The following is a 72,089-nucleotide window of genomic DNA, read 5'->3' on the forward strand; positions in this document are numbered from 1 at the left end:
GGACCAAGCCCAGTGGGCTGGTCCAACCTAACCAGCTCGGGCCACGTGACAGGTGGGACCCGAGGGCATTTTGGTCTTTTAATAATTGACCATTTAATTAAATCTCTCCAGGAATTTTAGAAAATGAATATAACTCTAAAAAAATATGAAAACTACTCAGCATAAAATTCTCTATCACAATAAAATATGAAATGGAATTTTTGAGACAAATGAAATAAAGCCATAATTTAATGGATATAATAATCATTAAAAATCACACCTCATATTTTTAATGATGAAAACAAGTCCACAATATCTTTTGGACTTTAAAAAAACCTTGACAACATTTCAAGGTAGTATTTTATCCTAACCAGAGTATCCCTAAATTGTTCTTAGTAATTACCTCTTACATGAAATAATAAAGCATCGGGAAGGGGGAACAAACCCTAAAAACTGAATCATGCATAATTGCTTCTTTAACCATTGCCCTTATCGGACAATGATGCTTCTTTCAGAAACCGAGGATCAGGGTCAATCCAAAGCATCCAACTGCATTACATCGCAGTTGCCAGGCAAGTTCATCTCTTGCTCATGTCATTTGAGTATTTTTACCAAATTACTTGCAAATTACTATTCTTATCACTCTTGCATGAAAATCAAAGGTACTATTTTCATAACTATGAATATGACAATGTGGTTGGCAATGGAACCATGGTATGTGTTGATATGGTGGAGGTTCCATTGCAAGGGTTTATATCCATCTAGGATTAAACAACAAATGTCGTCCCGTGATTCTTGTGCCGTAAAACTCGTGTTAACCATAAGATCTGGAGTGGGACGGAGTAGTCAATTGTATTTCCACCTCTCGCACATCAACGGATGCGCTTACCGTAGACACTTGATCCTGAGAGACAAGCGGTGGGGTGGGGATCCCATTCTAATTCCCCACGGTAATGCGGTCTATGATGGATTGGAAAGGTTGTCTGGGTCGGTCTATCTATGGTGTATAGGGCAGGGCATATAAATTGTTCGGAACGGTCTACCTTATTGGTATAGGGGAGAACAAATGCCTGGGCCGGTCTCTCCATAGATAAAGGACAGGACAGACTTACAAAAGGGTGGGTGTGCGAGGTAGCGGAGGAATATGAACGACTAGGACCTTATACCGGGCCTCACACCAAGGAAGTGTGGACGGGAAAACTGCCTGGTTGGCACTAAGGTTAAGATCTCTTATGGGTAAAGCAACACACCTCTGAAGAGTGTAAAGAATCGTGACCAGTCACTCCTTGTTCCGGGTTATGGAACTGCGAACGCTGCCGGAAAGGAACTCCATGAAGTTCTAGTAAACCGGTGAAGGCTGACGGACATAGTTCTTATTAATAAAAGCAACCATTTGAAGAAATGATTACAAAAACCTGCATTGGTATTAGACTTTCTGGTCTAGTATCGTAGCTAGTGCATTAAACACCTCTTTCCTAATATGAACTTGTTGAGTACACTCGTACTCATACCACTCTTAAATCCCCTGCTTAGATTGCCTGAATCATCTTGAGGAGGACACCGACGACCAAGAAAGAGCAGATGGGATCTGCTATGAAGAGCCAGACCTCTCCGGAGGTGAGAAGGTGTAGACTATCTCATAGTCTACGGAGTCGGGGACGGTTCCGGAGGAGAACAAGTCTAGAACCGTGGAGTAGTAGTAGTAACCGAGCAGTGCGAACACTCTAGTAATTCGCTGTTCGGGTAGAATAAATGTATAACCTTCTAAGACTTATATATTGTAAGTTAAGTCGGGTTCACCTGGAACCCAGGAGTATTCCTCTCTAGACCCAGGAGGAACTCTGTGATGATATGTACATATGGTATGTAATAATGAATGAATGAGTTATGAACCAGCTATGTTCTGTTGTACTACTATGAGGGATGTAATATTTGCGGGTTGGTACTTCATGAATGTTATATCAACGACTGACATACTACAACATGCAGTGGTATGCAGGGTCACCACAGTTGGTATCAGAGCAAAAGCTTTGACCTTAGGTTGTGATGAGTACATCGCATCTATTGATACAACCGCTGTACCTACAGCCACACAAATACAAGGACCAATCACTCGAGCTCGTGCCAAACAACTTAACTATCAGGTACTTTCGTTTCTTGGAACTATTCCTCATATACATGAGAATATGATGCTGCCTAAATCAGATATGTTTGTTACTCTTAGGAATGATAGACCTAGCATGGATGAGGAGGACAAGCATTGGAGCATGATCACACATGGAGGAGATGGCAGTAAGCGCTTGAGGATTGAAGATAACGCCACAAGTGGAGATTTCAGAACTTTGAAGCCACCATAAGAAGAGATGAAGACATGGACGAAATATAGAGTTCTCTACTTCATAATTTCGTCCATAGAATAATATGGTGCTGCGTCACCTTTAGTTTTGGGCCAGGCCCATGTCATTTTCGCGGGAATTAAGTCAGCCACTTTTTAGAGTCCGTATTGAAGGGGAAAGGCCTTCTAGGGTTTAGTTCGGCCACCATACGTATGGCTGGCCGAAACCCCACCTTTTCCTCCTTTAAATACCCCCATAGCCGTCACGTTTAGACTCGGATTTTGATTAGACTAAAAGTTAGCCATTGCTTGCAACTCTCGTGTACTTCTTTTGAGGCCAACGCCCGGAACAAGACCGACTATTCGGAATCCCACCTTTTCAATAAAGCTTTCATCTATATCCGCAATACTTCTGATTGCAATATTAGTTCTTACTTGTTCTCGATTTCAGGTAGGAATTAAGACCCTCGCTGGTCAGACTGATCGTGCATCCACAAGATCGGTAACTCTCGGAGATTGTCCTAGCGATTGCATTGGCGCACGAGCTTTGCACGTGTAGTCGGATCGTCAAGCACGAACTCCACCAACAAATCGACGCTATCTTACTCTCATCGAAAGATCGGCCACCTTTGCCCTATCAGGTTGGAACCTAGTAAATGGGACCGAACGTTAGGAGTCAAATAGGATTAGTAAAGAATTCTCTAAAAATATGGTGTATATTCACTTGAGAATAAAACAATCATATCTTTTAGTGCGATAATTCTTTATTATCACTATTATGATGCATCATTACTAATATTATACTCTTTCTTATCTACAGACAACTATGGCAAGTTCACGTTCGGGCTGTAACGTGAAGGTGAAAGAATCCACGTTGGATGATTACAACGGGGGACTTGCGTATATACTCAGAGCCATGTTACTCGAGTTTGGGTGCGATCCCCAAATTCGGGTAATGAAGTATATGTATTACGACGGTACAGTACTGGCGAAGTGCAGGGTAGGACTTCAACTACCAGAATCCTTAGGAATGAGCATAGTGATGCCTGCGGGGGAGGCGAGGACTATAAGAACAACCTACCATATCGCCATAATGAAAGCCATTACCGACATACGTGAGCACAAGACTAAGGACCTTATAGGTTCTGAGTTTGCACACATTCCCCATATGGAGGAGGATGACGATCCAACTTTGAATCATTTCAAGTTGGCGAAGAGAAAGCCTGCGGAAGCAACAAAGTATATGGATAACTGCAGGAACCTCTTATCATTGTTCTTTCAGCTGAACCGACATCTGTCGGGGGCGATTGACACAATGCTGGATGAGTTCACTGAGCCCAAAGAGGAGGCGAAGGGAAAGGAGCCGATGGATAGCAAAGTTCCTACACCAGTTTTCTCAACTGGTGACTATATTGACATAGATGCCCCAGAATCCAAAAATATACCTATCACACCTAGGTATTTTCCTAGTAGCTCACAAGGTGCATGGATATGAGGGCGGAGAAGAATCCGGGAATCGCCAACGCTCGGAGACTCCAATTGAGAACTCCACAGGATGGCGTTGGGGATCAGATATGGGAACTGAGAGTGAGTCGGTGAGAGGTAATCCCGAGATAAACCAATACGCCAGTAACCAGTATCAGAACCCTCAGTATAGTAGGGGAGACTATGAGGAGTATCCTATAGTGATTGAGTCTGATATAGATGGAGGGAATGCCTACGATGGAGTCAAAGGGGAGTATCCCATGTGGGATGATTATGCTTCATTAAATAATCATTTCATGATGACAGATTTCTCTCTTGGATCATCTTCTGATTCCGACTACCAGCCGACGGGGAGACCATATATCCCAGATTCTGTCAGGAGGACTACCCGTTCAACTGGATGGAAGCCTGGGATGTACCGGGAGTGAGCCACGACTAGAGACTACCACTGGAGGCGAGGCTACAATACAGTTGTACCACATGTATTGTAGTATGTAATATTTGAATAAGTTGTAATTATACTTCAATAAGTGAGTTTGCATACTCACGCTACTACTGAGTATTGTAATAAACCACTTAAGTATGTATATACAGGGTATATGTTTTGTGTGATTTGCATTTGCTTCTTCATTTCCTTTGTGTGACTAGTTCTGTGCACAAGGTTGAGCTCAGAAAGCTTGCGCATGGAGTAACTATGAGTACCACTTTGTGTTGCAGAACTAGGGGGAAATGTCTGGAGCAACGGGCGAGGAGAGCGAAGCACAGCGCCTCGAGCGCGAGGCAAAACAGAAGGAAGAGGCAGATGAAGCTGCGAGGAATCAGTTTCCGCCACCACCACCACCTATGACGCAGCAGAACTTCCTCCAATACATGCAAATGTTGGAGGAAAGGCAACGTCTGACCATGGAGTAGCAGAACAGGTTCTTCCAGGAATTGCTGCAACAGAATAAGGTGGACAGGCCAGAAAATCAGGGAGTTACTTTGTCGGACTTCCAGAATACAAAGCCAATATCATTTGCCTATGCGCCCGAACCAATGGACGCAGAGGATTGGTTAATGGATACTGAGCGTAAGCTCAATACTGTTGGATGCAACGACCTGGAAAAGGTCAGATATGCTACACACTTACTGTGTGGACCCGCCGCATCTTGGTGGGATAATATTGTAGCCGTTTATCCGGATGAGAAGGTGTTCACTTGGGAGGAGTTCAAAATAAAGTTCAGGGAATCCAATGTCCCTGAGAGTGTTGTGGAGTTGAAGCGACGCGAGTTTGAGAATCTCGAACAGAAAGATAAGGCCATTCTGACGTATGTCAGAGAGTTCTCAGGGCTGTCGTGGTATGCCGCTGAGGAGGTGAACACCGAAGACAAAAGGAAGAAGAGGTTCATGAGAGGATTGAATCCTCAGTTCAAGGTACAGCTCAGAATGTTGAGAGCTACCGAATTCCAGGAGTTGGTGGATGCAGCCATCACTTTAGAGGATGATTTCAAACAGCTGCAAGAGGAGAAGAGGAAGAAGGCCAGATTTGAGCCAAAGAAGTTTATCAGCAACAAGCCCAATACCAGCTTGAGTTTCAAGCCAAGGTACAACAACAACAACTACTACTACAACAATAACAATCAGAAGAGGACTCCAAACAAGCAAGCTATGGCACAAATAATTTGCCATAGTTGTGGATTCAAAGGACACGTCTCGAAGGATTATCGTAAGCCCAAAATCATATGCTTTGGGTGTCGTCAGGAGGGGCACATGCTGAAGGATTGCCCCAAGAGGAATAATGGAGGAGGACAGTCAGGAGGAGGAGGTAACCGAAGTGGGAATTCCGGAGGAAACTGGAAAAACAAGAAGCCCTTCGGAAAGTTAAGCTGCACCAGTCTGGAGGAGGTGATAAACTCTGATAAAGCAGTCATAGGTACGCTTCAGATACTCACTCATCCTGGCAAAGTACTTTTTGATACTGGAGCAACTACTCCATTCATTTCTCAGCAATTCATCATCAAACATGGGATTAATTGCACTAAACTAGAAACACCCATTACCATACTATCTGCGGGGGGAACGATCTTAGTTACCCACGTTAAGAAAGAGCATATCATTATGATCCGCAGATGTGAGTTCAACGCATACCTGTTCGTTCTACCTATGAAGGACATAAATGTCATTCATGGTATGAACTGGTTAGAGGAGAATGGAGCACTGATAGATTGTGCCAATAAGACAGTGTCTCTGAAAAGCCCAGATGGAGGAAGAATAATCTATCAAGGAGACAAGCACACTCGGATTGAAGTTGAGTTGAAGTTGAATAGTATGAAGGAGGTGAAGCTCGAGGACATACCGATCGTCAATGAATTTCAAGATGTTTTTCCGAAGGAGCTACCTGGAATACCACCTGATCGAGAAATGGAGTTCACCATTGACCTAATTCCAGGAACAGCTCCAATTGCTAAAGCACCATATAAGATGGGACCAAGGGAGTTGAAAGAACTCAAAGAACAATTGGATGACCTAGAACAGAAAGGATTCATTCAGGAAAGTATATCACCTTGGGGATCACCAGTCATATTCGTGGATAAAAGAGATGGAGGTCGAAGGATGTGTGGAGATTACCGGAATTTGAACAATGTGACTATCAAGAATAAGTATCCACTTCCCAGAATACAAGATCTGTTTGATCAAGTTAGAGGAGCAGGAGTTTTCTCCAAGATTGATCTGAGGTCGGGTTATCACCAGATAAAGATCAAGAAGGAAGATGTTCCGAAAACTGCATTTGTATCAAGGTATGGACATCATGAGTACTTAGTCGTACCTTTTGGATTAACCAATGCCCCAACAATATTCATGAATCTCATGAATAAGATATTCATGCCATATCTGGACAAGTTCGTCATCGTGTTCATCGATGATATCCTGATTTATTCAAAGGATAAGACTGAACATGCAGAGCATCTCAGGATAGTGTTGCAAACACCAAGAGAACATCAGCTCTATGCCAAATTCAGCAAGTGTGAGTTTTGGCTAGATCAAGTAGAATTCCTTGGACATGTCATCAGTAAGGATGGAATAGCAGTAAATCCAAGCAAAGTGGCAGCAGTCTTAGAATGGGAAGCACCAAAGAATGTCAAGGAAATCCGCGGATTCCTAGGAATGGCAGGATACTACAGGAGGTTCATTGAAGGATTCTCCAAGATAGCAGGACCAATGACCAAGTTGTTGAGAAAGAACGCACCGTTTGTTTGGTCAGATGAGTGTGAGCAGAGTTTTCAGACTTTAAAAGAGAAGTTAACAACAACACCTGTGTTAGCAGTGCCAGAAGTGGGCAAGGATTATACAGTTTATTTTGACGCATCCAAGCATGGACTAGGATGTGTACTCATGCAAGATAGGAAAGTCATATCATATGGATCAAGACAACTCAGACCACATGAAGTCAATTATCCAACACATGATCTTGAGCTAGCAGCAGTTGTGTTTGCATTAAAAGGATGGAGACATTTTCTCTATGGAGCAAAGTGTGAGCTATACACAGATCACAAGAGTCTCAAGTACTTCTTCACTCAAAAGGAACTGAATATGAGGCAGAAAAGATGGCTTGAATTGATCAAGGATTATGATCTGGCCATCAATTACACACCAGGAAAGGCTAATGTTGTAGCTGATGCCTTAAGTCGAAAGAGTACCGGAGGAGTTGAACAAGAACTACCACCGGAGTTGAAGAAGGAAATAAGCCAAGCACAGATACAACTCTGGGAGAAGGAAGCTCATGAGGGACTATCAGCTTTTCAAGTAGCCGATGAACTAAGTGTGAACCTAAATAATGAGATTATCATGGGTCAATTGGACGATCCATTCATCGTGGAGGAGATGAGAAGGATTGATCAAGGAAGACCATCGGAATTTCATCGAGGAGAGTTGGGATCACTATGGTTTCAGAAAAGAATTTGTGTTCCAGATAATGATGAGATCAAGGAAGTTATACTCAGGGAAGCACATCAAACACCGTACTCAATACATCCAGGAAGTACAAAGATGTACATGGATCTAAAAGAATTGTTCTGGTGGAATAACATGAAAAGAGAGATTGCACAATACGTGGCAGAATGTCATACGTGTCAAAGGGTGAAGGCAGAACATCAAAGTCCAGCAGGACAGTTGCAACCCTTACCAATCCTAGAATGGAAGTTGGAAGAGATAGGAATGGATTTCATCACCGGACTACCCATGACCAATAAAAAGAAGGATATGATATGGGTAATCGTGGACCGGTTGACGAAGAGTGCACATTTCTTAGCAGTAAACCAGCAGGACAAAGGAGAGAAGCTCATAGATCTTTACATCAAAGAGATCGTGAGTAAACACAGAGTACCCAAGAAGTAGTGTCAGACCGAGGATCCGTGTTCACATCAGCATTCTGGAAACAACTTCATGAAGCTTTAGGATCCAATTTACACTATAGCACCGCCTATCATCCTCAGACAGGAGGACAAACAGAAAGGACAAATCAGATACTGGAAGATATGCTTAGGGCATGTGCTCTAGATTTCGGAGGATCATGGGAAGAACACTTACCTTTAGCGGAGTTTTCATACAACAATAGCTATCAAAGCAGCATCAAAATGGCACAATTTGAAGCTCTGTACGGAAGGAAGTGTAGGTCACCTATCTGTTGGTACGAGGCAGGTTCAAGCAAGGAGTTTGATCCAGATTATGTGAAGGAAAAGCAACAAATCATTGATGTGATAAGGGACAGACTCAAGATTGCCCAAAGCCGACAAAAGAGTTATGCACACCAGAAGAGAAGGACATGGGAACCAAAGATTGGAGACATGGTATACCTTAAAGTAAGTCCGATGAAAGGTCTCCAGAGATTCGGAGTGAAGGGGAAGCTTAGCCCTAGATAAATCGGACCTTTCAAGATACTGAGCCAGAACCGAGGGTTAGCCTTTGAATTGGATCTACCAGGAAGGTTAGCTCAAGTACACAATGTATTCCATGTATCGCAACTCAGAAGATGTCTAAAGACCCCAGATGAGCCGGTATCTCATGATGAGTTAGATCTACAGCCAGATTTGACTTATATAGAAAAGCCAGCCAAGATTCTCGAGGAGAACTGGAAACAACTCAGGAAACTCAGGAATAGAGCAATCAAATACTGCAAGATTCAGTGGAAGCATCACCCTGAGAGAGAAGCCACCTGGCAAAGGAGGAAGACTTAAGGAAGTCATATCCAGAACTGTTCAGGTATTACAACCACAACTTCGGGACGAAGTTTTCTTTAAGGGGGGAAGACTGTAATATCCCAGGTTTAGAGATGATCGAGGGGTAGAAATTAGAAAAGGGATGTGCATTGCATTGAAAAATCTGGGAAAATTTCGCGCTTTTAAAGAAAAACTGCATCTTAGGGGGGACAAGTTTCTCTCTCGACACCGCTTAGGGTTAGGGTTTCGAGAGTGCGATAAACTTGAACCTATCTAAACTCAACTAGGGTTTTTGAGAAGAGAGGGGAACAATCTACCTCTCAACTTAAGTTGCATGGTTGAATTCAAACAAGTTGAGTTTGAATTTTAAATTCAAACATCAATCATATATACCATAATTCAAATTGAGATAATTCCTTAAACAAATAGATAATCAAGTATATAAAATAATACAACACATATTTAAAGCTCATTAGAGAAACCTTGAGCTTTATTGATAATCACACAAGATACATTGTCAATTTACAATATTCCAAATTGAATAATTATTATTACAACACATTACAGAAATAGAAGAAATGAAAAAGAAAAGTAAAAAGATTACAAATGATACTATATGGCTAAGCTAGCTAATTATCCCAATGAGTCTTGATCAGCAAGTGATGAACATCTTCTTGATCATCTTCTTTAACCTTGCATAAAGAAACAACAAAGACAAACAAATTGGTTATGCCAAGTGGCAAAGCCACTTGGCAGGTTAGAGAAGAAATGGAAATCTGGGGATAATACCAAACCCTGCTGATACGTCTCCGACGTATCGATAATTTCTTATGTTCCATGCCACATTATTGATGATATCTACATGTTTTTTACACATTATATGTCATATTTATGCGTTTTCCGGAACTAACCTATTGACGAGATGCCGAAGGGTCGGTTCTCGTTTTCGCTTGTTTTTGGTTCCGAAATCCTAGTAAGGAAATATTCTCGGAATTGGACGAAATCAAGGCCCAGGTTCCTATTTTGCCCGGAAGCATCCAGAACACCCGAGAACCGCCAGAGAGGGGGCACAAGGCCACCAAACCCTAGGCCGGCGCGGCCAAGGGGGGGCCCGCGCCCCCCTATAGTGTCGGTGCCCCTTCGACCTTCCGACTCCGCCTCTTCGCCTATAAAAAGGTCCTTGACCTAACACCTCGATACGAAAAAGCCACGGTACGAGAAACCATCCAGAGCCGCCGCCATCGCGAAGCCAAGATCTGGGGGACAGGAGTCTCTGTTCCGGCACGCCGCCGGGACGGGGAAGTGCCCCCGGAAGGCTTCTCCATCGACACCACCGCCATCTTCATCAACGCTGCTGTCTCCCATGAGGAGGGAGTAGTTCTCCATCGAGGCTCGGGGCTGTACCGGTAGCTATGTGGTTCATCTCTCTCCTATGTACTTCAATACAATAGTCTCATGAGCTGCCTTACATGATTGAGATTCATATGATGATGCTTGTAATCTAGATGTCATTATGCTAGTCAAGTGGGTTTTACTTATGTGATCTCCGGAGACTCCTTGTCCCACGTGTGTAAAGGTGACTAGTGTGTGCACCGTGTGGGTCTCTTAGGCTATATTTCACAGAATGAATACTTATTCACTGTTATGAATGGCGTAGTGAAGTGCTTATTTATATCTCTTTATGATTGCAATGTGTTTTGTATCACAATTCATCTATGTGCTACTCTAGTGATGTTATTAAAGTAGTCTATTCCTCCTGCATGGTGTAAAGGTGACTAGTGTGTGCACCGTGTGGTTCTTGTCGTAGGCTATGATCATGATCTCTTGTAGATTGAGAAGTTAACTATTACTGTGATGGTATTGATGTGATCTATTTGGTTGTGTTGATCTATCATGCACTCTAAGGTTATTTAAATATGAACATTGAATATTGTGGAGCTTGTTAACTCCGGCATTGAGGGTTCGTGTAATCCTACGCAATTAGTGGTGTTCATCATCCAACAAGAGAGTGTAGAGTATGCATTTATCTATTCTGTTATGTGATCAAAGTTGAGAGTGTCCACTAGTGAAAGTATAATCCCTAGGCCTTGTTCCTAAATACTGCTATCGCTGCTTGTTTACTGTTTTACTGCATCTTTACTTCCTGCAATATTACTACCATCAACTGCACGCCAGCAAGCTATTTTCACGGCGCCGTTACTACTGCTCATATTCATTCATACCACTTGTATTTCACTATCTCTTCGCCGAACTAGTGCACCTATTAGGTGTGTTGGGGACACAAGAGACTTCTTGCTTTGTGGTTGCGGGGTTGCATGAGAGGGATATCTTTGACCTCTTCCTCCCTGAGTTCGATAAACCTTGGGTGATCCACTTAAGGGAAACTTGCTGCTGTTCTACAAACCTCTGCTCTTGGAGGCCCAACACCTGTCTACAAGAATAGAAGCACCCGTAGACATCAAGCTATTTTCACGGCGCCGTTGTCGGGGAGGAAAGGTAAAAGGTACTCACACTCCGGATCTTGGCTACTAAGCTATTTTCGCCGTTGTAAGTACTCGAAGCTATTTCCTTTAGATCCTGCAATTGCATCTTTTTGTTTCTTGTTTACACTAGTTTGGCATAATGGACAAGAATGAGCTTCTTATTCTATTTCTCGATTTAAAACATGGATTGTTTGATGCGAAAATTAAAAAACCTATGAAATCTTATTTGCATGCTTGGTAGTAATATTAGTATGAACGCTTTGAACACCATTGTTGATAATGATATAGAAAGTTCTAAGCTTGGAGAAGTTGGTTTTCATGATCTTTTTAGTCCCCCAAGCATTGAGGAGAAAATTTTCTTTGATGATACTTTGCCTCCTATTTATGATGATTATAATGATAGTGGTCTTTTGGTGCCACCTACTATGGAGAGTAAATTTTGTTGTGATTATACTATGCCTCCTACACTTGATGAGAATAATAATGATAGCTACTTTGTTGAATTTGCTCCCACTATAACTAATAAAATTGATTATGCTTATGTGGAGAGTAATAATTTTATGCATGAGACTCATGATAAGAATGCTTTATGTGATAGTTATATTGTTGAGTTTGCTCATGATGCTACTGAAAGTTATTATGAGAGAGGAAAATATGGTTGTAGAAATTTTCATGTTACTAAAATGCCTCTCTATGTGCTGAAATTTTTGAAGCTACACTTGTTTTATCTTCCTATGCTTGTTACTTTGCTCTTCATGAACTTGTTTATTTACAAGATTCCTATGCATAGGAAGCATGTAGACTTAAATTTGTTTTGAATTTGCCTCTTGATGCTCTCTTTTGCTTCAACTACTCCCTCCTTCACAGTTTATTAGGCGCGCGCGTACCCCTAGGTCATCAATTTAACCTATATAATTTAAATTATATAATAAAAAAATTATATCATTAGAAAATAGAACATCTGAATTTTCTAATGATATAATTTTTATAACATATAGCTAATGCTAACTTGATCAAATTTGCGACCTAGGGGTACGCGCGTGCCTTATAAACTGTGAGAGAGGGAGTACTATTTCTTGCGAGTGCATCATTAAAACTGCTGAGCCCATCTTAATGGCTATAAAGAAAGAACTTCTTGGGAGATAACCCATGTGTTATTTTGCTACAGTACTTTGTTTTATATTTGCGTCTTGGAAGTTGTTTACTACTGTAGCAACCTCTCCTTATCTTAGTTTTGTGTTTTGTTGTGCCAAGTAAAGTCTTTGATAGTAAAGTGAATACTAGATTTGGATTACTTGCGCAGAAACAGATTTCTTTGCTGTCACGAATCTGGGTCTAATTCTCTGTAGGTAACTCAGAAAATTATGCCAATTTACGTGAGTGATCCTCAGATATGTACGCAACTTTCATTCAATTTGAGCATTTTCATTTGAGCAAGTCTGGTGCCATTTTAAAATTCGTCTTTACGGACTGTTCTGTTTTGACAGATTCTGCCTTTTATTTCGCATTTCCTCTTTTGCTATGTTGGATGAATTTCTTTGATCCATTAATGTCCAGTAGCTTTATGCAATGTCCAGAAGTGTTAAGAATGATTGTATCACCTCTGAACATGTTAATTTTTATTGTGCACTAACCCTCTAATGAGTTGTTTCGAGTTTGGTGTGGAGGAAGTTTTCAAGGGTCAAGAGAGGAGGATGATATACTATGATCAAGAAGAGTGAAAGCTCTAAGCTTGGGGATGCCCCGGTGGTTCATCCCTTCATATTTCAATAAGACTCAAGCATCTAAGCTTGGGGATGCCCAAGGCATCCCCTTCTTCATCGACAAATTATCAGGTTCCTTCTCTTGAAACTATATTTTTATTCGGTCACATCTTATGTACTTTACTTGGAGCGTCGGTTTGTTTTTGTTTTTGTTTGTGTTTGAATAAATACATGCTTGTGTGGGAGAGAGACACGCTCCGCTGGTTCATATGAACACATGTGTTCTTAGCTTTTAATGGTCATGGCGAAGGTTGAAACTGCTTCGTTAATTGTTATATGGTTGGAAACGGGAAATGCTACATGTAGTAATTGATAAAATGTCTTGGATAATGTGATACTTGGCAATTGTTGTGCTCATGTTTAAGCTCTTGTATCATATACTTTGCACCTATTAATGAAGAAATACATAGAGCTTGCTAAAATTTGGTTTGCATAATTGGTCTCTCTAAAGTCTAGATAATTTCTAGTATTGAGTTTGGAACAACAAGGAAGACGGTGTAGAGTCTTATAATGTTTTCAATATGTATTTTATGTGAGTTTTGCTGCACCGGTTCATCCTTGTGTTTGTCTCAAATAACCTTGCTAGCCTAAGCCTTGTATCGAGAGGGAATACTTCTCATGCATCCAAAATCCTTGAGCCAACCACTATGCCATTTGTGTCCACCATACCTACCTACTACATGGTATTTCTCCGCCATTCCAAAGTAAATTGCTTGATTGCTACCTTTAAAATTCCATCATTCGCCTTTACAATATATAGCTCATGGGACAAATAGCTTAAAAACTATTGTGGTATTGAATATGTACTTACGCACTTTATCTCTTATTGAGTTGCTTGTTGTGCGATAACCATGTTTACGGGGACGCCATCAACTATTCTTTGTTGAATATCATGTGAGTTGCTATGCATGTCCGTCTTGTCACGAAGTAAGAGAGATCTACCACCTTAATGGTTGGAGCATACATATTGTTAGAGAAGAACATTGGGCCGCTAACTAAAGCCATGAATCATGGTGGAAGTTTCAGTTTTGGACATATATCCTCAATCTCATATGAGAACACTAATTTTTGCCACATGCTTATGCATTAAAGAGGAGTCCATTATCTGTTGTCCATGTTGTCCCGGTATGGATGTCTAAGTTGAGAATAATCAAAAGCGAGAAATCCAAAATGCGAGCTTTCTCCTTAGACCTTTGTACGAGGCGGCATGGAGGTACCCCATTGTGACACTTGGTTAAAACATGTGTATTGTGATGATCCGGTAGTCCAAGCTAATTAGGACAAGGTGCGGGCACTATTAGTATACTATGCATGAGGCTTGCAACTTGTAAGATATAATTTACATAACTCATATGCTTTATTACTACCGTTGACAAAATTGTTTCATGTTTTCAAAACCAAAGCTCTAGCACAAATATAGCAATCGATGCTTTCCTCTTTGAAGGACCTTTCTTTTACTTTTATGTTGAGTCAGTTCACCTATCTCTCTCCACCTCAAGAAGCAAACACTTGTGTGAACTGTGCATTGATTCTTACATACTTGCTTATTGCATTTGTTATATTACTCTATGTTGACAATTATCCATGAGATATACATGTTACAAGTTGAAAGCAACAGCTGAAACTTAATCTTCCTTTGTGTTGCTTCAATACCTTTACTTTGATTTATTGCTTTATGAGTTAACTCTTATGCAAGACTTATTGATGCTTGTCTTGAAGTACTATTCATGAAAAGTCTTTGCTTTATGATTCAGTTGTTTACTCATGTCATTACCATTGTTTTGATCGCTGCATTCATTACATATGCTTACAATAGTATGATCAAGGTTATGATGGCATGTCACTTCGAAATTATCTTTGTTATCGTTTACGCTCGGGACGAGCGAAACTAAGCTTGGGGATGCTGATACGTCTCCGACGTATCGATAATTTCTTATGTTCCATGCCACATTATTGATGATATCTACATGTTTTGTACACATTATATGTCATATTTATGCGTTTTCCGGAACTAACCTATTGACGAGATGCCGAAGGGCCAGTTCCTGTTTTCTGCTGTTTTTGCTTCCAGAAATCCTAGTAAGGAAATATTCTCGGAATTGGACGAAATCAAGGCCCAGGTTCCTATTTTGCCCGGAAGCATCCATAACACCCGAGAACCGCCAGAGAGGGGGCACAGGGCCACCAAACCCTAGGCCGGCGTGGCCAAGGGGGGGCCCGCGCCCCCCTATAGTGTCGGCGCCCCTTCGACCTTCCGACTCCGCCTCTTCGCCTATAAAAAGGTCCCTGACCTAAAACCTCGATACGAAAAAGCCACGGTACGAGAAACCTTCCAGATCCGCCGCCATCGCGAAGCCAAGATGCGGGGGACAGGAGTCTCCGTTCGGCACGCCGCCGGGACGGGGAAGTGCCCCGGAAGGCTTCTCCATCGATACCACCGCCATCTTCATCAACGCTGCTTGTCTCCCATGAGGAGGGAGTAGTTCTCCATCGAGGCTCGGGGCTGTACCGGTAGCTATGTGGTTCATCTCTCTCCTATGTACTTCAATACAATAGTCTCATGAGCTGCCTTACATGATTGAGATTCATATGATGATGCTTGTAATCTAGATGTCATTATGCTAGTCAAGTGGGTTTTACTTATGTGATGTCCGGAGACTCCTTGTCCCACGTGTGTAAAGGTGACTAGTGTGTGCACCGTGTGGGTCTCTTAGGCTATATTTCACAGAATACTTATTCACTGTTATGAATGGCGTAGTGAAGTGCTTATTTATATCTCTTTATGATTGTGATACGTCTCCAACGTATCGATAATTTCTTGTGTTCCATGCCACATTATTGATGTTATCTACATGTTATATGCACACTTTATGTCATATTCGTGCATGTTCTGGAACTAACCTATTAACATGATGCCGAAGTGCCAGTTCCTGTTTTCTGCTGTTTTTGGTTTCAGAAATCCTAGTAACGAAATATTCTCGGAATCGGACGAAATCAACGCCCAGGTTCCTATTTTACCCGGAAGCATCCGGAACACACGAGAACCGCCGGAGAAGGGGGCAGGGCCACCACACCACACCCCGGCGCGGCCTAGGGGGCGCCCCCTAGGGTGTGGGCCCCCGAAGCCCTCCCTGCGCCGCCTCTCCGCCTATATAAAGCCCCCGACCTAAAAACCTCGGGGCGTTCGACGAAAACCACGAAACCTTCCCGAGCCGCCGCCATCGCGAAGCCAAGATCCGGGGGACAGGAGTCTCCGTTCCGGCACCCTGCCGGAGCGGGGAAGTGCCCCGGAAGGCTTCTCCATCGACACCGCTGCCATCTCCACCGCCATCTTCATCACCGCTGCTGCTCCCATGAGGAGGGAGTAGTTCTCCATCGAGGCTCGGGGGCTGTGCCGGTAGCTATGTGGTTCATCTCTCTCCTATGTGCTTCAATACAATAATCTCATGAGCTGCTTTACATGATTGAGATTCATATGATGATGCTTGTAATCTAGATGTCATTATGCTAGTCAAGTGAGTTTTACTTATGTGATCTCCGGAGACTCCTCGTCCCACGTGTGTAAAGGTGACAGTGTGTGCACCGTGTGGGTCTCTTAGGCTAGATTTCACGTAATACTTATTCACTGTTGAATGGCATAGTGAGGTGCTTATTTATATCTCTTTAAGATTGCAATATGTTTTGTATCACAATTTATCTATGTGCTACTCTAGTGATGTGTTATTAAAGTAGTTTTTCCTCCTGCATGTGTGCAAAGGTGACAGTGTGTGCACCGTGTTAGTACTTGGTTTATGCTATGATCATGATCTCTTGTAGATTGCGAAGTTAACTATTGCTATGATAATATTGATGTGATCTATTCCTCCTACATATGCATGAAGGTGACGAGTGTGCATGCTATGCTAGTACTTGGTTTAGTCTTTTGATCTATCTTACACTAAAGGTTACTAAAATATGAGCATTATTGTGGAGCTTGTTAACTCCGGCATTGAGGGTTCGTGTAATCCTACGCAATGTGTTCATCATCCAACAAAAGTGTAGAGTATGCATTTATCTATTCTGTTATGTGATCAATGTTGAGAGTGTCCACTAGTGAAAGTGTAATCCCTAGGCCTTGTTCCTAAATACTGCTATCGCTGCTTGTTTCCTGTTTCCTTGCGTTACTACTCGTCGCATTACTACTGCTTGTTTACTATCCTGGGCAAAGCACTTTTCTGGTGCCATTGCTACTGCTTATTTATACCACCTGTATTTCACTATCTCTTCGCCGAACTAGTGCACCTATTAGGTGTGTTGGGGACACAAGAGACTTCTTGCTTTGTGGTTGCGGGGTTGCATGAGAGGGATATCTTTGACCTCTTCCTCCCGAGATCGATAAACCTTGGGTAATCCACTTAAGGGAAACTTGCTGCTGTTCTACAAACCTCTGCTCTTGGAGGCCCAACACTGTCTACAAGAATAGAAGCTCCCGTAGACATCAGATTGCAATGTGTTTTGTATCACAATTCATCTATGTGCTACTCTAGTGATGTTATTAAAGTAGTCTATTCCTCCTGCATGGTGTAAAGGTGACTAGTGTGTGCACCGTGTGGTTCTTGTCGTAGGCTATGATCATGATCTCTTGTAGATTGAGAAGTTAACTATTACTGTGATGGTATTGATGTGATCTATTTGGTTGTGTTGATCTGTCATGCACTCTAAGGTTATTTAAATATGAACATTGAATATTGTGGAGCTTGTTAACTCCGGCATTGAGGGTTCGTGTAATCCTACGCAATTAGTGGTGTTCATCATCCAACAAGAGAGTGTAGAGTATGCATTTATCTATTCTCGTTATGTGATCAAAGTTGAGAGTGTCCACTAGTGAAAGTATAATCCCTAGGCCTTGTTCCTAAATATCGCTATCAGTTGCTTGTTTACTTGTTTTACTCGCATCTTTACTTCCTGCAATATTACTACCATCAATCGCACGCCGACAAGCTATTTTTTGGCGCCGTTACTCACTGCTCATATTCATTCATACGACTTGTATTTCACTATCTCTTCGCCGAACTAGTGCACCTATTAGGTGTGTTGGGGACACAAGAGACTTCTTGCTTTGTGGTTGCGAGGGTTGCATGAGAGGGATATCTTTGACCTCTTCCTCCCTGAGTTCGATAAACCTTGGGTGATCCACTTAAGGGAAACTTGCTGCTGTTCTACAAACCTCTGCTCTTGGAGGCCCAACACTGTCTACAAGAATAGAAGCACCCGTAGACATCACCTGCCGAGCTGATCCTCCACAAGCTCAAGTTCCAAGCCACACACACACAGGCAGCTTACCAAGCTTATTGCATGCACAACAGCACACACAAGCTAGGGGTGAAGTACCAGGAAATGGAGTGTTGTCGACCAGAGGAGCAAGGTACATAGAGGTATAAAACCTTTTCACAGCCAAACCCTAGCTGCTCATCGGCAGGATCAGCACAAGGGTAAGAACCACAAGAACAACAAGAACAGGAAGAACAACCAGAGCTGCTTAACCTTTCCCAAAAACCACCAGAAATCAATCAAGCCAAGCCAGCAGGAGGAGCAGGGCAAGACTTGACCATCCAGCAGAAGCAAAACCTCTACAGCAACATCACTTTCTAGGAGCTGGAGTGAGGTATACCCAAATAATCCTGAGCAAACATATGTTTTTCTCATCAACAAGCATACACATGCATCACAGAAGCAAAGGAGGGTAGAACCATGTTTGTATCATCACTTGGTTGCAAAACCATTTGGTGCCAGTAAACAAATAACTTAGCTAGAAGGAAAATCACCAAGGGAACATTGGTTTTGTCAACATAGTGACATAACCAAAGAAATCCATCATGGATGGGTCCTATCTAGTCAGCCAAAGTCACAAAGCACACATATAGCTTGCTAAACCATCAGAGTATTAGACAATTAAATTGTCCAGTGTTATTTCAACATCAAAAGCTACTGGAAATCCAGTTAGGGATCAACCAGATAGCATGAGAGAGTCAAAACAAAGCCACAGAAGGGGGAGCAACCATTGGACAACACCAAGGAGCTGTTAGGGCTACCTCAAACCCACAGGATCACTCACCAAGCCACTGCATCATGACCCAACAGGGTTCAGCATGAGCTAGGGTACCCAACCAGTGGTTGGCATCCCTATAGCTCTAGTAAACCAACCCATGAGATCATCACTGTTAGGCAGTTCACATCATTTATCCATTCAATTAAATAAGGCAACACAGATAAATGATATACACAAGATAACTATGCATTAGAGCCTTGCATATGATCCAATGGATCACCGCAAGCATCGATAAGTGCTTCGAAACAAGCAGCAGCATGAGCCAGCAAAGGGCTTGAGTGTCACATAGCCACAAGGAAATGCATCAGTGAGACACAAGCATGGAACAACAGCCCATTACCAAGCAACTGATGATCATATGACCATCAAGGGCTTGACAGAGCATGCCAGAACCAAGTCTAGCACTAATCCATGCACCATACATACTCAATATCCATAGTTCATGATTAATTGCATCACAAATAATTAAATAAATCATATGTAATTGTATCCAGAAGCACACCATCAAGGGATGGAGCTGTCCAGCCACTAGTTGTGCCCAATAGAGCATTTCCATGATTTACAACACAATAAGAAATATACCAAGGGCACTGGTTCTTGCAGACTGCAAGGATTACCATAGTAATCAAGCCAGAGGCCAAGATTATGAATACACTTGATATCACAACAGCTATAGCAATAACATGATCAATCTTAAAGGCCATAAGCATCACTGGATGCTCATGAACCACTGCAGGAGTGCCACAGTAGTGATAACAACATAAACACAAGCATAGGAATGGCTGCAAACAGGATTCACAGGCATAAGCAAACCAGTAGCACTAGGAAGCACACGGAGCCTTGCACAACTAGTAAAGTAGAGAAGCACATGCTAGAGCATGGAGAGAAGAGCAACATAAGCAAAGCAGCAGCCCAGGCATGATCACTAAAGCAATAGTATAGGCTAGGGCATGATAGTAGCAGCAGCAACACACATCAACCGCAAGCACAACAGTAGTAGCCAGTAGAGCAGAAGCAGCAGCACGGCATAGCCTCCCCATGAGAAGGAGCAGCCGCAGCTAAAACCAGAAGCAGGACGAGGCACAGATGAGGGAGGAAAGGAGAAGGGCACATACCAGGGCGAGCAGACATGGGTCGCGGCCATGGCGGCCACGGCGGCACACGCCGGACGCACGGCAGCGCCAGGCCAGGCCAAGCCACGCCTTGACCAGCGCCGCAACGCCCAACACCACCACTGCGAGGTCACGGCCGCACCGCAACCTTAGAGCATCGGCGAACACCAGATCGCCGTGAACCGTGACCGTGTGCAAACGAGAAGGGGGCGAGCGGAGGAGACGATGAATCCCAGATCGACGTAGACCATCTGGTGCACCGTCGAGAGGCGGTTCGTTTGCGACCAACCGCGTTGCCGGAGATGGCCAGAAGCGACCGAGGTAAATCGGCGACGGCGGCGGCGACCGCGAGTCGCCAGAGCGTGCGGGAGCGCTAGGGTTAGGAGAGGAGGAGCGACGCGAGCGACTGGGTCGGTTGGACCAAGCCCAGTGGGCTGGTCCAACCTAACCAGCTCGGGCCACCTAACAGGTGGGACCCGAGGGCATTTTGGTCTTTTAATAATTGACCATTTAATTAAATCTCTATAGGAATTTTAGAAAATGAATATAACTCTAAAAAAATAAATAAAAATGTGAAAACTACTCAGCATAAAATTCTCTATCATAATAAAATATGAAATGGAATTTTTGAGACAAATGAAATAAAGCCATAATTTAATGGATATAATAATCACTAAAAATCACACCTCATATTTTTAATGATGAAAACAAGTCCACAATATCTTTTGGACTTTTAAAAAACCTTGACAACATTTCAAGGTAGTATTTTACCCTAACCAGAGTATCCCTAAATTGTTCTTAGTAATTACCTCTTACATGAAATAATAAAGCATCGTGGAAGGGGAACAAACCCTAAAAACTGAATCATGCATAATTGCTTCTTTAACCATTGCCCTTATCGGACAATGATGCTTCTTTCAGAAACCGAGGATCAGGATCAATCCAAAGCATCCAACTACATTACATCGCAGTTTCCAGGCAAGTTCATCGCTTGCTCATGTCATTTGAGTATTTTTACCAAATTACTTGCAAATTACTATTCTTATCACTCTTGCATGAAAAATCAAAGGTACTATTTTCATAACTATGAATATGACTATGTGGTTGGCAATGGAACCATGGTATGTGTTGATATGGTGGAGGTTCCATTGCAAGGGTTTATATCCATCTAGGATTAAACAACAAATGTCGTCCAGTGATTCTTGTGCCGTAAAACTCGTGTTAACCATAAGATCTGGAGTGGGACGGCGTAGTCAATTGTATTTCCACCTCTCGCACATCAATGGATGCGCTTACCATAGACACTTGATCCTGAGAGACAAGCGGTGGGGTGGGGATCCCATTCTAATTCCCCACGGTAATGCGGTCTATGATAGATTGGAAAGGTTGTCCGGGTCGGTCTATCTATGGTGTATAGGGCAGGGCATATAAATTGTTCGGAACGGTCTACCTTATTGGTATAGGGGAGAACAAATGCCTGGGCCGGTCTCTCCATAGATAAAGAACATGACATAGTTACAAAAGGGTGGGTTTGCGAGGTAGCGGAGGAATATGAACGACTAGGACCTTATACCGGGCCTCACACCAAGGAAGTGTGGACGGGAAAGGTGCCCGGTTGGCACGAAGGTTAAGATCTCTTATGGGTAAAGCAACACACCTCTGCAGAGTGTAATGAATCGTGACCAGTCACTCCTTGTTCCGGGTTATGGAACTGCGAACGCTGCCGGAAAGGAACTCCATGAAGTTCTAGTAAACCGGTGAAGGCTGACGGACATAGTTCTTATTAATAAAAGCAACCATTTGAAGAAATGATTACAAAAACCTGCATTGGTATTAGACTTTCTAGTCTAGTATCGTAGCTAGTGCATTAAACACCTCTTTCCTAATATGAACTTGTTGAGTACGCTCGTACTCATACCACTCTTAAATCCCCTGCTTAGATTGCCTGAATCATCTCGAGGAGGACACCGACGACCAAGAAGGAGCGGATGGGATATGCTATGAAGAGCCAGACCTCTCCGGAGGTGTAGAAGGTGTAGACTATCTCATAGTCTACGGAGCCGGGGACGGTTCCGGAGGAGAATAAGTCTAGAACCGTGGAGTAGTAGTAGTAACCGAGCAGTGCGAACACTCTAGTAATTCGCTATTCGGGTAGAATAAATGTATAACCTGCTAAGACTTCTTTATTGTAAGTTAAGTCGGGTTCACCTGGAACCCAGGAGTATTCCTCTCTGGACCTAGGAGGAACTCCGTGATGATATGTACATATGGTATGTAATAATGAATGAATGAGTTATGGACCAGCTATGTTCTGTTGTACTACTCTCAGGGATGTAATATTTGCGGATTAGTACTTCGTGAATGTTATATCAACGACTGGCATACTACAACATGCAGTGGTATGCAGGGTCACCACAAAATAATAAGTGTGAGAACATTGATGCATCCCGGCAGACCCGCACCCCTTCAATATCCCCTCTCATTTCAGCACCTTTCAACATACTTGATAATCCTTGAGCCACCAACAGGAATAAATATGGAGATAAAGGACCCCCTGCCTCAAACCTCTCGAAGGCTTGAAACCATCAGTTTCAATTGAATTAAACCGAACATTATAATTTACTGATGATACACATGCCATAATCATATCAACCCATCTCCTATCAAAACCCATCTTCAACATAACCTTTTCCAGATAACACCATTCAACTCGATCATAAGCCTTATGCATGTCAAGTTTAATTGCACACAAACCTCTTTTACCTTTCTTTCTCTTCATCGCATGAATACTCTCATAAGCCACTAAGAGCATCACTAGTAGTACCCTCAAACCCTCAAATCCTCGAACAAGTCTAAGGGTTGAGAATTGACATTTTTTTAGCACTTATAAGGGTTGAAAAATAGGGGCAAATACTAGAACCCTCAAACCCGTAAAAAATGGTTATTTCCCACAGTGGAGGAATAGGGGTTGGGGTTGTTTCCCCTCTCCAACCCTCACTTTTAAAGGTTGGAAGGGGAGTAGGGGTTGGACCTCTAAATTTTTTTAGGGGTTTAGGGGTTCTAGTCTACGCTTTTTTCTCGCCGAAAACTGTAAAAAGCGGTTATTTTTACAGATTTGAGGGTTTAGGGGTACTACTAGTGATGCTCTAAAATGTTATCACTGATCAACCTTCCCGGCACAAAACCACTCTGATGATCGCTAATAATGTCTAGTAAGAACACCTTCAGACGGTTTGAGAGCATCTTGGATATCACTTTATAAACCACATTACACAAACTGATCGGTCTGAACTGTGTAACCTTCTTTGGATTATCGATCTTGGGAATCAGTACTATAGTTATACTATTCCACCCCTCCGGAACTGAAATATTGTTTACCGCATTTAAAACCTCCTTACAGAGATCATCTCCTAACATATCCCAAAATCTCTTATAAAAAATCGCATTTAAACCATCAGGACCAGGAGCTTTTAAATCTCCTATATTAAACAGGGCTTTCTTTACCTCCTCTGCCGTGAATGGAGCAAGAAGACTTATGTTCATATCCTCAGTAACTAGCTGTTGGATGTCATCAAACACACTCTCCTCTGGATCCACCACCTCCGAAGTGAACAGATCAGAGAAATAGTTGTAAACAACACCACACATGGAGTCTCTGTCTTCATGCCGAACACCATTATCATCTGTAAGGAACTTAATAGTATTCTGTTTTTTCCGTTTTGAAGCCATCCGATGGAAATTTTTTGTATTTCTATCCCCATGTTTTAGCCAGTTTGACCGTGCTCTTTGCACCCAATACATTTCTTCCTTTTCAAGTGTTTCCTCGATCTGCAGCTGAATGTTCTGTTGAGCAGCCAGAGCGGCATCAGTCATAGGTCCCCTTCTGAGAGACTCCAGGTCTTGTTTCAGCTCATTCAATTTCCTCGCCGGACCTTTAAGGACCTCCTTGTCCCAAGTATGCAACTCCGAGTGTACGTCGCCGCATTTTTGCATTAGCGATGGCTCCTCCCCCTAGCTTTCGCCCTTTCCCAAGCAGCTTTCACCATTTCCTCTACCACATCCTCTTGGAGCCATCGAGCCTCAAACCTGCGAGGGACCTCAGATTTTGCATGCGTATTAGACAAGTATTCAGTATCTACAAATAAAGGTCTATGATCAGATCTCGTTGTTTCATTATTAACCAAACTAGCAAAAGGGAAAAGAGTATTCCATTGATCATTCACCACTCCACGATCTAGTCTTTCCCTTAATTTTCCTCTTCTTCAGGTAAAAAGATCTCCAACATACCCTATATCTTCTAGGTCACAATCATTTAAAGCATTATGGAAAGCTTGCATGGCCTGTTGAGATCTAGGCTGACCCCCCTCTTTCTCATAGTTGAACATTATCTCATTCAAATCTCCTAAGACTAACCAGGGTAGAGTCATTTGCCCATGTAGTGTGCGCAAAGCGTTCCAAGTAATATGCTTCTGACCCAATTTGGCTCACCATAGATTCCTGTAAACCTCCAGGAGACATCATCCTCAATTACTACATGAATGAATTTTTTTGTTACACCCTTTTCAATGATCTTAACATGGTCCTTCCATAGCATCAACAAGCCTCCATTCTAACCATCACTCTCAAAGATGATAGAATGATCAAAGCCTAATTTCCTCCTCAAATTATCAGCACTAGATTTTTCCAAATGAGTTTCGGATAGAAAAAACACCTCATGTTTTAATTGCTTCTCGAGATCAAGAAGCGCTCGAACTGCCCGGCGGTTACGCAAACCGCGGCAGTTCAGACCACAGATTTTCATTGCTCCCGGCGATCCTCCAGCCCGGAGGTCGCCGATCCTATAATTTCATTGATTTTCATAATTCAGTCATTGTTAATTTGTTAAGAACAAACGTGGAGGAGAGCAGGATGGAACTGAAAGTCTGAAACGGGCACAGCTCGCTTCGCTGCCACCGCTCGCACACCACACCACAGCTCTCCTTTTGCTAAAAGAAAAAAAGAAAAAGAAAAACACCACAACTCTCCTCTCTCCCCGTCCAAAACCCCAATTCCCAAATCTCTCGTCGTCGTCGTCGCCGGCCGCCTGCCACCGTGGGCACCCAGCGATGGACCGCCGGACGGAGGACCAGCGCAACACCGAGGCGCTGCTAGGCCGCATCCTCTGCTACATCCACGACGTCCTCCCGGGCCCGCCCGCCTCCCGCCACTCCCCCGCCCTCTCCGCCCTCCTCGCGCTCCCCCACGACCACCTCGACGACCGCCTCTCCGCCCTCCCCGACGACCTCCTCCGCGACGTCGTCTCCCGCCTCCCCGTCACGGACGCCGCGCGCACCGCCGCGCTCTCCCGCCGCTGGCGCCCAGTCTGGCGCTCCGCCCCGCTCGTCCTCGCCGACCTCCACCTCCTCCCCGCCTCCCTCCTGGCCCAGCCACATGTATCCCGTCCCGACGCGCGGCGCGTCGCCTCCGCCGTCTCCCGCATCCTCGCCGCGCACCCGGGCCCCTTCCGCTGCGTCCACCTCGTCACCAGCTACACGGAGGAGTCCCCGCCGGGCCTGCTCGCGCGCTGGCTCCAGCTCCTCGCTGCCAACGCCGTCCAGGACCTCGTCCTCGCCAGCCGCCCGCGCTCCTTCGACCTCGACCTCCAGCTCCCCGCCGCCCTGTTCCGCATCGACACGCTCACCCGCCTCTACCTCGGCCTCTGGAAGTTCCCCGACACCGCCTCCTTCCCCCGCGCCGCCTCCTTCCCCAACCTCCGCGAGCTCGGCCTCTGCAGCGTCGTCATGGACTGCCGGCACATGGACTTCATCCTCGCAGGGTGCCCCGTGCTGGAGATACTGTGCCTCCAAGGGAACTTTGCCATGGATCGCCTCACGCTCGTTGGCCGAAGCAGCCTCCGGTGCGTGCAGACGAGCATGGTCAGTGATCTGGAAATCGCCGTGGAGGATGCCCCACACCTCGAGCGTCTCATCATCTGGTCCGCAGCGTCGACCACCCGGAGATGCAAGAGGATCAAGATTGCCGGTGCCCCAGCGCTAAGCATACTTGGCTACTTGGACCCGGGTGTGCACACGCTGCAGGTCGGCAACACCATCATCAAGGTTTAACACTCACTCTCTCTCAAGTTTCGTCAAATGGTCGATGCACAATGTGAGAATCTGTATGGTAAATTTTGGTGTATTGCAGGCTGGGACAAGGGCGGATCCGAGGACCAGGGTACCATCCGTCAAGATCCTTGGCTTGAAATTGTGTTTGGGTATCCAAAACGAAGCCAAGATGCTGCCTTGCATTCTCAGATGCTTCCCAAATGTTGAGAGGCTGCATATTAAGGTCCCCCGCCCCCTTCATTCTATCCTTCAATGATTTTGCATCTGCACCCAGTTATTTATACTATTGCTGCTGCTGCTGTATATGCGAACTCAATCTGAATTTTGCGTCAATTTGATTCATTTACAGTCCAAGAAAACTGCTGAGACCACAGGCGAGCTCAACCTCAAGTTCTGGGAGGAGTCTGGTGCCACTGAATGCATCCGTTTACACATTAATTTAATGGTCTTCAAGAACTTTCGAGGGGATCAGAGTGAGCTGTGCTTCCTGAAATCCTTCCTTGAGAGAGCAGAAATGCTCCAAGAGCTGGTCATTGTGTATGGCAAAGGGTACTTCAGTTCGACGACCGAGGCCAATTCGAGGGTCAAGTCTCTGTTCGACACAACATGGGCCAGCAAATGCTGTTCACTGGTGCTCTTTGAGAGTAACTTTCCTATAGATGAAGAGCGTGAAATACTGACCTTCAAGAGAGGATCTGATTTTTCTATAAGGGACCCTTTTTCCTTCGTCGTCCAACCTTAGTGCTCTGTTGCAGCATCTACATGAGAGATAATATTTGATTGTTTCGCCATGTGGTAAGGCCATGATAACTTTAGCTACATTGCTAAGAGTAGTTGTCCAAGACTGAACGAACTATGATGTGTAGCATCCTTGACCAGTTAGGCTAAAATGCAGCCCACTGCCATTTATCCTCGGGTGTTCTCTCCACAGTGACGAGTAGTATTTCCAGGGAACATAAGTACTTAGCATTCTAGGGCTTGCAAGTTGCATCTTGTCTGCGTATGCTATGACATTTTGTAACACCATTTACAAACATGTTTATTATGAATAATCTTATTTAAATCGCTTTGCTGCGTGACTTGTCTGTTTGTGCTTGCACATTTTCTTAATGCAGTAGTGTTTCTATCTTGTAGTCTATTTACCAATAATTCTTGACTATAGAGTTGGGAGTACTCATGGTTGGTCCTTAAACCATTTATATTCCAACGGGCTAATGTACATTAGTTTCAAAATTGCAGAATCAGAATTAAACAGTGGAAACTACAAGCTGCTTGTAAACATAGGACTTCCTACTGCCCAGCCTGATTTCTGGTAAAAAAAAGGTCAAACATACCAGCCATTAGATCAAACCGATCATATATTGGTTAATCATATATTTGGGTACTGCGTAGTGCGTTGTGGCCCTTTTCTACCTTTCCCATGACTAGTTTTAGTGTGCACGTCCAAATGTCCTAAATTTTGATCAAAATTCTCTATAAATTAACAGAAAAACCGACCTAATTAGTGCAGCATGAACTGAATTTGATAGTTGAAACTTGTAAGCACCAAGGAGTACATGCAGTTCTACGTTTTGTTGTCTGTAAGACTAAAGGAAAACACAATTGTTGTGATTGTAACTTTTCAGCTTCAGAGTTAAGGTGGAGCTCCTTGCGTGTGTCAAGTAGGCAGGACTTTGCCTGTCCACCTTGGGCTCTTATAAAACTGTGTTGCATGTACATGTTCGACTGAAACTTTGCTAATTTATGAATCTACAGTCGACCCTAGATAGGTTACTTATCAGTTTCTGTTACTTCCAGTTCTTAAGCATCGCATTTGGTCAAATTCGAATGCTGAAATACTAACCTGTGAGGGTGCCATTTTTGTTGTCATTCACTACTGCACTAGATTGCTCAGGTATGAAGGTGAAGACATAAGCCTTCTGTACTTCCATCTTAGGACTGGATAACAGTTGGTTATATACATTTAGTTATTTTGCTGGCATATGTTTCTCCTATTCATTTATCTCTTCTTCTGCAACATGAGGCCCCTTTATGTTGAAACTCAACTATTTTCCTGTGGAATGCCTGCAAACTTGAAATTTTATTTTCCGAGCATTGCTATGAAAGTGTATCCATAATGCTATAGACAACTATAGTGCTGCTAATTTTGCATTATCGCTTAATAACCCTATAAATCTGTTGCCTGGAGAAAAACACACACTTATATATTAGAGGAAGGAGGAAGGAAAGTCCTAGGGTTGAGGCTGGAATTGAATCCCACTCTTTGAGGAGGCTTAACCATGACACACCCACCATTCTCTGTAAATGAACCCTTCAAGTTAGCTCGCATCAAGTGTTCAATCTTTCCTTATGCACATGGATCAATCCTGCAAGCCTAGATCTGGTTGTGCTATGGTAACTACATGGTCATATGGCTTTACTTCTTGCTCTGTTGTAATGTCTAGATTTCTTTCGCGGTGTACTATTTCATTTGGATGCTGTAAAGATATATGTACACAAATGCCCAGTTCCAGGTTTCGGACTGGTACGAGTTTCAGATAGTAGTATAATTTACCAGAGATATTGTCCTTAATGTTCTTACCAATTTCCTTTAGCATGTTCCAGTAAATATCTGATCCATCATGCTTGATTATGTTCAGTCAGGAAAATCAATGATGACCATTGACCAAACGTATCTACATTCTTTCCACTGCGAGTTGTGAATCTTGATGTGCACTTCCCCTCCCCTTTCCTTGCAAGAAAAACAAGTTCAGATGTACATTTAGCCGCAAAATAGGAAATAATTAAACATGAATCTTATGCAAAGTGGGGTGACTAAAGACATTCATATCATGAAAGGTGGCCTCTGTTTGCTATTGTCTGCTCATCGAAGGCAATTGTTCATCCATGCTCGATATGCAATTTATATGACAGGAATTGAGAAGTGACATTTTTTAACAGCTACTAGTTGAGTACACGTGTTTTTGAGATGTGAGAGAAAATCGACAGAAATTATGAAAACTTTCTCAAACCTACTAAATTTTAAGGCTCGGCACAAGTAACCAAACTGGGGTTCTTTTGGGCCTGAGTTGTGGCATTATATGTTGCGACGTTCATGTGTTACTTGTTGAATATACTACTCCGTATTTGCAATTTAAAAGAAAAATACTCCAATCTATAAACATTTTTTAAAGACACATGGTCAACATTTTGAACTTCTGTTCTTCGTCCAACGATCTATTCCAGCAACACCAACCTATAAACTTTTTTTTAAGAGGATGCCAACTATTTTTAGGAGAAAATTGCGCAAACAAGCAACTCTTGAGGTTGTTGTTGCACAAACTAGTGATTCAAATATTTTGTTGCACAAACCAGTAAATCTAGAGCTAATTGTTTGGCATGAGCTATAATGATCTGTTTATACTGCTTAGCACTGTATTGGACAATGAGACTAACCACAATGAAAGTATCATAAGTAGTATCATCCATGCCATGTTGGCAAAATCTGATGTGGCGCACCAATTAATGAGGTGAGAGATGAGAGTGGTATTATAATATGACACCATATTATAACATGTAAAACTAGAAAACTTAATGGTAAACACATCATGCAGGGAGCGGCAATTTGGCTCCCGGGAGCATTTGCTCCCGGTTTTTTCGAAAAATTAGAAAAAATTGAAAACTTATCAAAAAATTCCGAAATAAAATCATGCATGTACCTGACCATGGCACGCACGAACGTGTAAAATGTCGTTGCAAAATGTCATCGTATGCGCCCTGGATAAAAATGACAAATTTCTGACATGAAATGAGATCCAAAAATTTGAATTTCAGATCTGGAAATTTGTCATTTTTGCCCAGGACGCATACGATGACATTTCGCAGCGAAATTTCACAAGGTGGTGCGTGCCATGGTCAGGTACGTGCATGATTTTTTTCAGAATTTTTTGAAATTTTTTGAAAAACAAAATTTGCTCCCCAAAAGTCCGGGAGCAAATGCTCCCGGGAGCCAAGACGAATTTCCGCATCATGCACACCAATTTGCATTGAGATTCTACAAAACATAAAATATGATGATACTGTGATACTATTTTATGATACTATACATTGTGGGGTAGTATCATAAACTAGTATCATGTGCATGATACTAGTGTATGATACTTTCCATCGTGACTAGTTGGAGAGCCCACCTTACAAGTGACATGGATGTGACCTTGGCAAGTGAACCCCACGTACCAAAAAATAAATCAAAAGCCTGGAGCAAGCTGGACCAGTTTGCGTGCCAAAATGAGAGTATGTCCCGCTGAGACTAAGTAAATGGTATAGCACACATTTTTAAAAAAATTTCCCTGTGCCAAAAACACAAACTTAGAAAATAAAATCTGAATGATTTGAGGAAATTGCATAGACCAGTAACTCTTGGGGCAAACATTGTGCAAACCACTCACTTGAACTTATTTTTGCAGAGACCAACAACTCTACGTGTAACTAATTGCAAAGAGCTGTAATGATCAAATTAAACATGTTAACAACATAGTAACTGATAAAGGAGACCCACACGAGGTTGCCGGCTGGCATGGTGGTATTAGAGCAATGTACATACACAAATAACTACTATATACAACACCTTAGTTGAAAAAAAAAAAAGCTCCAGCCGATGATATAGTTTCTACGGGACATGTTTCATATTTTGTAGCAACCATTTTTGTTTAGTTTGGCAATGATTAGTTTCTAAAGTTTGATAATTTCCGCCGCAGGAGCTGGGTTTTCAGATCTTCGGAAATTGCTGTGGTTGTTGCACTTGTGAATGTACAAGGATGTCGCCTAGAGGGGGGGGGGGGTTGAATATGCGGCTTATAAAAACTTCTACTTGAGAGCTAAATAAGGCGGAATAAACACTAATTAATGTTTACTTGTTTAGCTCAAAGTCTATAAACTACGGGTTTGCCTATGTGCACCAACAACCTATGCTAAGCATGATGAACAAAAAGGCGATAACAACTAGATATAGAACATCAAGCATGATGGATATCACAATGTAAAGCGCATAGATAAAGGAGCTCGGGTTGAGAACTAACCGGTGCACGAAGAGACGACGATGTATCCCTAAGTTCACACTCAAGGGTGTTACGTCTCCGTTGGAGCGGTGTGGAGGCACGAGGCACTCCAATGAGCCGCTAGGGCCACCGTATTCTCCTCGAGCCTTTCCATCACAGGGAAAGCCTCGATCCACTAAGGGATCCTTGAGGGTGGTCACCGAACCCGTACAAGTTTGGGGCAAACTCCCAAGTATCAAGCTTGAGGCAACTTCACAACATGGAGGCTCTCAAGTACAAGGCCACATAAGGCTATTACACGCCACACCGGCAACAAAGCCACAAAGACTCCAACGCGCCACAATCGGCTCCAAAACCACAAAGGCTACCACACTCCACAAAGGCAACAACGCCACAAAGGCTACCACGCCACAAAGACGACAAGGCCACAAAGACTACAACACCACAAAGGCAACAAGGCCATGAAGGCAACAACACCACTAAGGTCAACACGCCTTCTACGAGACCGAAACCCCGAAGAGAACCCAAACCGATGCACCTAATGCAATGACTAAGAACACCACTAAGATGCCCAAGTTCTTATCTCCCAAATTCCAACAAAGCTACAAAAACTATTGGGGGAATAAGGGAGGAAGAACAAATATGAGGAGGAACAACAAATTACTCCAAGATCTAGATCTAGCAAGATCCCCTCACTTGGAGAGGGATTCAATTGGTGAAGCACTAGATCTAGATCTTCTCTCTCCTTTCCCCCAAAAATATGCAAGAAATAGTGGAGAGATCAAGAGGATGGTAAAGCTCTTCAAGGTCAATAATGAAGGAGAGAGAATGGGTGGAAAGAACTTGTTGGGTCGGAGGTGGAAGAGAGGTATAAATAGGGGGCCCAAAAATGTGACTGTTGAGGCTGAAAAACGGTCAGATTCGCGCCCGAGCGGTACTACCACTTGTCAAAGCGGTACTACAACTCGCGCGCAAAACTGTGCAAAAGTCAGGTAAAAAGTTAGCCCAAACCGGTAGTACCGCTCTGCGGAACTACCGTTTGTGTCTAAAATCAAAGCAAACTGAACATGCATGCATGAGAGAGAGAGGGGAACAGCAGCGCATGGAAGGGTGGGCCAGAGCAGGGCAGCAGCACCACAGCCGTGCGGGCCTGGCAGCATGGCATGCGGCGGCAGCAGGGCGCAACGAGCGGGAGCCGTACGGGCGCGGGTGGGACTGGAGGCGCAGGCGCGGGGATCGATGGCGAGCGAGGTCAACGCGCTCGCTCTCCCGATCGAGCGGGAGCGAGGCTGAGCTGCGGCGGCCTGCGCGCGGAGCGGCCCAGCTGACGCGGCTCGGATGCGAGCGCTAGGTGGCGGGGCAAGGTGGGCCGGAGGGAAGTGCAGCGGTCCAAGAACGGGCTGGAAAGGAGGAAGGGGATCGGGTGTGCCGGTAGTACCGGCCCGGTACCGATCGGGTACCTTATGTGCTACGGTACTACCGGCCTGGTACCGGTTGGATCGGAAAGGGAATGCGGTACTGGGCCGGTACCACCAGCGGTGGTACCGCCCGGCCCAAAAACGAATTTTCTTTTCTTTTTCCAAATATGATGCACTATAAAAATCATAACTTGAGCTAGGAAACTCGGAATGTAGTGAAACCAATTTTGCCGGAAAGAGGACGACGAGGGCTACCTCTACACAAGGTGAAAACATGGAAAAGAGTGGATGATGATTTTCTCATGGTCATAGAGGTGTAACCTCTCAATATATATATCGGGAAAATCATCACCCTCGCACATGCAACATGCGATGCATCCGCAATCCGTTTCCGATGAGCTAGAGCTTGTCATGAGAATGAACACAAGCTCTAAAACATCTCATGGATAAGAACCAAGAACAACCAAGAAACACGATGCAATGCATGCAAGGTTTGAACTCTCTCCGATGATGCGACTGATACGTCTCAAACGTATCTATAATTTCTTATGTTCCATGCTAGTTTTATGACAATACCTACATGTTTTGTTCACACTTTATATCGTTTTGATGCGTTTTCCGGAACTAACCTATTGACGAGATGCCGAAGTGCCAGTTCCTATTTTCTGCTGTTTTTGGTTTCAGAAATCCTAGTAAGGAAATATTCTCGGAATCGGACGAAATCAACGCCCAGCATCTTAGAATTCCACGGAGCTTCCAGAACACCCGAGAGCCACCAGAGGAGAGCCCGGGGGGGCCCACACATGGTGGCGGCGCGGCCAAGAAGCCAGGCGCGCCGCCCTACTGTGTGGTGGCCCCGTCAGCCTCCCGACTCCGCCTCTTCGCCTATTTAAGCCTCCTCGACCTAAAACCTCAGGACGGAAAAGCCACGGTACGAGAAACCTTCCAGAGCCGCCGCCATCGCGAAGCCAAGATCCGGGGGACAGGAGTCTCTGTTTCGGCACGCCGCCGGGACGGGGAAGTGCCCCCGGAAGGCTTCTTCATCGACATCACCGCCATCTCCATCAACACCACCGCCATCTTCATCACCGCTGCTGTCTCCTATGATGAGGAGGGAGTAGTTCTCCCCCGGGGCTGAGGGCTCTACCGGTAGGTATGTGGTTAATCTCTCTCTCTGTACCCCAATACAATGATCTCATGAATTGCTTTGCATGATTGAGATCCATATGATGACCTTTGTATCACTATTAGTCTATGTGCTACTCTTGTGATGTTATTAAAGTAGTATATTCCTCCTTCACGGTGTAATGGTGACAGTGTGTGCATCGTGTAGTTCTTGGCGTAGGTTATGATCATAATCTCTTGTAGGTTATGGAGTTAATTATTACTATGATAGTATTGATGTGATTTATTCCCCCTTCATAGTGTAAAGGTGACAGTGTGTATGCTATGTTAGGACTCGGTTTAAGTTGCAAAGATCTATCATGCTCTAAAGGTTACTTAAATATGAATGCCGTATGTTGTGGAGCTTGTTAACTCCGGCATTGAGGTGCTCTAGTAGCCCTACGCAACGAATGGTGTTCATTATCAAACAAGAGTATATGTAGCACAAAGGAAGAGAACTTATTTATTATGTGATCAATGTTGAGAGTGTCCACTAGTGAAAGTATGATCCCTAGGCCTTGTTTCCAAATACGCAATCATCGCTTGTTTCTTGTTTTACCGCATCTTTACTTCCCGCAATATTACTACCATCAACCGCACGCCGGGAAGCACTTTTCCGGCGCCGTTACTACTGCTCATATTCATTCATACCACTTGTATTTCACTATCTCTTCGCCGAACTAGTGCACCTATACATCCGACAAGTGTATTAGGTGTGTTGGGGACACAAGAGACTTCTTGTATCGTGATTGCAGGGTTGCTTGAGAGGGATATCTTTGACCTCTTCCTCCCCGAGTTCGATAAACCTTGGGTGATCCACTTAAGGGAAACTTGCTCGCTGTTCTACAAACCTCTCGCTCTTGGAGGCCCAACACTGTCTACAAGAATAGAAGCACCCGTAGACATCAAGCACTTTTCTGGCGCCGTTGCCGGGGAGGTAAGGTAAAAGGTATTCACATCCTCCGACTACTAAGCTATTTCCTAGCACTGTTGCCGGTGTGTGAATGCTCGAAGCTATTTCCTTTAGATCCTGCAATTGCATCTTTTTGTCTCTTGTTTTACACTAGTAAGGCTTAATGGAAGACAACAACAAAATGAGAGATCTTTATGAACTTTATCTTGAATTAGGACATGATGTGTTTGAAGAGAAAATTAAAAAACCCATGAAACTTATGCATGCTAATGGGAATGTTATTAGTATGAATGCTTTGAACACCATTGTTGCTAATGCTATGGAAGAATTTAAGCTTGGGAAGGTCGGTTTTGATGAAAATGATCTCTTTAGCCCTCCGGGTATTGAGGAGAAAGTTTATGTTGATTATGATATGCCGAAAACTCCGAAGGCAGCCCGAGCTTGGGTGCCCTTTTTATCGATTAATACTTGGGCTGATATCATCAACCGAGCTAATCTTGGTATGGAAGTAATGCACGAACGTAATGCTCACAACTTCCCTCTAGACCTAGCTGCTCTTGAAGTTCCATCTCTTAATGGATAAGGTTTTTCTGCTAACATATAGGAATTTTTGAAGAAATAAAAGCTAGAAATACCCAATATCTTGTTCTAGCAAGATATTGGGTATTTCTTTGTTTATTCATAATCTTTCTATTCTGAATTCAGTTAACGGCGAGATTTAGTATCCTTTCTTGCATTTTCATAACTCGTGAAATGCCGAGTAGGCACGAATTCCCCCAATTTGCGACCTCCCCATCAGACCGTCCGTTTCATTAGCCCACGTCATAACGCGTTGTGTATAATTCTGTATAGACATACAGAGCCTGGACACCCCAACCACCTCACTCGTATGCATCATCAAACATGCAGGTCGAAGAACAGTCAGGCCCATTCTATTTCCCCATGTCGAAGCGCACCTGGATCCCCACCGCCTCCGCTCTGGCCGGCGCCGCCGCGACTCCCAGACCGACGGCGCTCCCGCGACTCCCCGGCCAACGGCGCCACCAGCCGCCGCCGCTCTGACGAGGTCGCGGTTGCTATCGGCGTCTCCCTCGGCTAGGCCCTCTCCCCGCGGCCACATGAGCTCGTGGCTGTGCGCGTGACGGCGTGAGGCTCGCTCGGTCCGTGCCCATGGTTGTGGCGCGCGCCCCCACGTCGTCCGCATCAGGTGCTAGAGCTACTACCAGGGACGCAGCGGGTCAGCGCTGGTGTCTTGGATAACCTGACCCCAACCCAGTAGAGGTTAAACCATATCACTCTTTGTCGAGCTTCGTCCCTAGGTGCTAGCTAATCAGTACTAGATACACAAGCTAATCTATGCATCATGTGCTAGTTCTTTGGGCGATGCTCTTTTTTTGTTATCTGGTAATGCTGTACTAGTACGCATAAAGTTCAGAATTTGCTAGCCCCATGTGATTCAGTGCAAATTTTGATTGCAATTGTTTGGGATACACTGATTTCAGAGAGAATAGGAAATTTTGGAGTCTATGGCATGTAGCCCCATTTGTCATTGACTAACCAAACGAACAAATTTTTGTCCAAATGGGTCTGCCCGTTGAGTGCAGACTCTTGTGCGGGACAACCCATTATAATTAATTTTCAGTTGAATAACTCCCCACTGTAAACGTTACTGAAATTATTAATATATACTAGCAGCGTGCTTTATTTTTGTTGACCTGAATATTATGTTTGACTCTAAACTTGTACTTTATCAACTAACGGTCACTATAATTCCTCACACAAACAGATTATCTTATAAGATAACCTGGACACCGTACAATTGTAATTAAGCACCCGCATAGATGACTTCATTGTCAAAAAATCTGGTTCATTTACTGTCACTAGCCCACCGACAATCACCAGAACTACCATAATTTAGCTTATAAATCATTTCTTCATGCACCTCCACACACATCTATTTACTGGCAGTTCCAGCAGAAATGTGAGTGTTACACATTGTATATTTGTTGATAATTATCTCCCAAGTAAAGAGTACTTTTAATTGATCCACGATTTTCATTTCGGCAGGTCATGGATCATACATGGGTACCCTAGATTAGTAGACATACTTGGAATTTTTATCAGGAACTGTTAACTGGAAACCACTCAATGAATCACTAGCTTTGCTCTTGTATAATCAGGTGAATAATGCAGACCAACATTACAGAATGCATCACGGCATGGATTTCTCATTGGAGCTGTCATCTTGAGCCATAATTTGCGGTAAATTTATCCCTTTCGCATCATATTTAGCTTACCCTAGCACTATAACCCAGTTAGTTAGGAAATTAGACCACACTAATTATTAACATTACCAACTATAATCCATCATCTAATCACATTTAGCTGCCGTGGCAGTAATGGATTACTCAAACATGGTGTCTATCTGAAATCTATTTGTCAAACTGGGCTTTACCATTAAACTCTTGTTGGCTGGTGAGTTCCACTACATTATAATTTTAGATATTACCAATTAATCAGTACACAAATGCATTCTATTCATGTTACTAATGCACACATACCTTCCCACAAATCAAAACTAATTTAGACTGTAAAACACTTCTCCATGTTGTTCCACACTCCTCTACTTCTACTTGATGGCTTTTCCAATTTTGCTTTTCAAATGCCTAACAAAATATTTCATGTCATGGACCCTACCGCTGGATCTCGCAGATTAAACGCAACAAAGAAGCTAGAACTAACTGCAGATTTAATCCAAAAGGAATTATTTGAATGCATCCAGAAATATTTCGCTGACTGGCCAGTCGATGAATTCAACTGGTCAAAGCAATTCCCTATACGAATACACTCATTACAAGAGATTATCATTTTACGCTGCTTGAACTTGCCTCCCTATTTCCTATGCAAATATTATAGTAACAAGAATATTCGTGATGGCACTACTGTATTCAACTCTTTTTTTACAGTGATGAACCCGATATCTGCGCATCTTTCTTTGTGAAAAAACTTTGGTGTCCAAGACTTGAAATTACCAGTTTGCAAGGTATTACCTTGATATGATTTCTATGGTTATAATTTTCGTTTATATATTTACCCAGCCTGAATATGTTCACTGCTAGACAATCTCATTTAAATTAAAGGCATCCCTGTTCAACTGTTGCAAGTCTGCAGTTACAACTGAATATTGACTATAAACTAGTACTGGCATGTCAACAACCTAGTGAGGTACCTATCAAGAAAAGCATATCCTGTGTTTCATTTTCTATCAATGACTGAGGGTTTTTTTTTTTTGTAAAATGGAAATGAATAGAGCATGCGACAATTTATTTTAGCTAGCTAGTTATGCATGAGTAGTAGGGTACTGTGACTTGTGGCGCATTTTGCTTCCATATTGTTTGACTGCATTTATATTTCAGCTAATTTGGCAAAAGTTAACTCACCATGGAAGCATGTTCTTTCGTGTAGTGATTTTATACAAAAAATTTCCAGTATCATTTACTTTTGTAGTTCTGTAATATGGACTTGGACACAATTTATTATCTTAGAGATACACTGAGAACACTTACCATTTACAGGCCCTAAACTGTTTGAATCAAGATCTTGGAAATGTGCTATCCCTAGCAGGGCATGCTGCATTCACTAATTACAGTAGGCATGCTGCGTTCACCCTGCGATCATGAACGAGTGTTTCGACACCGACAGCACATTCCGCGAGGGCAACCACATCAGGCACACGACAAGGTAGTAATCGACTCTTCCTATGCTTTTTCTTCTTTTACTAGCACGCTGGCTGAATGTCATCAACTGAATGATCTTACACCGACATCCAACAATTCACCTTTAGCCTTTTATCTTTTTTCTCAGGTTTAACCGTTTCGTCAGCTTGGCTGCTCTCTGTGTAAAGGTGTTACCGTGTTGAGTACATAACTGTAATTCCATTCTACAAGCCATCAAATATATATGTCACCTAAATTGGTGAGTGCACTGTCTACAAAAAGGTCAAGGTCTGCAGAGCGGCTTGGGGCGCATCGTGCAGAGGGGCACCGTGCACGGTAGCCCGCTGCAGCTGTGCGGTTGGCCGAGAGCAGCAGGTGCTCAAGCAGGTGGTCGAGAGCAGCAGGTGATCGACTCAGGCCTTGGATTCAGTTGGGCTTTCTGTTTAGGGACACAATGAGCGGGAGCTCGTACCGAATTCAGTTTCGTAGCGCTAGAGGTGAGCAGCAGGTGGCCAGAGGCAGGAGCCGGTGGATTGCCGCAACAGATCAAGCCCCCTCTGGTGAGCTTGAGCTCTTGATCCTGGCGACCACCTGATGGCAATTCTGCTCGTCAGCATCGCCCAGCTTGTTGTAGCATGCCTCAGGATATGATCATGTCCCAAGCCCCTCTATGGGAAAGTTAGTTTGCCTCCTAGATGTGTAGGAAAGAAGTCTAAATGACCCCCCTAAGTATCTGGTTTTGGTCGTTAAACCCCCCTATGTTTAAACTGGGGCACTTAACTCCCTTATGTTTGCAAAACCGGACAGAGAGCCCCCTCCGCCAGTGTAGGTGGTTTTCATCGATGGTTTCTGGCACGTGGAGACTGGGGCCACTGGGCAGTTGCCACGGTGGCAGAGTTAGGCTGGCTAGGTCCAAATTACCCCCGCGAGCGCGACCTGGTTAGACTGAACCACGTACCAGTCTTGTCCACGGGTGGGCTCGCCGTCCTTGCTCTCCATCGCAGTCGTGCGACGATTCCTCATGGAAGATCAGCGACATGGTCTGTTGATTGGAGTGTGACGCCGACGAGCAGGTCAGCAGCCATGGGCGTACCAACAGCACAGCGGCAGGACATAGCAGCACCAAGCGGTGGCATACCTGTTCAGACTTCAGAGAGGAGGCAATAGAAAATCAGTTCAAAGACGAGGTAGCAGCAGACCTGTTTGGGACAGTGAGCTTGTTCATAAATTTGCTCACAGTAGTACAAAATTCAGTTTGCTTACAATATTCAGAGCAAACCAACTCTGCTTTTTCAAGACAAATGAACCTCGTGCATTACATTACTAATCTTCCTTTCAATGCCACCATCCTGATTGGGATCTAGCACAATATGTACAACATGATCTTGTCAATCTCAGCATCAGTAGCTAGACACACGAGGGTTCATTGACATGCAGTAGTTTGCTTGCTTACTCAATTCATCAGCGTTACTCTGGTCCATGCGCAATAAGGACAGAAGGTACATAACAGGACACTAGCCCTCATGCTGTCCACGGTCACTGCAGAGGAAGACTGGGGCGGCCGAGGGAACACCGGCGGAGGCCAGTACGACTGGGAGCATGCGGTGGCCGGCACTTCGGCGACGGGGGCACGCAGCGGCGGGAGCATGAGCGGGCGGTGACAAGGGAGGCGAGGCGCGGACGGGGGCGGAAGCGTCGGCCGGCAGTGGGAGCCGGCGGCGAGCACGTCTTTGGACAGAGCAGGCAGGCTGGAACGGCGGGGAGCATGTCTTTGGACAGAGCTGCTGAGCTGGTAGATAGGGGCGGCGGCGTCGGCCGGTTTTGCAGGGAGAGAAAGCACAAGGGGATTTGGACTGAGCTAAACCATTGTCCACGTCTGCTAAACCACCTGTGAATACCGCTCTCTATGAGTGGAGGGGGTAAATTACCCGGTATACAATACTTGTGAGGGTTAAATGCCCCAATCCAAACTTATGGGTGGTTAGCGTCCGAAACATGATAGTTAGGGGGGTTATGTGGACTTCTTTCGATGTGTAGTATGACTATGTATAATTGAACTGATCCTTGTGAACTGTTCCGAGTTTATGAATCTATCCTAGTTGCATTTTTTTTCTAATGAAATAAACTTTATAGATGCTGATATTTTTTTTCTGGATATTCGATTAAACTTTATAAAGTTCAAATTTCACTAATCCTAGAAACATGAGGTAATGTGAACGGAGGGATCATGTGGCACATGATGGGCCGTTTTGGTACATGATGAGCCAGACGATCAGCATCCTGTACTAGTAACCTGTAGCAGCTCGCACGTCCTAAATTTATATCGCCCACTGCATTGAATTCGTAGACAATTTTTGTACAATCGGGTGCCCTCCATTACGTTGTAGATACACATACATAAAGAAGTTCCAACGAATCATTAAATGCCAAGGAATCATCAGGTCACCACCCATTGCCTTATTTGATAAACGGACCACTCAAGCCCGGGCGTACATCGTCCGTGCTCATGATATGCCTCCTATTTATGATGATTATAATGATAGTGGTCTTTTGGTGCCGCCTACTACGGAGAGTAAATTTGATTATGATTACACTACGCCTCCTACACTTGATGAGAATAATAATGATAGCTACTTTGTTGAATTTGCTCCCACTACAACTAATAAAATTGATTATGCTTATGTGGAGAGTAATGATACTTTTATGCATGTGAATAAGAATGATTTATGTGATACTTATATTGTTGAGTTTGTTCATGATGCCTCTGAAAATTATTATGAGAGAGAAAAATATGGTTGTAGAAATTTTCATGTTACTAAAACACCTCTCTATATGCTGAAATTTTTGAAGTTACACTGGTTTTATCTTCCTATGCTTGTTACTTTGCTCTTCAAGAACTTGTTTATTTACAAGATTCCTATGCATAGGAAGCATGTTAGACTTAAATGTGTTTTGAATTTGATTTTTGATGCTCTCTTTTGCTTCAACTCTTATTTCTTGCGAGTGCATCATTAAAATTGCTGAGCCCATCTTAATGGCTATAAAGAAAGCACTTCTTGGGAGATAACCCATGTGTTTATTTTACTACAGTACTTTTGTTTTATATTTGAGTCTTGGAAGTTGCTACTACTGTAGCAACCTCTCCTTATCTTTATTTTATTGCATTGTTGTGCCAAGTCTTTGATAGCAAGGTTCATACTAGATTTGGATTACTGCGCAGAAACAGATTTCTGTCTGTCACGAATTTGGGCAGGGTTCTCTGTAGGTAACTCAGAAAAATCTGCCAATTTACGTGCGTGATCCTCAGATATGTACGCAACTTTCATTCAATTTGAGAATTTTCATCTGAGCAAGTCCAGTGCCTCTAAAAAATTCGTCTTTACGGACTGTTCTGTTTTGACAGATTCTGCCTTTTATTTCGCATTGCCTCTTTTGCTGTGTTGGATGGATTTCTTTGTTCCATTAACTTCCAGTAGCTTTGTGCAATGTCCAGAAGTGTTAAGAATGATTGTGTCACCTCTGAACATGTGAAATTTTTGATTATGCACTAACCCTCTAATGAGTTTGTTTCGAGTTTGGTGTGGAGGAAGTTTTCAAGGGTCAAGAGAGGAGGATGATATACTATGATCAAGAAGAGTTAAAAGTCTAAGATTGGGGATACCCCCGTGGTTCATCCCTGCATATTTCAAGAAGACTCAAGAATCTAAGCTTGGGGATGCCCAAGGCATCCCCTTCTTCATCGATAACTTATCAGGTTTCTTCTCTTGAAACTATATTTTTATTCGGTCATATCTTATGTGCTTTACTTGGAGCGTCTGTTTGTTTTTGTTTTGTTTGAATAAATTCATGCTTGTGTGGGAGAGAGACACGCTCCGCTGTTGCGTATGAACACATGTGTTCTTAGCTTTACTCTTAATGTTCATGGCGAACGTTGAAACTGCTTCGTTAATTGCTATTTGGTTGGAAACAGAAAATGCTTCATGTGGTAATTGGTATAATATCTTGAATAATTTGATACTTGGCAATTGTTGTGCTCATATAGATCATGTTTAAGCTCTTGCATCATGTACTTTGTACCCATTAATGAAGAACTACATAGAGCTTGTTAAAATTTGGTTTGCATGATTGGTCTCTCTAAGTCTAGATATTTTCTGGTTAAGGTGTTTGAACAACAAGGAAGACGATGTAAAGTCTTATAATGCTTACAATATGTTCATATGTGAGTCTTGCTGCACCGGTTTATACTTGAGTTTGCTTCAAACAACCTTGCTAGCCTAGCCTTGTATTGAGAGGAATTCTTCTCGTGCATCCAAATCCTTGAGCCAAAAACTATGCCATTTGTGTCCACCATACCTACCTACTACATGGTATTTCTCTGCCATTCCAAAGTAAATTACTTGAGTGCTACCTTTAAAATTCTATCCTTTGTCTTTGCAATATATAGCTCATGGGAAAATAGCCTTAAAAACTATTGTGGTGAAGAATATGTACTTATGTATCTTATTTCTTAATAAGTTGCTTGTTGAGCGGTAACCATGTTTCTGGGGACGCCATCAACTTTTACATCTTTCTTGAATATCATGTGAGTTGCTATGCATGTTCGTCTTGTCTGAAGTAAGGGCGATTTTTCATGATCAAATGGTTTGAGTATGCATATTGTTAGAGAAGAACATTGGACCGCTAACTAAAGCCATGAATCATGGTGGAAGTTTCAGTTTGGACAATTAATCCTCAATCTCTTATGAGAATATTATCTGTTGTTGAATGCTTATGCATTAAAGAGGATTCCATTATCTGTTGTCTATGTTGTCCCGGTATGGATGTCTAAGTTGAGAATAATCAAAAGCGAGAAATCCAATGCGAACTTTCTCCTTAGATCTTTGTACAGGCGACATAGAGGTACCCCTTTGTGACACTTGGTTGAAACATATGTTATGCAATGATAATCCGTGTTAATCCAAGCTAATTAGGACAAGGTGCGAGCACTATTGGTAATCTATGCATGAGGCTTGCAACTTATAAGATGTATTATACATAACGCATATGCTTTATTACTACCGTTGACAAAATTGCTTCTATGTTTTCAAAATAAAAGCTCTAGCACAAAAATAGTAATCCATGTTTCCCTCTGCGAAGGGCCATTCTTTTACTTTATGTTGAGTCAGTTTACCTACCTCTTTCTATCTTAGAAGCAAACACTTGTGTCAACTGTGTGCATTGATTCTTACATATCTACCTATTGCACTTGTTATATCACTTTGTGTTGACAATTATCCATGAGATAAACATGTTGAAGTTGAAAGCAACCGCTGAAACTTATATCTTCCTTTGTGTTGCTTCAAAGCTTTCTACTAAGAATTTATTGCTTATGAGTTAACTCTTATGCAAGTCTTATTGATGCTTGTCTTGAAAGTACTATTCATGAAAAGTCTTTGCTATATGATTCATTTGTTTACTCATTGTCTTCATCATTGCTTCGAATCGCTGCATTCATCTCATATGCTTTACAATATTGTTGATCAAGATTATGTTGGTAGCATGTCACTTAAGAAATTATCATTGTTATCGTTTACCTACTCGAGGGCGAGTAGGAACTAAGCTTGGGGATGCTTGATACGTCTCAAACGTATCTATAATTTCTTATGTTCCATGCTAGTTTTATGACAATACCTACATGTTTTGTTCACACTTTATATCGTTTTGATGCGTTTTCCGGAACTAACCTATTGACGAGATGCCGAAGTGCCAGTTCCTATTTTCTGCTGTTTTTGGTTTCAGAAATCCTAGTAAGGAAATATTCTCGGAATCGGACGAAATCAACGCCCAGCATCTTAGAATTCCACGGAGCTTCCAGAACACCCGAGAGCCACCAGAGGAGAGCCCGGGGGCCCACACATGGTGGCGGCGCGGCCAAGAAGCCGAGCGCGCCGCCCCTACTGTGTGGTGGCCCCGTCAGCCTCCCGACTCCGCCTCTTCGCCTATTTAAGCCTCCTCGACCTAAAACCTCAGGACGGAAAAGCCACGGTACGAGAAACCTTCCAGAGCCGCCGCCATCGCGAAGCCAAGATCTGGGGGACAGGAGTCTCTGTTTCGGCACGCCGCCGGGACGGGGAAGTGCCCCCGGAAGGCTTCTTCATCGACATCACCGCCATCTCCATCAACACCACCGCCATCTTCATCACCGCTGCTTGTCTCCTATGATGAGGAGGGAGTAGTTCTCCCCCGGGGCTGAGGGCTCTACCGGTAGGTATGTGGTTAATCTCTCTCTCTGTACCCCAATACAATGATCTCATGAATTGCTTTGCATGATTGAGATCCATATGATGACCTTTGTATCACTATTAGTCTATGTGCTACTCTTGTGATGTTATTAAAGTAGTATATTCCTCCTTCACGGTGTAATGGTGACAGTGTGTGCATCGTGTAGTTCTTGGCGTAGGTTATTGTTATGACCCAAAGTTTTGCTTGTTTAAATTTCACCACTCGCGTAACAGTTATGAATTTAAATAATGACAATAAGTATTTTTTTAAAAGTAATTTGCTGAGGAGAACCAAAATAACATAACAACAGGGAGCTATAGGTAAGATTCCCAGATATTTTACTACCGCCTCAGTCGTTAGTTGTTTATTGCTTGGACCAAAATATCTACTATTCCTATCCGGAGAAGTGCACTGCCCAAGCTATCCTTCTTCCGTTCTTATCTTTAATCCCTTAGGGGCCAAGCTTCCCTCGGCTGATCTTTATCTGCTCCCAAGTCCCAACAGTGTAGAAGTACACTATAAATACACCTCCCGTTGGAGCATCTCTGCCATCTCCCCATCAAGCTAGCCTCTCTCCATTTCTTTCGGTTCCATCCATAGGGAAAGCTCTGCTTCTGCTCCTGGGATTAGACAACAATATTCGTTCTTAGAAGATAGAAGAAGGAAGCTGTGTGGAAATATTTTAAGGTGTTCTAGAGAGGGCGATCAGAGGTAAGTTGTTATTTATGTCCAAGCTGATCTCTTAGTAAATTCCTCCATCCAAGCTAAATGATCCACCGAGTCATATTTCTATACAAAAGCACGAATACAAATGTCCACCTGCTTCCCACTGGTTCGGACCAAACTAGCTAAATAATCTTTTCACCTGTATACTGGATTAAGGGTTAACACTACTCAGTCTGTCCTCTGAATTTAATTACTGGGATTTAACATACATGATCTGATAAAATAAATTAGACAGGCTATGCATGTATATACTTGGAACATGAACAGTGACAAAGAACTGAAATAAACATCAGGATGACTAGCTCTTACGTGAACCATACGTGTGCTTAAGGAGAAGTGTGGTACATTTACCAAAACTTATAGACTATGTAATATGACTAGGTCCAGGAGCGGCACAAGTTTAATCAACGAGGAGACTCAAGGCAAGCTGCGTATACCAGAATCTTCTTGTGTGCTTTGTATTCCCTAGATTGATTTATTTGGTTGCGATGCTTATATGTGTATTGTTTGCTATATCTCTATATCGGTAGAGTTATTTCTTTTGCATTTTTAGCATATTTTAATAGTTGCATATTGGTCAAGCAAGATAAAATATGGGATCATATATCAACAAATTGGTTGGTCATAATCATGGAAAGTGTGGTGTATCCAGCCTGAGACGGTCGATACCTGAAAGGTGTGGGATGGCAGGCCCGGATGGGAAGGCCCACACAAGTAGGGGACTCGGCGACGTGATTCTCAGAGATCGATACTATCACGAGGTGGGATTATGACAATTGATTTGCTGATACTCTGCAGAGGCTTAACTAAAACTTAAGTTTTAATATATATTAAGGATGATATGGATGTTGGTGTTGCTTGGTTTATGCCAAAGGGCGTTTAGTCGCTATGAGTGCATATCGCACCCTGCTGAGCTATGGGGATATAATTGACTGTAAAATCTGTATATTCTTGCTGAGTATGTTTAACATACTCACAGTCTTTTATTTTTATCTTGTATGCGCAGATCAATTTTAGGATCAAGTGGCGACGGCTGAAAATCCATATGACGGCATATAGCGTAGAAGTGGAGCGAGATATTAATAAAGGAAAATATCACTAGTGTTGTAATAAATAAGTTGTACTTGTAATATTTGATAATGAATAAAGTGGAGATCTTGCTTGGCATTTGTCAATGATATTTCACTATTTAGCCTTGTATGCTTATGGTTCCTTCAAATCATAAGCATACGGCGGCTGTCATTCTCCTAGGCCGTGGCTTGGGGCGTGACAGTTAAAGTGGTATCAGAGCCAAGGTTTTCACATAATATCTAAAATTAAAAATGAAAAATAATAAGATAGGTAATAATCATATAGACATAATGTTATGCGTAAGATAGCGTTGATGTTTTTATTATCCAAGAAATCCAGCGCAAGTTGTGTGCAAAATAAAGGTAGAATAAATGAATAGTATTTATTTTGCATTAAGGCACCATCGACTCATGTTTTGCTTTTCTCACTAGCTTATCTTTTAAATAACATGAACTGATTTTATTGATGATGATTAGGAATTTCCCTTAATTATTAGTAATTTTCTTATGATAGATGGATGATGGGAACATAAACAATGTGAATGGTGCTAGCAATAGCTACTCGGGGGATGTGATCCGTAATGTAGATGGACAAGACCATCTAGCCCATTTGCTTGCTGATATTATTGAAAAGCAAGAAAGAACCCAACAAAGGCAAATGCAAATAGTAGAACACATTGCGAGGAGTGATGTGAAACGTAATAGACTTGGAAATTTTCAAAAGTTAAGGCCTCCAACTTTTCTTGGTACATCTAATCCTTTGGAAGCTGAAGATTGGATTATTGCCATGGAAAAAGCCTTCGATGCAATGGGTTGTACTGACAATGAGAGAGTTTCCTTCGCAACGTACATGCTACAGTCTAGTGCATTCGAGTGGTGGGATGCTCATAGGAAGTCTTACGAGCAAGATGTTCAAATTACATGGAAGTTATTTAAGGAAGCTTTCTATCAAAAGTATTTTCCAGAAAGTGTTAAAAGGATAAAAGAGAAGGAATTCCTTGAATTAAAACAAGGGCACAAATCAGTTTCAGATTATGAAATTGAGTTTTCTAGACTTGCTCGATTTTCCCCTGCTTTTGTTCAAACTGATAGTTCGAAGGCCCGACGGTTTGAGAGTGGATTACGCCAACCTCTTAAACGACGTGTCGAAGCTTTTGAGTTGAACTCTTTCAGGGAGGTTGTGAACAAATCTCAACTCTTAGAAAAAGGTTACCATGACGAAGTGGAGGAGGTGCAACAAAAATCAAAGAAGCCCAAATTCAATATGCATCAACCTCAGGAGGACTTTCAAGAAGAAGTGAGGTTTTCAATGTCTACGGGTGAAGTTTCTAATGCCCGAGAGACACCATGTCCTATTTGCAATAGAGAACACCCTCCTCATTTTTGTCCATACCGCTGGGGAAGATGCTACAAATGCGGACAAGCCGGGCACACTCAAAATCGGTGTCCATCTTTGAAGCTGAATAGCCCTATAGCTCAAGTCGCTCCATCAAAACCAGCATTATTGCCGGCCCCTGCACAACCTTTGTATTTGACTGGACCCACTCTGCTAAATAATTCATCATGTCAAGCTCCAGCGCCAAATAAGGTTCCTCACGGACAACCAAATAAGGGAGAGAAAAATCTTGGAAGAAATCATGCCCAAGTCTATAATATAATCAAGACTAACAAAGAGGAGCCTGATAAAGAAATACCAGGTAACATATAATATTGCACGATTTTAATGTATCTTTTTCTTCGCAAAAAAAAAAAAAATCTCAAGCAAGGTTAGTAATAGTGCAATTGTAAAACATAGCTTACGTACTCCATATTATATCCGAAATTTCGAGGACGAAATTTTTATAAGGAGGGAGGAATGTTATGACCCAAAGTTTTGCTTGTTTAAATTTCACCACTCGCGTAACAGTTATGAATTTAAATAATGACAATAAGTATTTTTTTAAAAGTAATTTGCTGAGGAGAACCAAAATAACATAACAACAGGGAGCTATAGGTAAGATTCCCAGATATTTTTACTACCGCCTCAGTCGTTAGTTGTTTATTGCTTGGACCAAAATATCTACTATTCCTATCCGGAGAAGTGCACTGCCCAAGCTATCCTTCTTCCGTTCTTATCTTTAATCCCTTAGGGGCCAAGCTTCCCTCGGCTGATCTTTATCTGCTCCCAAGTCCCAACAGTGTAGAAGTACACTATAAATACACCTCCCGTTGGAGCATCTCTGCCATCTCCCCATCAAGCTAGCCTCTCTCCATTTCTTTCGGTTCCATCCATAGGGAAAGCTCTGCTTCTGCTCCTGGGATTAGACAACAATATTCGTTCTTAGAAGATAGAAGAAGGAAGCTGTGTGGAAATATTTTAAGGTGTTCTAGAGAGGGCGATCAGAGGTAAGTTGTTATTTATGTCCAAGCTGATCTCTTAGTAAATTCCTCCATCCAAGCTAAATGATCCACCGAGTCATATTTCTATACAAAAGCACGAATACAAATGTCCACCTGCTTCCCACTGGTTCGGACCAAACTAGCTAAATAATCTTTTCACCTGTATACTGGATTAAGGGTTAACACTACTCAGTCTGTCCTCTGAATTTAATTACTGGGATTTAACATACATGATCTGATAAAATAAATTAGACAGGCTATGCATGTATATACTTGGAACATGAACAGTGACAAAGAACTGAAATAAACATCAGGATGACTAGCTCTTACGTGAACCATACGTGTGCTTAAGGAGAAGTGTGGTACATTTACCAAAACTTATAGACTATGTAATATGACTAGGTCCAGGAGCGGCACAAGTTTAATCAACGAGGAGACTCAAGGCAAGCTGCGTATACCAGAATCTTCTTGTGTGCTTTGTATTCCCTAGATTGATTTATTTGGTTGCGATGCTTATATGTGTATTGTTTGCTATATCTCTATATCGGTAGAGTTATTTCTTTTGCATTTTTAGCATATTTTAATAGTTGCATATTGGTCAAGCAAGATAAAATATGGGATCATATATCAACAAATTGGTTGGTCATAATCATGGAAAGTGTGGTGTATCCAGCCTGAGACGGTTGATACCTGAAAGGTGTGGGATGGCAGGCCCGGATGGGAAGGCCCACACAAGTAGGGGACTCGGCGACGTGATTCTCAGAGATCGATACTATCACGAGGTGGGATTATGACAATTGATTTGCTGATACTCTGCAGAGGCTTAACTAAAACTTAAGTTTTAATATATATTAAGGATGATATGGATGTTGGTGTTGCTTGGTTTATGCCAAAGGGCGTTTAGTCGCTATGAGTGCATATCGCACCCTGCTGAGCTATGGGGATATAATTGACTGTAAAATCTGTATATTCTTGCTGAGTATGTTTAACATACTCACAGTCTTTTATTTTATCTTGTATGCGCAGATCAATTTTAGGATCAAGTGGCGACGGCTGAAAATCCATATGACGGCATATAGCGTAGAAGTGGAGCGAGATATTAATAAAAGAAAATATCACTAGTGTTGTAATAAATAAGTTGTACTTGTAATATTTGATAATGAATAAAGTGGAGATCTTGCTTGGCATTTGTCAATGATATTTCACTATTTAGCCTTGTATGCTTATGGTTCCTTCAAATCATAAGCATACGGCGGCTGTCATTCTCCTAGGCCGTGGCTTGGGGCGTGACAGTTATGATCATAATCTCTTGTAGGTTATGGAGTTAATTATTACTATGATAGTATTGATGTGATTTATTCCCCCTTCATAGTGTAAAGGTGACAATGTGTATGCTATGTTAGGACTCGGTTTAAGTTGCAAAGATCTATCATGCTCTAAAGGTTACTTAAATATGAATGCCGAATGTTGTGGAGCTTGTTAACTCCGGCATTGAGGTGCTCTAGTAGCCCTACGCAACGAATGGTGTTCATTATCAAACAAGAGTATATGTAGCACAAAGGAAGAGAACTTATTTATTATGTGATCAATGTTGAGAGTGTCCACTAGTGAAAGTATGATCCCTAGGCCTTGTTTCCAAATACTGCAATCATCGCTTGTTTCATTGTTTTACTGCATCTTTACTTCCTGCAATATTACTACCATCAATCGCACGCCAGGAAGCACTTTTCTGGCGCCGTTACTACTTGCTCATATTCATTCATACCACTTGTATTTCACTATCTCTTCGCCGAACTAGTGCACCTATACATCCGACAAGTGTATTAGGTGTGTTGGGGACACAAGAGACTTCTTGTATCGTGATTGCAGGGTTGCTTGAGAGGGATATCTTTGACCTCTTCCTCCCTGAGTTCGATAAACCTTGGGTGATCCACTTAAGGGAAACTTGCTGCTGTTCTACAAACCTCTGCTCTTGGAGGCCCAACACTGTCTACAAGAATAGAAGCACCCGTAGACATCAGCGACCCACTATCCTCTCGAGCACAAACCTTATCCTTGCGCGTTCCTCTCGAGTCGGCAAGCTCCGTCTTCATCCTCTTCAACCTTGTTCATGCCACCACCGTCTTCGTCCATCTTCTACGCACGCCACCATCTTCATCCATCTTCTACGTCGTCTTCATCCCTCTTCATCTTGTACACCGTCTTCGTTTCTCTCCGACACCGTCTTCTTTATTGTACTCGATCTTCTCCATCTTGCAACCTTGAGACCAACACATGGTTATGGACACGACCTAAGATAGATTCTCAATACAACCGTTAGTCCATAGGGATTGTCATCAATTACCAAAACCACACATGGGGGCTCCATGTTCTATCAATCTCCCCCATTTTGGTAATTGATGACAATATCTTTGAGAGGGTTTAGATAAGGAATTTAGCGAACAACCCAAGTTGAATATTTAGAACAAACTCCCCCATAATATATTCATGTGTGAATGAACTTGAATTTCATTGCATATATCGGCAATTAAAGCCTAGCGGAGTATCCTCTAAATATTCAACCATGCAAATTAACAAATGCAAGCATGAGAGGCAAAAGCTTAAGAACCAAACAAAAGCAATTCCCTCAAATCCTCCAAACTTATCCCTCATTGGCATCGATTGCCGGAACGGACGAAAGGTTTAGAAGGCCAATATAGTGAGCATTCCTCCATAAGTTGTGCATTTCTCATAATTGTGAGTGAAATCGAATGCACATATTCAATGACGAATACTCAGAGGAAATCAAACTATATTGAGGATCAAAGATTGCAAGAGAATAGGAAGGTGAGAAACCTTCGACAAATGAAGCAAGCAATCCAAAGAACCATCGAACCAAAAGAAAGATATTATGATAAGATCAAGAAGGATGCTCTAAGAAATATGTGGAAGCTCCCCAAGTTTTGTGCACAAGATAAACAATTTTCATTGAAGAATAAGGTGCACAATCATGGCATCATTATTCCCACAAGATCACTCAAAGCTTGTGTCAAAATCAAATATGAGTGCTTGAAGATGTAAATAGGATAAAATGAGCACTCATATCAAATTCTTTGTGGAGCCACCAAAGAGATAAACAAGAATAAAGGAATGGACTCCAACAAAGATGGATATAAAAAGAAAATGTATCATCTCTCATGTATATACGTTTCTCTAAGTGGAAAACATCACAAAGATATTTATCCATCAAGAAACATGCACACACAAGATAGATACAAGAGAATAAGAGCAAGATATCCAAGGTGAAGTAATACAATATACCAATGAGATATTTTCTTTATAGCACGGCCAAAGGCTCATATTTATCTCATTGTACATTGAACAACTTCAACCATAAGCACCTTGATACGTCCAATTTGCATCACTATTTTATATCATAATTTGCTGTTATTCATTGATATATTTCATTTTGGGACACAATACTTATGTTATTTCATCTATTTTGCATGTTTCATCATTATTGGAGGATCGAACACCGGAGCCAGGATTCTGCCGGAAAAAGCACCGTCGTAACGCAATATTTCGGAAGATCAACTCGTGGAAGGAAATTATACCAAAAATCCTATTTTTCAAGATGACGAAGGAAGCCGTAAGGAGGAGCCGGAGGAGCCGTGGTGGGCCCACACCCTAGGGCGGCGCGGCCCGTGCCCCGGCCGCGCCGCCATGTGGTGTGAGGGGCCCACGACCCCTTTCGCCTCCTTTTCTTCGCCAAACCCTTCGTCCCGAAGACCTAAGCCACAGAGGGTACCTCACGAAGAGTTACAGCCCGCCTCGCGGGGCGGAGAACACCGAGAGAGAAAGAGCTCTCCGGCGGGCAGTGAATCCGCCGGGGAAATTCCCTCCGGGAGGGGGAAATCGACGCCATCGTCACCGACATCGAGCTGGACATCATCTCCATCACCATCATCATCATCTCCACCATCATCACCGCCATCATCCTCCGCAGGACACTCGTCACCGCCGTAGCAATTTGGGTTTGATCTTGATTGTTTGATAGGGGAAACTCTCCCGTATCGATCTCATACTTGTTGTTGATGCTATTGAGTGAAACCATTGAACCAAGTTTATGTTCAGATTGTTATTCATCATCATATCACCTCTGATCATGTTCCATATGATGTCTCGTGAGTAGTTCGTTTAGTTCTTGAGGACATGGGTGAAGTCTAAATGTTAGTAGTGAACTATGGTTGAGTAATATTCAATGGTGTGATATTTAAGTTGTGGTGTTATTCTTCTAGTGGTGTCATGTGAACGTCGACTACATGACACTTCACCATTTATGGGCCTAGGGGAATGCATCTTGTATTCGTTTGCTAATTGCGGGGTTGCCGGAGTGACGTAAACCTAAACCCCCGTTGGTATATCGATGCAGGAGGGATCGCAGGATCTCGCAGTTTAAGGCTGTGGTTAGATTTATTCTTAATTACTTTCTTGTAGTTGCGGATGCTTGCAAGGGGTATAATCACAAGTATGTATTTAGTCCTAGGAAGGGCGGTACATTAGCATAGGTTCACCCACACAACACTTATCATAACAATGAAGATTATTTAGCCGTATGTAGCGAAAGCACTAGACTAAAATCCCGTGTGTCCTCGAGAACGTTTGGTCATTATAAGTAAACAAACCGGCTTGTCCTTTGTGCTAAAAAGGATTGGGCCACTCGCTGCAATTGTTACTCTCGCACTTTACATACTCGTACTTTATTCAACCGTTACATCAAAACCCCCCGAATACTTGTCTCGTGAGCATTTACAGTGAATCCTTCATCGAAACCGCTTGTCAACACCTTCTGCTCCTCGTTGGGATCGACATTCTTACTTATCGAAGATACTACGATACACCCCCTATACTTGTGGGTCATCAAGACTATTTTCTGGCGCCGTTGCCGGGGAGTGAAGCGCTATTGGTAAGTGGAATTGGTAAGGAAAACCTTTACCGTTGTGCTGATTTTATTTCTGCCCGCTGCTATAAGTCATTATGGAGAGATCTTCTCTTCAATTTCTATTTGGGAAATCTACTACTACCGCAACGGTAGTAGATGAGGCGCCAGTGTGAGGAAGTGATACCATATAAAATACCTATGAAAATTATTGAACGTGTTATGGATAACCGCTATGAAGGGGATGGAACCGTCCACCCCGGTGATCATTTACTGTTTTTGCATGAATTATGCGGGTTATTCAAATGTGCAGGTATTGCTATGGATGAAGTGAGGAAGAAATTATTCTCTTTATCGCTGTCCGGTAAGGCGGCGCATTGGTATAAATTACCGGATAATGGGGATTCTCTTGAATGGAATGATATTGTGCCCCGGTTTTATTCTAAGTTCTATCCTCCAAGTGAAATTCATAAGGATCGGAATCGCATATATAATTTTTGGCCTCATGATGGAGAGAGTATTGCCCAAGCTTGGGGGAGATTGAAGTCTTTAATGCTCAAATGCCCCATTCATGAGCTTCCCGGTAATGTTATTATTGATAATTTCTATGCAAGACTTTCTTTTCAAGACAAGACCTTGCCGGATACTTCTTGTTCTGGATCATTTACACGCAACAAAGAAGAGTTTAAAAGGGACCTTCTTGATCGAATCCAAGAAAATACCGAAGGTTGGGAGAACGACAAGGATAGAGAATCGGGTATAATTTATGATTATAAATGCATTGAAGCTTTTATGGATACCGATTTATTTCGTAATATGAGTGCTACATATGGTCTTGATTCCCAAGTTGCCGTAAATCTTTATAAAGCTTTTGCCTCTCATTATGAATTGCCTAAGAAGAATTTTGATAAGTATCATGAACCATACAAAGATAAAATTGATTCATCTATTAATAAGTGTGTTGTAATTGAAACCGCCGATCGTGTTATTCCCGAAGCTTATATTGAAAAAACTCCTTTCCCCGCTAAAATGAAAGAGTACTCGTTATAAATAGTGCGGTTCATAAAAGTGAAAAGAAACCTAGAGAACCCGAAGAACAAATAAAAATTGAACCCGTCGTTGCAATAGTTAAAGATCTTGTGACCGAAAATGTTGAGGATGGTCATATTATTTTCTGTGAAGATGCTTCTAATATTGTTTCACATCCTAATAAACCCAAACAAGCTAGTGTTCCTATGCTATCGGTTAAAATTGGTGATCATTGCTATTATGGATTATGTGATATTGGTGCAAGTGTTAGTGCTATTCCGTATGAGCTTTACACGGAGATTATGCACGAAATTGATTCTTGTGAACTTGAAGATATTGATGTGGTTATTCAGCTGGCTAATAGAGAAACTATTTCACCAATTGGTATTGTCCGAGATGTGGAAGTTTTATGCGGTAAGATTAAATATCCCGCCGACTTTTTGGTACTTGGTTCTCGCTGCTAGTGATTATTGTCCTATCATTTTTGGTAGACCTTTTCTAAATACTTGTGGAGCTATTATAGATTGCAAGAAAGAGAAAATTTTGACTAAATTTGCTGGTGAATCTTATGAGTTTAACTTCTCTAAATTTACTAAAACTCCTTATAAAGCTGATTTGCCTAGTAATGATTTTAAAATGGAGCAAGTGTGCATCTATTGTTCTTGTTCCTAACAATCCTTTGCAGCAACATTTGGAGGATAGCGAGAGTGAAATTTTTAGGAAAGAAAGAGATGAACTTGAGGAAATTTTTCTTCGCCAACCTATTCTCAAGCATGATTTACCGGTGGAAGATTTGGGTACAACACCGCCACCAAAGGAAGATCCTGTTTTTGATTTAAAGCCTTTACCCGATAATCTTAAATATGCTCATATTGATGATAAGAAAATATATCCCGTTATTATTAGTTCTAAGCTTACGTAGTTTGAAGAAGAAAGATTATTGCAAATATTGAAGAAACACCGAGGAGCTATTGGCTACACTCTTGATGATTTGAAGGGGATTTCTCCATCTATTTGCCAACATGCTATTAATATGGAAGATGATGCAAAGCCCGTTGTTGAACCTCAGCGTCGTCTAATTCCGAAGATGAAGGAAGTGGTAAGGAATGAGGTATTACGACTTCTTGAAGCTGGTATTATATATCCTATTGCCGATAGTAGATGGGTTAGTCCCGTACATTGCGTTCCCAAGAAAGGAGGTATGACCGTTGTGCCTAATGATAATGATGAGCTCATTCCTCAAAGAGTGGTTGTAGGGTATAGAATGTGCATTGATTTTCGAAAAGTTAATAAAGTTACTAAGAAAGATCATTACCCTTTACCATTTATTGATCAAATGCTAGAAAGATTGTCTAAAAATACTCATTTTTGCTTTCTTGATGGTTATTCTGGATTTTCACAAATTGTCGTTAAAGCTAAAGATCAAGAGAAAACCACCTTTACTTGTCCCTATGGAACTTATGCTTATAGACGTATGCCTTTTGGTTTATGTAATGCTCCCGCTACTTTTCAAAGATGCATGTCTGCTATTTTTCATGGTTTTTGTGAAAGTATTGTAGAGGTATTCATGGATGATTTTTCCGTTTATGGGAATTCTTTTGATAGTTGCTTGCGAAACCTTGATAAAGTTTTGCAGTAGATGTGAAGAAACTAACCTTGTTCTTAATTGGGAGAAATGCCACTTTATGGTTAATGAAGGAATTGTATTGGGACATAAAATTTCTGAGAGAGGTATTGAAGTTGATAGAGCTAAAGTTGAAGCAATTGAGAAGATGCCCTATCCGAGGGATGTTAAAGGTATTCGTAGTGTTCTTGGTCATGCTGGGTTTTATAGGAGGTTTATTAAAGATTTCTCCAAGATTTCAAAGCCTCTTACTAATCTTCTTCAAAAAGATGTACCATTTGTTTTTGATGATGATTGTAAGGAAGCTTTTGAAACTCTTAAGAAAGCCTTAACAACCGCTCCTATAGTTGAACCTCCCGATTGGAATTTACCATTTGAAATTATGTGTGATGCTAGTGATTTTGTCGTAGGCGCCGTTCTTGGACAGCGAGTAGATAAAAAACTGAATGTTATTCATTATGCTAGTAAAACTCTTGATGCTGCTCAAAGAAATTATGCTACAACTGAAAAGGAATTATTAGCCGTAGTCTTTGCTTGTGATAAATTTAGATCTTATATTGTTGATTCAAAAGTTACTATTCATACTGATCATGCCGCAATTAGATACCTAATGACAAAGAAAGATGCTAAGCCGAGGCTTATTAGATGGGTACTTCTTTTGCAAGAATTTGATTTACATATTGTAGATAGGAAAGGTGCTGATAATCCCGTTGCCGATAATTTGTCTAGATTGGAAAATATTGCTTATGATCCCGTTCCCGTTAATGATAGTTTTCCAAATGAACAATTGGCTGTGATAAAGGTGAGCTCGCGAGACAGTCCTTGGTATGCCGATTATGCTAACTTTATTGTTTCCAAGTACTTGCCTCCAACCTTTTCAGCTCAAGCAAAGGAGGAAATTCTTTTATGATTTGAGGCATTATTTCGGGATGACCCACACTTATATAAAGAAGGAGTGGATGGTATTATGCGAAGATGTGTTCCCGAATATGAACAACAAGAGATATTGAGTAAATGTCATGGCAGTGCTTATGGAGGACATCACGCCGGAGATAGAACCGCGCAAAAAGTTCTACAATCAGGTTTTTATTGGCCAACTCTCTTCAAGGATGCGAGAAAGTTTATTTTATCTTGTGATGAATGCCAAAGGGTTGGTAATATCTCCAGTACGCAATGAAATGCCTATGAATTATACTCTTGTTATTGAACCGTTTGATTGTTGGGGATTTGACTTCATGGGACCTTTTCCTCTTCAAAAGGTAACACTCATATACTTGTTGCCGTTGATTATGTTACTAAATGGGTGGAAGCCATACCTACAAAAAGTGCCGATGGTGAGACCTCTTTAAAAATGCTTTTAGATATTATTTTTCCTAGATTTGGAGTGCCTAGATATATTATGACCGATGGAGGTTCTCATTTTATTCATGGAGGTTTTAGAAAACTCTTGCTAAGTATGGTATTAATCATAGAATTGCTTCCGCTTATCATCCTCAAACTAGTGGTCAAGTAGAATTATCAAATAGAGAGATTAAATCTATTTTGGGAAAGACCGTTAATAAATCTAGAAAGAATTGGGCTAGTAAATTGAAAGATGCACTATGGGCTTATAGAACTGCTTATAAAAACCCCATGGGAATGTCACCTTATAAAATGGTTTACGGAAAAGCTTGTCATTTACCTTTAGAGCTAGAACACAAAGCTTATAGGGCTGTTAGAGAATTAAATAAAGATCCTAAACTTGCCGGTGATAAGAGGTTGCTACAATTAAGTTCTCTAGATGAATGGAGAAGTGAAGCTTATGAAAATGCTAAACTCTTTAAAGAAAAAGTTAAAAAATGGCATGATAGGAGGATCATCAAAAGAGAGTTTAATATTGGGGATAAAGTCCTATTGTATCGGTCTCGTCTCGCATTCTTTGCAGGGAAATTACTCTCGAAATGGGAAGGACCATATGTTGTCGAGGAGGTGTATCGCTCAGGAGCAATCAAGATTAGCTCTCTCCAAGGCAATGCTACGCAAGTGGTGAATGGACAAAGACTCAAGCATTATATCTCGGGTGATTCTTATAATGTTGATGTTGATATTATTCAAGTGGAAACACCGGAAGCTTTCATCAAAGGACAAATTGACAGTCCGCCGTAACTCGACTTTGAATAGGTAACAAGATCGGTAATGAAAAGTACGCAATTTACTTTCCGAACAATATTTTCGCTGTTTTTGGAAAATATGAGAAATTACGAGTTCGAAACGGAGTGGAAAGGACGCACGAGGGCGTGGCACCATAGGCCGGCGCGGCCTAGCCAGGGCCCGCGCCGACCTAGGGTTTGGCCGCCCCGTCGCCCCTTTCCGACTCTGGTTCGATCTGGTACTTTCCTTTTGTCGAGAAAATTTTTGCTATATAATCCCCCGACCCCTGGAGGTCCGTATATCGTGTTTTCGACGTGTTTTGTTTCGAGCTGTTTCGCCAGATCTCGTTTTTAGTCTAGAAGCACCATGGTCTCCAAGAACAAGGGCAAGGAGTTTCCGGATGAAGAAGATCGAGATCTTGGGTGGAAAGAGGAAGACAAGGACGTCAAGGAAGAGGATGAAGAAGAGGTGGAGGAAGATTCGCGCGCACACCCGCGTGCTACCATTGCAAGCATCAAGGTGGTGGACAACACTTTTAGTGCAAACAAGAGCGCAAGAATTCGCACCGGAGGAGCGGTTCCACGTCATTATCTAGCTCCGAAAACATCTCCATCGTGCATTCATCGCCCCTTCCACAATCTAATTTTCAATAATCAAATTGAAGGGACTCCCAAGGCAGCATTGCCTAGCCAATGGGATATAGATCGCTCTAACACCGCAGGAGAAAAGGAGCCCGAGGCCGAAGAGTGGGGAAATAACTCCAAGAGCCGGGACTCGCCATTAGACAGACTCTCTAACCGCGTCGAGCACAATTCGGAGATGATTCGCAATCTCATATACAGGATTGACGAGCTTCAGGAGCTTATTGAGAAGCTTGTCGTGAATTCATCACCACCATCGCCGAAGGAGTAATTCATCATCGGTATTGGCATCCCCTTGGTTTGTTCCAAGCTTGGGGGAGTGCCGCGGTATCACATTATCACTACCTTTTACTTTTATTGTCAAGTAGTGTCATATCATGAATAGGGAAGTTATCGTATAAGATGGGTTGCGTTTGGAAGTATCTCTCCTTTAGTTGTCTATGTATCCCTTGGTGTGAGTTATCGATATGGAATATTAATGAGAAGTCTTATCATTTACATATTGCACATCTTATTTTAGTTTGCAATCTCTATGATTCATCTTGTTGTTAGTATTGGTATCACTTTGGGAGCATTGAATAAATCTATTTGGTTTTGGCAAACTTAGCATTGGTCAATAGCAACAACACTTTGAGGTTTAAATAGAAAAGAGAAATACATGTAGATGTTTCATTGTCTTTCTTGTTAGCTCATAGCTCATTATTCTGAAGTTAAAATTGTTTGTGCTTACAAGGAAGATGCATGATTGTTTCTATCATATGTATATTTGTTTGTTTCCTCGACTCTTATGCTTGCTAATTAACCTTGCTAGCCAAAGACCCGTACCGAGAGGGAATACTTCTCGTGCATCCAAACCTTCAACCAAACCTATGTTATTTGTGTCCACCATACCTACCTATTACATGGTATTTTCTGCCATTCCAAGTAAATACTTCATGTGCTACCTTTAAACAATTCAAAACTTAGTATCTCTTATTTGTGTCAATGTTTCATAGCTCATGAGGAAGTATGTGGTGTTTTATCTTTCAATCTTGTTGGGCAATTTCCACCAATGGACTAGTGGCTTCATCCGCTTATCCAATAATTTTGCAAAAAGAGCCGGCAATGGGATTCCCAGTCCCAAATTAATTAAACTAAATAGACACTCCTCCATGGTATGTGATTGATGGACGGCACCCGAAGGATTCGGTTAGCCATGGCTTGTGTAAGCAAAGGTTGGGGGAGTGTCATCATCATCATAAAGCTAAAATAAAAAGGCACTCCTTCATGGTATGAGATTGTTGGCGGGCACCCGAGGATTCGGTTAGCCATGGTTTGTGAAAGAAAGGTTGGAAGGAGTGCCACACAAAAGGAAAATATTATGGGAGCCGCTCTTAGGAGGTTGTCTGGCAAGGGGGTTAGAGTACCCGCTACCAGCCGTTGACAACAACAAACACCTCTCAAAATGTTACTTTTATTATCTCTATATGATTTCAAAACTGAAAGAGCTCTAGCACATGATTTAATCCCCGCTTCCTCTCGCGAAGGGCCTGTCTTTTACTTTATGTTGAGTCAGTAAACCTATTTCTCTCCATCTCAAGCAAGCATTTGAGTAGTTGTGATCAAACCATTATATTGTGATTTGCTACATCATGTCTTTTATTCTTCCTTGTTTAGTACAAGTTTTATCTGAATGAATATAGCTTTGCAAGTTATCAATGATTATGAAGAGACCATTATGATTGAGTATGCAAGTTGTGCATTATAAACTTTAACATGAGAGCGCTGCTCAATAAGATAAATATAATCTATTAATTGTTCTCTGACCAAGAACGAAGTTTGCCATCACCAATTATGATTTCTCATGCACCTTTACTTGTGATTACCTTATACTTGTTTCAATATGAGTTATAAGAGGTTGTTTACTATAATGTCCTGTGTGAATGAATATGATGTTTCTTGTCCGTATTTTATTTATCGACTCTTCACTCCATAAACATGTGGTCATGTCTATTGAGTTCGGCTTCGCTTGGGGACAAGCGAAGTCTAAGCTTGGGGGAGTTGATACGTCCAATTTGCATCACTATTTTATATCATAATTTGCTGTTATTCATTGATATATTTCATATTGGGACACAATACTTATGTTATTTCATCTATTTTGCATGTTTCATCATTATTGGAGGATCGAACACCGGAGCCAGGATTCTGCCGGAAAAAGCACCGTCAGAACGCAATATTTCGGAAGATCAACTGTGGAAGGAAATTATACCAAAAATCCTATTTTTCAAGATGACGAAGGAAGCCAGAAGGAGGAGCCAGGAGGAGCCAGGGTGGGCCCACACCCTAGGGCGGCGCGGCCCAGGCCCTGGCCGCGCCGCCATGTGGTGTGGAGGGCCCACGACCCCTTTCGCCTCCTTTTCTTCGCCAAACCCTTCGTCCCGAAGACCTAAGCCACAGAGGGTACCTCACGAAGAGTTACAGCCGCCTCTGCGGGGCGGAGAACACCAGAGAGAAAAGAGCTCTCCGGCGGGCAGGAATCCGCCGGGGAAATTCCCTCCGGGAGGGGGAAATCGACGCCATCGTCACCGACATCGAGCTGGACATCATCTCCATCACCATCATCATCATCTCCACCATCATCACCGCCATCTCCTCCGCAGCACCTCGTCACCGCCGTAGCAATTTGGGTTTGATCTTGATTGTTTGATAGGGGAAACTCTCCCGTATCGATCTCATACTTGTTGTTGATGCTATTGAGTGAAACCATTGAACCAAGTTTATGTTCAGATTGTTATTCATCATCATATCACCTCTGATCATGTTCCATATGATGTCTCGTGAGTAGTTCGTTTAGTTCTTGAGGACATGGGTGAAGTCTAAATGTTAGTAGTGAACTATGGTTGAGTAATATTCAATGGTGTGATATTTAAGTTGTGGTGTTATTCTTCTAGTGGTGTCATGTGAACGTCGACTACATGACACTTCACCATTTATGGGCCTAGGGGAATGCATCTTGTATTCGTTTGCTAATTGCGGGGTTGCCGGAGTGACGTAAACCTAAACCCCCGTTGGTATATCGATGCAGGAGGGATCGCAGGATCTCGCAGTTTAAGGCCGTGGTTAGATTTATTCTTAATTACTTTCTTGTAGTTGCGGATGCTTGCAAGGGGTATAATCACAAGTATGTATTTAGTCCTAGGAAGGGCGGTACATTAGCATAGGTTCACCCACACAACACTTATCATAACAATGAAGATTATTTAGCCGTATGTAGCGAAAGCACTAGACTAAAATCCCGTGTGTCCTCGAGAACGTTTGGTCATTATAAGTAAACAAACCGGCTTGTCCTTTGTGCTAAAAAGGATTGGGCCACTCGCTGCAATTATTTCTCTCGCACTTTACATACTCGTACTTTATTCAACTGTTACATCAAAACCCCCTGAATACTTGTCTGTGAGCATTTACAGTGAATCCTTCATCGAAACTGCTTGTCAACACCTTCTGCTCCTCGTTGGGATCGACATTCTTACTTATCGAAGATACTACGATACACCCCCTATACTTGTGGGTCATCACACCTCAAAGACATCACAAGAATCACCAAGAGAAGGAGATAGTTGAGATGCTTTGAGAGAGGCAAACAAGTATCACCAAATAAAATACCAAATGGAAGAATCAAAATTTGCAAGTTCATCCTTATTGCACATGTGAGTATATTGAAGAAAATACATGCAATTCAATTGCAAGGTTGACATATTTGGGATGAGATGAGTCATAAGAATGATTTTTATATTCCCCGAACAATGCCCTCATCTCAACACACTCATATTTGCAATAAAGTGGTTTTATTGAAAAGCTTTGCAAGACCACTACAATTTCAAACAACACTTCATGCCAAGGATAACCCCATGGTTGGATACAAGATAAGCATGCATGAGGGGATTGATACTTGTTACCCGGATGCAATGGTGTGATGTAGTAGATATGAGTTAGTCATAACATCATAGCTCGCCTCCAATAGTCACTTGTCCTCCACTTCTTCTTCATGAGTGAGACGAGCATCCAAAGCATCCTAGATGTACCTAAGACAAAGCTCAAGCACACCATGGTCCCCAAACTAATTGGGTCCGAGTAGTTAGTGAAACTACAACACATAGGACAAACTCCACGTAAATATGTGCATATGGATATGAATTTGAATTTCATGCACATCTTAGCCGATTTAGGATTATGGTGGAGTTTTACCTATGCATTGGATCATCGAAAGCAAGCATGCCATAAGATATACATAAAGTAAATATGCATGCAAGACTTTCAAGAACCAAATGGAGATATGACTTGGACAAAATGCAAAATAGAACACGATGGCACACAAAGGTGTGACATGTCAAAAGGTTGTCCAAACCATATCCAAGAATCAAATCAACAAAAGATTGACCCCAAAGTTCAACAAATGAACTAAACACAAAGAGCAAGATGATATCCAAAACAAGCATGCTCAAGGACTTATCTCATTTTAAGAAAGTAAAACCAAATATCAAGAATGAGATAACCAACTCCCAAAGAAAGAAAGGTTCCAAATAAACCAAACCTTCAACACTTTTCATGATGGAACAAAATTACCGAAAAGAAAAGATTTGTCTTCCAAAGTCAAATTCTTGAACCAATAGAGTGTTCTAACAAACATAGGAGAGCTCCCCCAAAATTAGTGCACTATTTAGGATTTTGTATTTGAATACAACATGCACAAACGCGGGATCATCACTCTACCTTTGTTTATCAAAACACTTAAAAGGTTCAAGTGAAATAAACAGATCAATAAGAAGCAATGATGTGTTCAAAAAAAAAGCAATGAAGACACATGGGAGTCAAACCCACAAAGACAAATTCTTGGCAAGAAATAAAGCAATTGAGCACATGAGCCAAGTGTGGGGATGATCCAAAGACATACCACATAATATGTTATCAATTGTCCAAGGACAAGAGATATATAGGAACTATTCCCTTATGGTGATTTGCGGATATATCCAAGATCATCTTCACAACTAAGGAAGCATATGGTAAATGATAATAGTTAACCATAATGCAAATGGAGATTCTTGAGAGCTTCAATTAGTTACACCAACATGCAAGGCAATGAATAGCATAACATGAAGCACATGATTTTCCAAAGAGCATATGGAGCTAGCAATACAATGTGGAAAATCATGCCAAGAAAAACTCTCACAAACAAAATCCAAGAGAATAGCAATAAAAGCATTTTAGGAAAAATGGGTTTTGTTTGAGAAAACATGTCACATAGGAGCAAGATAATCTATAATATCGATTCTATGTGACACAACCTCAAATGTTCACATTTTCTAGGCTTGTAAAATGCACAAAGCATAATACTCCCCCATAATGTGATAAAGGCATTTTTCATACAAGAGGAAAATAAGAACCACATGAGATAATTAATGGACATTGTAGAATTTTAATTCATCATGTCGCATATTTTAAGATTGTGAAATGCACAAAGCATATCACTCCCCCAAAATGGGATAGTCCATTAATTTCTCACACGAGCCAACAACTAAGATATCAACAAGATGCAATAGGCTCATCATAAGAACAATTGTACATGATGTGCCACCCAACCTATATAAGCATGATAGCAAGATAAGAAAGTAGGAGGCACAACATACACAACCACATGCAAGGTATCAAACCAACACATGTAAAAGGGGGCGAGTAACTTTCAATGTAAAGGAGTTGAGGACTCATTACCGCAAGGAGGAGCATGGGTAAAGGATAAAAGGAATGATACTTGACTTGAGGAAATGAGAATGATGAAGATCCCCTAAGTCTTCATGAACTAGTCAAGTCTCCATGCCCTCCAACATACCTATTGATCAAATTTTGGCTTGTTTTGGTCCCCAACCAAGTTGGGTCCTAAGAAGTTAGTCACAATAGGCTTAGCAACCCAAATTGTTCTTTTTACGAAACCACTTTGAGTGCCAACATATTTGGCAAACACATCGCCAACCTTATCCTTACGTAGAAAATAAGCACCATGGATCAAGATAGGGTTGGATGAGTTACCAATAGTGCACAAGGAGGAGACGTGGCCCTTCTCACGGCATATGTAGCATGTTCTTCTCTTCTCCTTCTTCTCACTTGATTTCTCCACAACGGGAGCCTTGGCTTGATCCTTCTTGGGTAGCGGCCTTCCTTCAAGTTGAGGTAGACCATGAGCTTGACCTTGAGGTAGACCATGAGCTCCATCTTGAGGCCGCTTTCCTTGTTTCTTCTCGCCAAGTGGCTTCTTCTTCAAGGGGCAAGATCTAACATGATGCCCTTTGATACGTCTCCGACGTATCGATAATTTCTTATGTTCCATGCCACATTATTGATGATATCTACATGTTTTATACACACTTTATGTCATATTTATGCGTTTTCTGGAACTAACCTATTAACAAGATGCCGAAGTGCCGGTCCACGTTTTCTGCTGTTTTTGGTTTCGTAAATCCTAGTAAGGAAATATTCTCGGAATCGGACGAAATCAAGACCCAGGTTCCTATTTTTCCCGGAACCATCCAGAACACCCGAGAGCCGCCGGAGGGAAGCCCCGGGGGCCCCACACCACACCCGGCGCGGCCGGAGGGGGCCGCGCCGCCCTATGGTGTGGTGGCCCCGAGCCCCCTCCGAGGCTGCCCTTCCGCCTATTTAAAGCCTCCGTCGCGAAAACCCTATTACGAAGGACGAAACACACAGAAACCTTCCAGAGCCGCCGCCATCGCGAAGCCAAGATCTGGGGGACAGGAGTCTCTGTTCCGGCACCCTGCCGGAGCGGGGAAGTGCCCCCGGAAGGCTTCTCCATCGACACCGCTGCCATCTCCACCGCCATCTTCATCACCGCCGCTGCTCCCATGAGGAGGGAGTAGTTCTCCATCGAGGCTCGGGGCTGTACCGGTAGCTATGTGGTTCATCTCTCTCCTATGTACTTCAATACAATAATCTCATGAGCTTCCTTACATGATTGAGATTCATATGATGATGCTTGTAATCTAGATGTCACTATGCTAGTCAAGTGAGTTTTACTTATGTGATCTCCGGAGACTCCTTGTCCCACGTGTGTAAAGGTGACAGTGTGTGCACCGTGTGGGTCTCTTAGGCTATATTTCACGGAATACTTACTCACCTGTTATGAATGGCGTAGTGAAGTGCTTATTTATATCTCTTTATGATTGCAATGTGTTTTGTATCACAATTTATCTATGTGCTACTCTAGCAATGTTATTAAAGTAGTTTTATTCCTCCCGCACGGTGTAATGGTGACGAGTGTGTGCATCCGTGTTAGTACTTGGCGTATGCTATGATTATGATCTCTTGTAGATTATGAAGTTAACTATTGCTATGATGGTATTGATGTGATCTATTCCTCCTACATAGTGTGAAGGTGACCGTGTGCATACTATGTTAGTACTTGGTTTAGTCTTATTGATCTTTCTTGCACTCTAAGGTTATTTAAATATGAACATTGAATTGTGGATGTTAACTCCGGCATTGAGAGTTCGTGTAATCCTACGCAATGTGTTCATCATCCAACAAAAGAGTGTAGAGTATGCATTTATCTATTCTGTTATGTGATCAATGTTGAGAGTGTCCACTAGTGAAAGTCTAATCCCTAGGCCTTGTTCCTAAATACTGCTATCGCTGCTTGTTTACTGTTTTACTGCGTTACTACTGCTGCGTTACTACTGCTGCCGTTACTACTGCTCATACTTATTCATACCACCTGTATTTCACTATCTCTTCGCCGAACTAGTACACCTATTAGGTGTGTTGGGGACACAAGAGACTTCTTGCTTTGTGGTTGCAGGGTTGCATGAGAGGGATATCTTTGACATCTTCCTCCCTGAGATCGATAAATCTTGGGTGATCCACTTAAGGGAAACTTGCTGCTGTTCTACAAACCTCTGCTCTTGGAGGCCCAACACTGTCTACAAGAATAGAAGCTCCCGTAGACATCACCCTTCAATCTTGCAATTGAAGCACACAATCTTGGCGAGATCCTTCACATGCCCTTGGCCCTTCTTCCGCTTGTGCATGGTGGACTTGTTCTTGTCGTTGGAGTTGAATCCAAGTCCACTCTTGTCATTGGGGGATTGCTTCCCTTCATGACCCTTTACCAAGTCCTTCTTCAAAGAAGTGACTTGGACCTCGAGCTCTTCGATTTCCTCTACATGGTTAGTAACAACGCAAGTACTAGAGGAAGTGTAAACTTCATTGTTAGAGCAACAAGGCAAGGTAGGCAAGGAGCAGGGCGCCGGCGGGAAGAAGGGCAACCCGCTCGACGAAGCTGCGCTCTAGTCCCTACTCGGCTCCCTTCAGCTGCAGCGGACGCCGGCGGGGAGAAGCTGGACGACGCCGCGCTCAAGTCCCTGCTCGCCTCCCTACAGCTGCAGCGGGCAATGACTGAAAAGGAAAGGAGTGAGGCATGCATCTGCACACACGTGGCTAGAACGAGACAAATGCAGATATGTCAACCCCTACTCTACAGTGCCCTATGGACCTAGCTGATTATTAGAGAAGAAGGGAAGGGAGGCTGCTAATCACCTACATGCGTCGGACCCGGTCACCGATCTCCAGCTACAATGAACGACGCAGATACGCATGCGCGGAGCGCACGTGCTTCGTTACACTTTTTCGAGGTGATGCTTGCTTTGCTTGCTTGGCGTTGCTTGTTCTGGGGGCTTAAGTTTCGGTGGAAAAGACATAAGTTGTAATGCAATAGTGGCGTGTAATGAAATTCTTGCAAATGTTCATGCTTTTTTATGTTTTATTTATGATTACCCATCGACAATTACTGCTGTTTGCCAAAAAAAAAAAAACTCCCTAGGTACCAGAATGTTAACGGGATGTGATTTTGAGTGCAAAGTCCAAAAGTAGAGATTTTGAGTGAATGTTGAACTTGCCCAAAAATATGTATTGTATCTGTGTACAGACATTTTTTTAAAATACATCTCCTACCCTAATTAATTAATGCAGTATATACTATGTCTAATATAAGTATACTCGTGAGGTGTGTCAATAAATTTGGGCCAGAGGGAGTAGGATACTTTTGGCTAGTGCGCCAAAAAAGTGTGGTTCTTGAAGATTTAACTCCTCAAGAGAAGTTGTCACTTCTGCAAAAATATAAGAAGAATAAGTTCTACACGAGCTACAATACCGCACACCGTGATATATCAACAATGTTTGTGAATGTGGGTAAGTGACGAATACATGCTCCTTTCTGGAAAAGAAGCAATCTGAATATCTCAATTTTTTGTCCGATCCACGTTATATAGTCTGACCATCTTTTTTTGTCATCAATGTTGGGGCAAGTTAGTATTTTCGGGGTTGGAAGAAATTCAAAGTATTTTTGTTGGTGGGATCCTTAGGATAATTTATAAAAATGTGGTTCAGATCAAATGAATAGTCCCGCTTAAATTTCTCTTGGTTAGTTTCCTTCTCACTGACTTCATACTAATTCCAAATTTTGTTTTGTTAGTGGAATTTCGTAGAATCCTAACCCATAGGATTCTTTTTTTCCTATAGAGTTCCTTGGGTTCAAGAGAATGAACCCTCTAAAATTCATATGGATTGGTTTCTTACACTATACTACTATATGGTTCCTAGCAAGAGCTAATCTTTTGAAAAATCCTTCGTGCCTATGACACGGACAAGGATTTTGTGCACATGGGAGTCAGTGCTCCCTTCACTTTTGGATTTTTGAAAATTTTAGATTCTCATATTTCTCTGCTTTCAAGAATTATGACATTAAATATGTAGATAGATGTGTATACGAGGATTGGAATCAAAAGAATCTCGTCAAAAAATATGTTATATTTTAGGAGATGCAAAAAAGACAAATTTCTGACAGTACACCGACAAAATATACGTACTATTGTACTACTATTTATAGTCAGAAATTTATCTTTTTTGTATTTTCCAAAATACAAAGTATTTTTTAATGGGATTTTTTTTACTACACTCCTCGTGTCTAAATCTATCTACATATTTAATGCCATAATTTTTGAAAACATAAAAGAGCGAGGTTTTGAAAATTTTCAAAAATCCAAAAGTCCAAGGAGCACTGGTGCTCATGTGCACATGGTACTTTCCGCTATAACACACGCTACATCTCTATGCAAAGTTCAAGCCTCATAGGTTCACACGATTCTAAAAATGCAGGAATATAAAAAATGAAATATTACCAATTTATGTCCTTCTTGAGGTGCAACTAAAAAAATTGTAATATTACCAGTTCATGTGTTTTTTTATCCATCTTACGATTCTGAATATCATGACAACCTATTTTGTGCTTTTGTTGTTTATGTGTTTTCGAGAGCATCAACATCCACTCCAACCTCTTTTGTACACTCACTAGCCTAGGACGGTTGTTTCATCCAAATGACTGTTGGTCTCTACTCCATAGGTCTTGTCCAGGAGTGAAGTCAAGTGATCCATCTGGAAGTAGCCATGGAAACATAAGCTGCCAAGACAAGATGTTGCCGATCCTTATTGGAGCGGAAACAAAGCCTTGAAACCAGAACCTAGGCGAATAAAATTTTCTGAATTAGGCAAGAAATTTTCCATAATTCACTGAATTGGGAGTTCTGCAGAAGAACCATCTTGAGAGCCAAGAACAAAACACCGGAGCCTACTGCCTACTCTCCGGCATATGAACCTGCTAAAACAATAATCGAGGGTGTATTCTAGGGGTGACTGATTTCTCAAGGTGTTTGGCATTAAGGCAAGCATACTTCTTATCAAGGAAACCCCTAATATGCACACTTGAGCCCCCGTCAAAATCAAACTCCTACAACAGCATCGATACCATCCACTATTGCAAATGCTATAATTTTCTTTCACCATTATCAGTATAACATCACTAAAAGAACTGGAATTAACTTCTAGAGATAAGCATTCAAACATGTAGTGTACAAGGTCTACCACAACCAGTGTTATTTCACATACACACAAATAAGTTTCCAAACATTTAAACTCACAAATAAGTGCACAGCAGGCTGACATAAACAAACCAAGAAGACACTCTCATATTGTCCCTTCCTGTTCTTCCCATTTATAGTCAAAATCAACACTCTCATACTCTGCCCACTTATAGTGATATCAGTCTAACATCGCCAAAAGAACTGGGATTAACTTCCAGAGATAACCATTCAAACATGTAGTGTACAAGGTCTAGCACAACCAGTGTTATTTCACATACACACAAATAAGTTTCCAAACATTGAAACACACAAATAAGCGGCAGGCTGACATAAACAAACCAAGAAGACACTCTTATATTGTCCCTTCCTGTTCTTCCCACTTATAGTCAAAATCAACACTCTCATACTCTGCCCACTTATAGTGATTGTCTGCTCTAAGAGCACTGTTGGGGACATCCAAAGTTGACCAGGTCACCTTCACCTGTATAGTGGCATAATCAAGCCAGAAAGTCATGGTATCACTCCCATGCTGTCTAACATTGAAAAGAACAAACTGAGTGGTGCGATCAGAGTCACCATTCCGACCAAACTTCACTCTCACAATCAATTTAGTACCCCTAACCGCAGCAACCACAAACTTGTTTAGGTCACATGACTCAGTGATGACACCGTCAAATAACCAAAGCTCTTTCGTTATCCTGTTAGCACATGCGCCTAGAAACAAACTTAGTCCACTGTCACGCACATCTGATATCCCAACCTGTACTGTGGCCTCCGCTGCTCCATGCAGAAGCACTAGACTTATGTCCAACGCACCACAATCACCAACAATCCGTCGAGTACAGATTCTGCCAGGTGTTGAGCCCAAGTCACTGAAGCAGACAGCTCCATCAATGAGCTGCAGGTCATCTTCTTCTTTCTCTCCCATCTTGATCCTCATGTCGAACTCAATCAGCACCGAAGCCTGCATTTCGATGCCCCTCTTGGGTCCAGACATTCGTATGAACCGGTCATCGCCGTCCTGAACCACGACGAAAGGATCATCTCTGGTACGGTTGAACACGTAATTACGCAAGGGGTTCAAAAGATCCCGGGCAGCCATGTATCCATACACCAGAATTGGACCGCCAGAGGTATCCGCAGAGGTGTACGCTAGCTTCAATGAGTATATCTGCATCATATGGCAATACACATGCCCTTTGCAATCTCTCATGTTAGGCCAGCAATTAGTTGGCCTCGACATCATCATCGGCTCCAAATAAGCTGAGCAGAAATAGAAACGTTTGTGCAACGAATTAGTTGACAACACTTCAAATATATTAACCCTAGTATATAGTTGAAATAAACAAAACAAGAGAGGTAAAAGATACAAGCAAAGTTTTAAGAGGTGTAAACTTGACATGTAGGAAGGATCTTAGTAGTTTGCAAAATTCACTTTAGTGTATGCACCTGGTTGGTGGGTGCACGCTCGAATAAAAAACTGGAAGCCATACCCACTCCTTTCTCTTGAAACTTTTCTTTTGAAAGGGGATCTGGGAAGAATCTTCGCAACAAGAAAA

At 42.2% G+C, this 72,089-nt stretch overlaps 2 protein-coding genes and 3 long non-coding RNA genes across 9 annotated transcripts; 4 read left to right on the forward strand and 1 right to left on the reverse strand.

Annotated features, from left to right (window-relative positions):
- Positions 1–25,545: 25,545 nt before the first annotated feature.
- On the forward strand, positions 25,546–27,607 carry LOC124696102 (F-box/FBD/LRR-repeat protein At5g22660-like). The gene is made up of 3 exons (XM_047228878.1): positions 25,546–26,538; positions 26,624–26,767; positions 26,894–27,607. The coding sequence occupies exons 1-3, from the start codon at positions 25,546–25,548 to the stop codon at positions 27,284–27,286; spliced, it is 1,530 nt and encodes a 509-aa protein (XP_047084834.1). The 3' UTR covers positions 27,287–27,607.
- Positions 27,608–36,218: 8,611 nt separating this feature from the next.
- Positions 36,219–39,488, forward strand: LOC124699024. 5 transcript variants are annotated; one of them, XR_007001231.1, is made up of 4 exons: positions 36,219–38,118; positions 38,195–38,300; positions 38,651–38,816; positions 38,940–39,488. It is a non-coding gene; the product is annotated as an uncharacterized LOC124699024 (long non-coding RNA). The 5 variants fall into 5 exon arrangements; XR_007001230.1 differs by lacking the exon at positions 38,195–38,300 and having other exon boundaries at positions 36,219–37,337; positions 38,042–38,118; XR_007001228.1 differs by lacking the exon at positions 38,195–38,300 and having other exon boundaries at positions 36,219–36,356; positions 37,256–38,118.
- Positions 39,489–45,464: 5,976 nt separating this feature from the next.
- Positions 45,465–46,945, forward strand: LOC124703053. The gene is made up of 2 exons (XR_007002890.1): positions 45,465–45,763; positions 46,785–46,945. It is a non-coding gene; the product is annotated as an uncharacterized LOC124703053 (long non-coding RNA).
- Positions 46,946–48,934: 1,989 nt separating this feature from the next.
- Positions 48,935–50,414, forward strand: LOC124703054. Its single transcript, XR_007002891.1, has 2 exons — positions 48,935–49,233; positions 50,254–50,414. It is a non-coding gene; the product is annotated as an uncharacterized LOC124703054 (long non-coding RNA).
- A 20,468-nt stretch (positions 50,415–70,882) lies between these two features.
- LOC124696103 lies at positions 70,883–71,779 on the reverse strand. The gene has a single exon (XM_047228879.1). It carries the CDS (start codon positions 71,777–71,779, stop codon positions 70,883–70,885), a length of 897 nt encoding a protein of 298 aa, XP_047084835.1.
- Positions 71,780–72,089: the final 310 nt, after the last annotated feature.

This window comes from Lolium rigidum, chromosome 3 (genome assembly GCF_022539505.1).
Source record: "Lolium rigidum isolate FL_2022 chromosome 3, APGP_CSIRO_Lrig_0.1, whole genome shotgun sequence".
Taxonomy (NCBI): Eukaryota; Viridiplantae; Streptophyta; class Magnoliopsida; order Poales; family Poaceae; genus Lolium; species Lolium rigidum.

Bases quoted from the DNA above. Each gene is read 5' to 3' on its own strand.
- LOC124696102 (XM_047228878.1), top strand. From the start codon at position 25,546: ATGGACCGCCGGACGGAGGACCAGCGCAACACCGAGGCGCTGCTAGGC. The intron at 26,539-26,623 runs GTTTAACACTCA...GGTGTATTGCAG, and splicing joins TCGGCAACACCATCATCAAG to GCTGGGACAAGGGCGGATCC. The intron at 26,768-26,893 runs GTCCCCCGCCCC...ATTCATTTACAG, and splicing joins TTGAGAGGCTGCATATTAAG to TCCAAGAAAACTGCTGAGAC.
- LOC124696103 (XM_047228879.1), bottom strand. From the start codon at position 71,779: ATGATGATGTCGAGGCCAACTAATTGCTGGCCTAACATGAGAGATTGC.